At 41.6% G+C, this 72089-nt stretch overlaps 2 protein-coding genes across 3 annotated transcripts; one reads left to right on the top strand and one right to left on the bottom strand.

The window, feature by feature from the left end:
- Positions 1–32633: 32633 nt before the first annotated feature.
- On the bottom strand, positions 32634–41742 carry chtf8 (CTF8, chromosome transmission fidelity factor 8 homolog (S. cerevisiae)). 2 transcript variants are annotated; one of them, XM_034085228.2, is made up of 4 exons: positions 41670–41742; positions 41502–41547; positions 39761–39893; positions 32634–35385 (listed from the first exon to the last, which is right to left on the bottom strand). In XM_034085228.2, the coding sequence occupies exons 2-4, from the start codon at positions 41519–41521 to the stop codon at positions 35104–35106; spliced, it is 435 nt and encodes a 144-aa protein (XP_033941119.1). In that variant the 5' UTR covers positions 41522–41547; positions 41670–41742; the 3' UTR covers positions 32634–35103. The 2 variants fall into 2 exon arrangements, with proteins under 2 accessions (XP_033941119.1, XP_033941120.1); XM_034085229.2 differs by having other exon boundaries at positions 32635–35385; positions 39770–39893; positions 41502–41720.
- Positions 41743–41773: 31 nt separating this feature from the next.
- On the top strand, positions 41774–71490 carry utp4 (UTP4 small subunit processome component). The gene is made up of 17 exons (XM_034085227.2): positions 41774–41862; positions 42035–42197; positions 42661–42849; positions 42969–43053; positions 44327–44416; positions 44504–44715; positions 44823–44994; positions 46889–46980; positions 47419–47515; positions 47630–47694; positions 55914–56030; positions 61250–61406; positions 66250–66356; positions 66445–66540; positions 67592–67777; positions 67924–68034; positions 71262–71490. Exons 2-17 carry the CDS (start codon positions 42039–42041, stop codon positions 71376–71378), a joined length of 2052 nt encoding a protein of 683 aa, XP_033941118.1. The 5' UTR covers positions 41774–41862; positions 42035–42038; the 3' UTR covers positions 71379–71490.
- Positions 71491–72089: the final 599 nt, after the last annotated feature.

Below are 72089 nucleotides of genomic sequence, written 5' to 3'. Positions count from 1 at the left end.
TGACATTACATCACCACCATTAAGCTAAAGGTGGCTAATGTTCGGCAGAATGGCGTTTAGTCGTCTCGTTAAGACACCTGTTAGCAACAGAACTTTCACCTGTGGGGTATTTGCGGACCTATTTTGTGTCATAGAACGACACATGAAAAACTCTTCAGCTAACGTTATACTCAGACCTTATTTCAGGCATCTAACCAAAAAACGTTGACTTCAATAGAACAGGATTTGGTTAAATGCCAACTTATTTCCGGGTTTTGGGACTCATTCCTGCTCATTCCTGCACCACTCTATAAGCAGCACCACTCTATAAGCAGCAGTGATGTCAATTTGTAGTTTATGCAAACTCAATGTTTCCTGCAAGTGATTTTCCCAGCAAAAGCCTTCCAGCAAATGCCTAGGATCAGAGCTGAAAATAACAGCAATGACCAAACCTCCCTCTATCCCAGGGGTCTGCAACCTTTTTGACCAAAAGAGCCATTTTGCTCGTTTTTCCCAAAAAATAATTTGTCTGGAGCCGCAAAACATATTTCATAGTTTTTTATTGTTATATCAGACAAAAACTACAGTTTTTTTGCATTTATTATGCTATATATTACATGATATAAAACTGTTAACCTCTAATAAGAAACAAAGAACTCTTATAAGGAGAATTAAAAATAATACACAGGCCTACTTTAAAATAAATTAAACACAGCACTTGGGGAGTTCTCTGCACATTTGAAGGGGAAAAAAATATTATTAAAATGGGCCCACTTTGAAATAAATAAAACATATAGCTGCACCCTAAAAAGAGTTAAAGGTAGGGTAGGTAAGAATGGAAAAACCAGCTCGAGTGCGCTAGAATTTGAAAATACACAACCGGAAAAAATATGCCTCTTCTTTCAGATTTCCTTACAGAGCCCCTCCTCCAACACACACGAACGCGCACATGACCAATGAGGGCACGAGATAAGTTTGTGCACAGATGGAAGGCTGACAGGCAGGTAGGCCATCCAGTTATTTTAGCCGGGCCGTCTCAGATGCTTTTTACAGCGCTACGGCTTCCACAGATTAATTTTTGTATGTATTTATTGTCAAAGCATTTAATATATTCATTGCTATCGGGACGTTAAGAGCATTCCATGGAATATAACAAAAAGTGTTTTCTGAAATAAATTACATACCCATTGAATTATGACTGAAGATCGTCAGCTGTCTTCCTCTCCCGTGTTGTTCCTCGATACGTAAAGGCTGCACCACCGTTGACAACTTCTCTCTACATATCAACCATACCGGTAAACCAGCATCGTTTGCTGTGAAAGCAGATAACTCTGTCCACACAGAATTAAATCCTGTGTTCCTCCGGTACTTTTCTTTGATTCATCCATAGCTCGCTCATCGAGCCGGGGGTCAGGTTATTCGCCTCCAAGAAAAGGACCGGAGCAGGATGTGACGCATATTTTAGTTGACCTAATTAAAACCGTTTTGTTTTTTATTTATGTGTCACAGTATCACCTCAAAATACAAGATACGAAACATTTTCAACCATGCAACAAAATATAAATAGTCCTACAAATACTTTCATTTTATTTCATTTTATTTCCTTCTTATTTTTGTCTAAACTCAAGGGAGCCAGAGCAGAGGGCTTAAAGGGCCGCATGCGGCCCGTGGGCCGCGGGTTGCCGACCCCTGCTCTATCCATTACATTACATGACATTGCATTTAGCTGACGCTTTTATCCAAAGCGACTTACAATAAGTGCGTTCGACCAAGAAGATACAAACTTGAAGAAAACAGAATCATAAAGTACATCAGGCTTCATAGAGCAAAAACATTTCAAGTGCTACTCAACTGGCTTTAGGTAAGCCAGTCCTTTATTAGTATATAAGTGCTTTGTTAATAGTTCTATCGCTCGAGGGGGGGTGGAAAGAGATGAGTTTTCAGTCTGCGCTGGAAGGTGTGTAAGCTTTCTGCTGTCCTGATGTCAATGGGGAGCTCATTCCACCATTTTGGAGCCAGGATAGCAAACCCACGTGTTTCTGCTGATGGGAACTTGGGTCCCCCTCGCAGTGCGGGTGCGGCTGATGCAGAGTGGAGTGCACGAATCCCATACACACTTCCTTTGGAACAGAAAGCTAGGAGGTCAGCACAGGGCTAAATAGCTCTTTGAGACAGTGCAATATGTGATTAGTACAACAGCTCTGTCATTAGTAAAGGAACCTGCTTGAGTCACTCTGCACAGCTCAGACACACTGTGTGAGTCAGAGGTCATGTCAGGCACAACTCTGAGGTCCTACAATCACAGGGATCAACTCCAGATTGTTTTCTTAAGGTTCCACCCATGTGTACTTACAGCTGATTCCAAAGGCTTTGACCACAGATAACAATAATTAATGTTTCATCCTACCGTTGACCACTGCTTTAAAATATAATACTCATCTCTTTAGGTTCCGTTTTAGGTCTTACTGTAGGGAATATCTTAACTCCTGAATAGTTGTAAAAATAATTATTGGTCAGTTTTCTGAAATCTTTATTTCTGGAAGCTGCAGTTTGCAATGCTGTTGAACTATAATGCATTATAGTGGCTGTGGTTAAGAGGGAAATAGGCGTCTACCAGGCAGAGGGTCAGTGGTTCGATCTATCCCCTGCAGTCAAAATGTGGAAGTGTCCTTGAGGAAGACACTCCATATTGCTATCATAGGCCCTTCTATACATTAAGATAGGGATAATGTGCAGCGAGGCAACAATGAAAAAGAACAACAACATGACGATCAGCATCCGAAATAAAAGCGTGGGAATCTTGCATCACCTTGTCAGTGTTCTTTTTTAATTAATGATCAGGTCGCTGCACATTATCCCACTTATTACATGGCTACTTAATAAATAAACCAACAATTGATGACAGTATTGACTTAAAATCAGATTGCTTCAGACTGCTTCTGCTAAGAAAAAAATAGTACGTTCCACAGCGTACAAACAGCTGGAACTGCTGCGACAGAAACGTATTTCAAAATGACGGCTGCACTGATCGAGGTTTTCTGTAACCGTCCAAGTCTGTTCAAATGTTCCTTTCTCTTTAAACACTGCAGAGCCCGTACTGTGTTTCTGTCAGTGTTTACTTCTTACCTCTTTTAAACCAGCACAGCCCACTTTGATTATAGTATTTTACTATATTTGAGTGTACTCGTACTCAATGTTCTCACATAATTAAATGTGTGTAAATATTGTCTTTAATTTGTATTTGTTACAATAGAAAAAAAATTAAATAGCCGTTTTAACAGTACTATTTGGCAACAGTACAGTACCTACTTGAAAATAAAACCGATTCTGATTCTTATCTGTCTTCTGCTGTTCCGATTATTATTCACTTTCTGTCTGCCTTCTTCTGTAATTTTTTCTGAATTTCAGCGTTTTTCTGTCTTTTAATCTCTTTCTGTTTTTCCTTCCTTGCTAGGTACAGTTTAGCCATCATTAATCCAACGTTTCTTGCTCTCCACAGATAGCGTTACATTTACTGGACTTTTTTCTGCGGATTGATAGGATTGTACATAGTCCCTTGATCTTCCTTAGAAACGGTATGTTCTCCTTAGCAGCAGTCTGTTAGGGAGAATGAACATATTCTGAAATGTCCAAATTGACCAATCAGAATCAAGTATTCAACTAAACCATGTAATAAATGACATGTAATGTAAGGTAATAGTATATGATGTTTCTAATATTCCCTGAACAATGTAAATAGGGCAGGTAAAATATTATAAACAAATCAATGACTGGATGTCAGAACTTTCTCCAATTAAACAAAGATAAAACTGAGGTAATGGTTTTTGGAGCCAAGGCAGAATGTTTAAAAGTGAGCACTGAGCTTCAGTCTGCAATGTTCAAACCAACAGATAAAGCCAGAAATCTAGGTGTAGTCATGGACTCTGACCTGAGTTTCAACAGTCACATTAAAACAGTTACTAAATCAGCCTACTATCACCTAAAGAACATATCTAGGATTAAAAGACTAATATCACAGCAGGATTTGGAAAAACTTGTCCATGCTTTTATCTTCAGTCGACTGGACTACTGCAATGGTGTCTTCACAGGTCTCACTAAAACATCTATTAGGAAGCTGCAGCTGATTCAGAACGCCGCTGCTCGAGTCCTCACTAACACTAAGAAAGTGGATCACATCACTCCTGTTCTGAAGTCTTTACACTGGCTTCCTGTGTGTCAAAGAATAGATTTCAAAATACTGCTGCTGGTTTATAAAGCACTGAATGGTTTAGGCCCAAAATACATTTCTGACCTCCTGCTAAATGATGAACCATCCCGATCTCTCAGGTCTTCAGGGACTGGCCAGCTTTCTGTCCCCAGAGACAGATCTCTCAGGTCTTCAGGGACTGGTCAGCTTTCTGTCCCCAGAGTCAGAACTAAACATGGAGAAGCAGCGTTCAGTTATTATGCTCCAGATATCTGAAACAAACTCCCAGAAACCTGCAGGTCCGCTGCAACTCTGACTACTTTTAAATCCAGGCTGAAGACTTTTCTCTTTGTCGCTGCTTTTAATTGAACTATTCATATCTTAGACTGCACTGTAACTTTTATCCATGTACTTTTTCTTGTAATGTTTATTTTATTAGCTTTTCTTTTTTAATGCTTAATGTCTTTCATTTTTTTGTAAAGCACTTTGAATTGCCTTGTGTTGAAAAGTGCTATATAAACAAACTTGCCTTGCTTTCTTATATAGACAACTGTGTAGATCTCAACGTGTAGCAGGATCCACGCGATCTGTGTGGACGTAGCTGCCAGCAACGGCTGCACAAAAGGGAAATTCTTTAAATAATTACCATGTATGGTGCAGGTTTAAAAATGATGGTTCCTTGTACCTACAGTACAACCCCACCATGCCCCCCATTTAAAGAACATGTTCCAGGCTCCAATACACTGTTTATCTGACGGGTCAAAGTCATTTACTCTCATAATAACTTTAATAGCACACACCAGCATGTGTGTGTGTGTGTGTGTGTGCATGTTTCTATGTTTCTATGTCCATGTTTGAGAGGTTGTGTGTGGTAATTGGCTGTTTGTCCAGTTCTTCGAGGAAGTCTACTCCACCAGAGGAAGTCATTAACTTCAAAGGATCATGTGTACATGTATATAAGTGTGTGTGTGTGTGTGTGTGTGTGTGTGTGTGTGTGTGTGTGTGTGTGTGTGTGTGTGTGTGTGTGTGTGTGTGTGTGTGTGTGTGTGTGTGTGTGTGTGTGTGTGTGTGTGTGTGTGTGTGTGTGTGTGTGTGTGTGTGTGTGTGTGTGTGTGTGTGTGTGTGTGTGTGTGTGTGTGTGTGGGACATAAGTCTACTGTCCAAAAGACTGAATGCACACTGGGTTAATCATGTCAGGTTGCTTTTTGGGCCTCAGAACTGCTTTACTGCCTGCCAACACATGTACATACACACATGCTTTACAATGTCACTCGCTGTGTGCTGATTACGTTTTATAAAAGTGAAGGAGCAAGGAGGCCAAGGAGAGTCTAGCAGAAGCCAATAAAGGATACAAAGAGTACACAGAGGTAAGATGAAGAGGACGGAGGAGTGGGGAGATGGAATGAAAAAGTGGAATAAGATAGGATGAAGAACAATTGTAAATGTATGAGGAAGAACAGGGCCATGGAGTGGTGCAGGAATGAGTCCTAAAACCCTGAAAAGCATTTAACCACTTCCGGTTTTGTTGTTTGAAGTCATCCTTTTTTTTAAAACATGTTTTTGGTTAGATGCCTGAAATGAGGTCTCTGGTTAACACAAACTGAAGAGATGTTGATGTTTTGTTCTAGGAAAATGAAATGTGTCTCTAAATACCAGAGGTGGCGGACTCGAGTCACATGACTTGACTCGAGTCTGACTCGAGTCACATGACTTGACTCGAGTCAGACTCGAGTTGCATATTTTTGGACTTGAGACTTGCTCGACTAACATTGATAAAAGACTTGACTTGACTTTGACTTGGTATTCATGACTTGAGACTTGACTTGACTTGAGAGAGATGACTCGAAAGGACTTTACTTTTTAAAATTAAATATTTGCATTTGTTTTTGTATTGTACGGAGCCCCGTGAAAGAAAAAAAAAGATACTGTATCTACAAAGTTACCGGAGCGCCAAGGAGGATGTGGAGCACACAGGAGACTATGGAATACCTTTTAAGCCAAAATTAAATAAATAAATACATAAATAATTAAATAAATACACCTATGAAATAAATTCTGAAATAAATAAATGAGGCAATAAATATGTATACATTTAAATACACATTTATTTATTTCAAGAGAATTTTATTTCATAATGACACATTTATTTATTTCAGGGGACTTGTATTTCATAATGACACATTTCCATTTCTTATATGCAAATGAACGGGGCATGGTTAGCTCACAGATCCAGAACAAAGCAATAGCACCACAACACTGACTCATGCGGCTTTCACACCAGCGCTTTTCCCATTCTAGCTCCGTGCTAGAGCTTTTCTGGTTCAGCTCGGGTTTCCCTTTTCTGCTCCCGCTTTGTTCACACCGCCCAGAGCTGCCGCTGCTGCATCATGACGTCACCGTTTACATAGCTGATTAGCTCCCCAACGGCGCTCACAACAACAACAACAACAACAACGGGGGACTGCGTCGGGTCGATGATCGTGTTGCTTTTAATCATACAAAGCCAGATTAAATTAAATAACGACTTCTCCAACCTTATGCTTGGTGCCGTGGTTCATTGTTTATTAATGTGTTTCTGCAGCATTTACCGACCGCTGCAGTGCTGGCTGCTCTTCCACGGAGTTTATTCTCCCGTTAGCTCCGGGTTAGCTCACACTGCAGCGGCCGCTCTAAAGTATTTACTGTCTGACTGTCACACAAGCAGCTGATGCATATCCCCAGTTCCCCTTAAGTGAATGTGTGTCCGTCTGAATTGACGCTGTTTGGCATCACAATGCTGTTATGAAAGTTTCTCTGGTATAAAATGGGTGATGTTAGCATAGCAACCAAAGCTAAACTGACTACTTGCTATTGCTATCCTATTGTGGCATACATCGTTTTCTACAGGCACATTTTACCGGCGTATTTTTCATTATGATTCTACTTATGATAGTCGGACATGAAAACCTGTGCAGCGCATGTATTGATTCCATCCGATAGCTGCTATAATACAAAAAAAAAGGTTAATTAATCGCGCACTCAAAAATAAATAGCTGCTGATTTGACCAAGCGAACGCGAGAGACGGCTGAGTTGACCGCAGTTATGCAACAGCAACCGAAGCTAAACTGACTATCTTGACTACTTGTTGCTATCCTATTGTGGCATAAGCCGTTTTCTACAGGCACATTTGACCTTTTCATTATGATTCTACTTGTGATAGTCGGACATGACAACCTGTGCAGCCCATGTATTGATTCCATCTGATTGCTAATACAAAACAAAACTTCTGCCTGCTCTCCACCATAATCAATAACAGCGAACGGATGGTCAAAGTAAGGTACAAATAAACAGAATCACACGAAGCCTGGTTATGGTATGTTAATTTTTGTGTGGTCTAGTCACTTTGCTCAGCGCTACTGCTTGTTACAACTTTCATTTTCCGTACTCGCCATAAACTGTTATTATGGCTCAGGTTAATCTAGCCCCCTTCCGACGTGAGCGTGGTTCTTGGTTCTTGCCGGGCAGCCAAGTGGGGTCAGCTAAGAACCGGTTTTCGGTGTTTAGAGCCTGCTCCGCTGCGGCTGAAACAGGAAGAACCAGAGCTAAATCAGGTTAGCCCGGAACTGGCTCTGGAACCGGTTTCGTGGAAAAGGGGCAGAACCAGAGAAGAACCAGTTAAGCACCAGAAAAGCACAAGAACGGTTCTTGAACCGGAACCGGTTTGGTTTATTGGCAGTTTGCAAACCACTTAAGAGTACTAGAGTGTGAAACAAGAGCTATTGAGTCAGTGTTGTGGTGCTGTTGCTTTGGTCTGCTTGGCCGATTATCGGGGCCGATATTCCGCATTTGACCGATTATCGGTATCGGCCTTTTTTTTTTATCAAATTGCCGATAAAACTTTGGCTCTGATGCGGCCGTTTCTCTGGCTGCAATCACCACTCTGTGTACACGAGCAATGTCCCGCCCACAGCGCTATCTGATAGGCCATTACTGAAGATTTTCCGGGCGGGAGCCAGCCAGAGAGGCGGGACCTGCTCAGATTACAGGCAGGTGCGAAAGAACGCAGACACAGACTGAAGCAAGCAGCAGCGCTGAGCGGCAGAGCCATACATGTGTTAAACCGAAGTTCAATAAACATCCCTATCCCCTATGCTGAAGTTGCAAAAACACCACGATCTTATGATCCAATTCTATCAGTTTCCCAGTTACACAGGGATGCGGGAAGTCAGTCAGAGTTGGGGGTGCGTGCAGCGTCTCGCAGCGGAGTAACTGTGGTGCGGAGGGGGGGGGGGGGGAGGGGCTGCGAGTGGAGCCTCGCAGTTTTTCAGGTTGATATGTGAAGCTCATTAGCTAGCCAACATGTATCTAGCAAATGTTTAGCAAAATATTAGAAGTGAGGCTACTAGACTAACGTTAGGTCTACTGTCATAGCCTCACTTTTAATAGTTTGCAAAACATTAGCTAGCACTAGTGTTTTGCAGTTGCTAGCAGTTTATTGGGATTGTATGCTAGATAGACAGATATAATAAATTAAGCATTATTGTTAGTTAAGCATGTCAGCCTGCAACCCCACTTCTTGTCTTTCACTAACTCATTGCAGATGACTGCACTAAAGAAAAGGGCACAGAGAGGAAACCAGATGTAAGATGTTTAAAAGTTAATTAAACATAATATATGCTTAAATGCATTTCAAAGAAGTTGTGTTGAGTTGTGTTGGAGTTTGTGTTATTCTACATTTTGACACCAAGATTTTCAGATTTTACTGCAAATGTATATCGGTTCCAAATATCGGTTATCGGTCTCCTTGATTACTAATAATCGGTATCGGTATCGGCCTTGAAAAAGCCATATCGGTCGATCCCTAATATATATATATATATATATATATATATATATACAGTTGCAAGAAAAAGTATGTGAACCCTTTGGATTCTCCACACATAGCCAGTGTGAGAAAAAGTTTTTAGAGAGTACTTGTCCATGGACAAGTGAGTTTGGCAATTTACTTGTCCGAATACATTTTTCACTTGTCCAGAATGGACAAAAATTGGGGCCACTGGAATCTTCTTCTTCGTCATCGTATTTTACATTTTCCCACGTTTTTTACGACACCGCTTACTTAAGTGAGCGGTAAGATTTGACTGCATCACACATAGGGTTGGGTATCGTTTGGATTTTAACGATTCCGGTTCTGCTTTTCGATTCCGGTTATTTTTGGTTCTCGATTCCGGTTCTTTGAGAGAGTAAATCAGTCCCATGACAAACTGGGAGAAAAATATATTTATGAAAACATTAAGTCAGCTCCAAGTATTCCTATTTACAAATCACTTCATACTGTTGAATTTCTTACGGTTATTGAATACAATTATATAAAAATAATCTTCATAAAGGAAATGGCGGTCAATATTAACAACATAGGAGTTAAAACGCTTAATAACCTTCATTATGTGTTAGAGAAAGAACATAAGAAAGTTTGACAAAGATGAGGCTGTTAAACGGGCAGCGGATCTGCTGTGTGTAGAAAGAGAGAGAGAGAGAGAGCCGCTGAGCTGCACCGTGCAGCTGATACGGAGCATAGAGAGAGCTACAGTCCGCGGGGCTCGGGGCTCGGCCTCGCCTCCTGTCCTCACAACTCTTATTAATCCCGGTACCGGACAATTGTTATTTGTTCCTACTCGGAACAGAGTTGTGCTTCCCAACCCTGCCACTGTGCTACACTTCCCACCCAGCTCCGCCCCGCCCCCGTCTAACTGTACAGAAAGCGGCGAGATGCATTTCCTTAGGAATCGACAAGCAGAACCGAAACTAACACTTCTAAACGAACAATGGCGGACACGTACAATTTGCGAATGAGTTCTGCCTTTTGTAAACTGAATGTATCAATAATTTGTCAATAAATCAGGCCGAAAAACGTCACTTGTCCGCCGGACAAGTCAATTGAAAGATCTACTTGTCCGATATTGTAAATAACACGTCCCGGACGGTGGGACGTGTACTTTTTCGCACACTGATAGCGTTGTGTGTTCCTTCCAAACAACTCAACTTTGGTTTCATCTGTCCACAGAACATGTTGCCAGTAGTGCTCTGGAACATCCAGGTGCTCTTTTGCAAACTTCAAACGTGCAGCAATGTTTTTTCTGGACAGCAGTGGCTTCCTCCGTGGTGTCCTCCCATGAACTCCATTCTTGTTCAGTGGTTTACGTATCGTAGATTCGTCAACAGAGATGTTAGCATGTGCCAGAGATGTCTTTAAGTCTCTAGCTGACACTCTAGGATTCTTCTTCACCTCATTGGAGCATTCTGCGCTGTGCTCTTGCAGTCATCTTTACAGGACGGCCACTCCTAGGGAGAGTAGCAACAGTGCTGACATTTCTCCATTTATAGACAATTTGTCTTACAGCCCCTACACACGGCGGCGTGCGTTGTCGCTTGGCGGTGGGCGTGTCTTGAGCTTGGGGAGTCAACGCGAGCAACACGACCAACAACCAATCACATGAATGTCCCGCCCCGGACATACAAAGCAAAGCATTCATGCTACATCCATGCTGGCTAAATATACTGTCTATGCTTGCTAGCTGTCCATTCAAACGAAGTACACTGGATATAAACTCCCCAAACAAGCGAAAACCTACCAGTTTCACCCACTGTCTCTGCCACCTCCCCCCATGCCTGGCTCCTCCGGTTTGTATCCCTGTATGTAAAGAGGGACTGGTCATAGAGGACCGGGTGATTCCCTACCACCACGATAATTTTCTCCTCCATTTTTTGACATATGGGAAATAACTGCGGTCTGGCTCTCCCAACATACACACGGTTTGATTGGCTAGTGCTTGTACTGTCAGATTTACATACGAGGGATTTGATTGGCTGATTGGCTAAACTTAACTCTGTCGAGGCGGCAAAAAGTAGAACATTGCTCTACTTTTGCAGCGAGCACCGCGAGAGAAGCTACGCTTTGCTCCCACAATGCAGTTCGGCGAATCGTGACGTCACCCCATTCAAAGTGAATGGGCAGAAGCGTTGAAGCGGCAACGCACACGCCGCCGTGTGTAGGCTCCGTTACGGCCCGTCCACACAGTGGTGTGCGTTGACGCTTGCCGGCGGGCGTGTCTGACACTCGACCAACAACCAATCACATGAATCTCCCGCCCCTGACACACAAGCAGCGGTTTGAATGGCTTCAACGCACGCCGCTGTGTGGACGGGCCGTTACCGTGGACTGATGAACATCAAGGCCTTCAGAGATACTTTTGGAACCCTTTCCAGCTTTATGCAAGTCAACAGTTCTTAATGGTAGGTCTTCTGAGAGCTCTTAGTGCGAGCCATGGTTCACATCTGGCAATGCTTCTTAAGAATAGCAAATTCAAAACTGGTGTGTATTTTTTATAGGGCAGGGCAGCTTTAACCAACACCTCCAATCTCGTCTCATTGATTGGACTCCAGGTTGGCTGACTCCGGTCAGTGTATGTTTTGGTCATTGGATTTTCTTTTCACAAATGGGTATTCAAAAACAAAAAACGACTGGATATTTGATTTTCGTTTTCAAATAGAAAAACCAAAATTGAAATACAAGGCGTTTTTCTTTATCATGGCCAAAAATGGATTTACTAAACTTAAAAAACGGGATGATTTTCATTTTCTACTTCTCAAAACAAAAAATAAAATCACTAGAAAACAGAAACAAAAAAAAACCCCGTTTTTTCATATTCTGCTACCGGAAGTTGTCTTTCAAAATAAGAGCGCAGATGAGGACGGTCAATCCGTGTATCTACGGTCCATTTGTTTTCACAACGAAAACAGCCAAGACACATATTGAGCCCAGAAAATGAATGTTATTGAGGGCTGTAAATATAATAAGCCTATGTCTAAAATGGACAACATTGTTAGGAGATTTAAACTATACAGCGATTCTGCACTGCGGTCAGCCGTCTCTCAAGTTTGTTATAATTTTTTCTGCCATTAGTTCTTCGTGAGATCGATCCTGTGGGACTCAGGCTAGTAGTGAAACTACTCCCACAAGTACTATGAAGTAGCCTAGTACTTACTGTGTACTTTTTGACTAATCCTCTGTCAATGTCCCCTCCTGAGAACAAGAATGCATGTTTCTCTGCTATTTTGAATCAACGTTAAAAAACCTTTCTTCATGAGACTGATATTGTTGGACTGAGTATTTTATTTAGGATATCAGCAATACTTCCAGTCAGTAGTCCGGCAGCAGCATTTTTACCCCTTGGAAAGTCTTGCTCGCTATTTAAATTGACTTTGATTGAAGTTAATAACAATATTGATATTCTATAGATATATAGCATATTTGATGCAGTCTTTCTGAACACTTTTAAAATAAAATACTGCAAATGAGGAATATTTGTAATGTTCTGCACAAATTTGAAAACACGTGGCAGCTTTATTAATACAGCAGTTGAAAAGATTTGTGGAAGGATACATTCTTCATGGGCTTCAATGGCTCTCTAGATAAAGGGCGTGGTTGCTTGTAGTATCCTCAGATAGGGGTTTGTTTAAATAACTAGTGACATTTTAATAAATATTGCAAAAAAGGGCTCCAAAAAAGGCATATATCCTTAGCCAGTGTGTATTTTTTCAAGCACCACAAGATTCATAGTTTATAAAGTACAATTATGGGCCATTGATTGTGTCATTTCTCCAAACACATACAGTAGAAATGCCTGTTTTGAAGCCTTAAAATGCTGCAGGAAAAGGACTTTACATTGGGTTATACTTAAAGACAAGGCTATTCAGTTAAGAGAAGAGAAAAAAGGAAAGAAAACTGTTATAATGGCTGATTTAACATTAATGACAGACATAATATGAGGTCCTTGGTACTCAGACTCTAGAGGGGTCATGTTGTGATCATGGGGCATCACCCTTACAGCATCAGGACAATATCATATGGAGTCAGACACTGGAAGTGTGCTGGAGGCGTTGACTGGGACTGATGGAAGGATGAGGCTGATGAGACTGAAGAATCTGCGAGGAACGAATTAGCGGCAGAGGAATAGTTATATATTAAAAGACAGCAGCATCATAAGAGGCCAACCAAAGTGACATAGTGTGTCAGTGTGCTGAAGGATAGTTGTGACCAGCTATCCAGGCCAGACTCTAAAGAAGTTCCAAGGTGTAAACATGCTGCTGCCGGAGTACTGACTGGAAGTATTGCTGATATCATGTCTGTCATCCTCTTAAAATACTCTGTCCAACAATATCAGTCTCAGGAAGAAATGTTTTGTAACGCTTATTAAAAGAAAAACATGCATTCTTGTTCTCAGGAGGGGACATTGACAGAAGATTACTGGAAAAGTACACAGTAAGAACTTCATAGTACTTGTGGGGGTAGTTTCAGTAGTACTGAGTCCAACAGGATCAATCTCACAAAGAATTAATGGCAATACAAATAATTCCCTCATCAAACTTAGCAGAAGTGGCTTGATTTTGTTCTCAGCAGGGGACTTTGACAGAGGATTTCTCAAAAAGTACACAGTAAAATTACTTAAATGTATTGTAAGTAGTAGCTAACTAATACAAAGTCAAACAGTATCAATTTCATTCAGTGTTATAGCAGAATGTTTAATACAGCGTATTTCTGATATTCATTAAAGATCACAAGGCATTCCATATGATGTGTGTTATTGAGTTGGGTCACACACAGTTAGAGAGACAATGGTCGTTCTGAATTATCAATAGATGTATTCATTTTTAAGTGAGCTGACACCGAGGTTAGAGGAAGTTCAGAGAAGGCCTCAGGTTATAAAAAACAGTTCACCTTTTTGTTTGTTAACTACTAAAGATGTCAACGATGACGTTTAAACATATACAAGTATAGCTTTCAGAGAGATAAACATGTGGCATTTGTGTGGTAGGCTGCATGATAAAATGTGTGTGCGTTAAACATGCTTAGGGAAAATGTGTGTGTGTTCATTACAGTAGCTATATATGCTGTATGATTGTTGCTACTGTGGGGGGCATTTCCGCGATTGGCTGCTGTGGTAGCAGGTGATGTACTTCCCATTATTGTTTGTTTGTTTGTTGCAACAACTAAATAATAATTACTGATCAGCTATGTCTGTGTTTGTGTTTTATTGATTCCTCTGTTTCATTCTTTCCTTTTGTGTTATGCTGGAACGCCACAACAAACTAATGGTAACACTGTCTTTTTATCATTCATCAAAGATAGCAGAAAAACATGCATTATGTAGGCTACTATATGGAGGGGACTCTGACAGAGGATTACTCACAAAGTACACAGTAAAAGTACTTCATTTCATTTCTGGTAGTGTAGCACCCATAAGGTTGAGGTTGTCTACCTGCACATGCATGTTTATACCACAAGGGGGCAGATCACCTGATGGTTCATCATTGTTTTATGCTGGAGATGAACAGAAGAAGTGTGTCTGTGTGTTGTGCTTTGAGATCGTTTGAGATGCTGACATCTTGCACATGTGCCTTGTGGAAGTTAATAAATGAACGTTTTCTACACCTATAATACCCTTGCGGTCTGAGTGGTGTAACAGTAGCAGTCAAATTAGTACCGAGTCCAACAGTGTCAGTTTTATTAAGAACTTGTGGACAAAAATATTTGTATCACTCATTGAATATAGCAGGGAAAAAAATGAAAAGCAGCTGATTTGAAAAAACAAACTCGAGAGACGGCTGAGGTGACCAGGGGCCTCATTTATAACGCCGTGCGTAGGATTCACGTGGGAAGGTTGCTTACGTAGTAGAAATCCAAAAAATAGGTACAGAAATGTTCCGACATTTTCCGACTCACCAAACATTGCGTACCGGCGAGGAAAGTGCGTACGGCACTTCCTACGCCGGTTTCCCTTTATAAATCACAACCGACTCGAAATGCGGTGCAGCTTTTGCGGGCTTCACGTAACGCCCATATTTGCCTATAAATAGTCAAAGAAACACCCATTCATTCATTCATTCTGACTGACTTTATGAAGAAGAGCAGGAAATGACGACAGAACAGCTAAAAAAGACATCTCACACCGTGTCAGATTTTAGTTCTTTTCGGGAGGTCGAGATAAATCATATTGTTTGGTGGATGCCGTTTGAACCAGAGTAGCAGCATGGAGGTCGGATCGTCACCAAAATAAATAAATAAGTGATCCGAAAAAGGTTAATGACAAAAAAAATACACATAGCCTTCCTCAGGCAGTGTGTTTGTAACGGGGACAGGAGACCCCCCTTGATAAGAAATGATCGGGGAATCCCTCCAGAGTGCCCCCCCCCCGCAGCAACTCTATATCCACCAGTTAAAGGAAATACAACTAATGTGTTGTGTTATATCAGCCGTACAATTGACCACATATGGTGTTCTTAGCTTCCATACAGATGTAGCGCTTCGTTTCAGACGCCTACCCGTGCGGGTCCGTGATCGGCACGGGGTGGGCCCCTGCTGAAAAGGAAAACCCCCCCGCAGGACTTGAAACGCCCCCTTGATAAATACATTTAATTATAATGAAACCAGCTGCAATGGATCATGGATCCACCAGGGGGAGCCGTGAAAAGCTGCCACACTGGAACTCATGTGAAATAAACAGCTGATCTACAGGTATCTGATATAGCGGATATTTGTTAAGATCCATATGTCACGGATAGGATCACATTCTGTGCTACATAAGAGACATGTAATCATTTACTAAACATCACCATGTTTTTATTTAACAAAATAATGTTTAATTCACGTTGGCGTAAGTACAAAACCATCGCTATGTTTTTAGATCAGGAAATGCATCCATGCAGGCTCAAACAATCTATTTTCAATCATCATCCTCACGATCATTTAATGTATCATATGTTCGCGAGTTTAAATGAATGCACTAAATTTAATCCACGTGAGTTTACAACAACAAAAATAATCGCTTTGTTTTTATATCACATCCGACCGGAGGAAAATGCAGCGGCTCTCACTACCGATCATCCTAATCCCACGGGCAAACAATAATATGTACAGTGTTAATAGTTTACTGTATTATTAGTGTCTAATATTACTGGGGATTTCAGAATGGTACTGGATTTTGATTTATTGTATCGGCTTCATATCGCAATATATTCCCGAAGTCTGAAATGCAAAAATGTCCCACATTAGGGCAATTCACCCTACATTTAATCATTCAAACAAAATCATATTTCGTTTCTTTTTAACGAAATAAATGTGGTTTAATCCACATACTTTACCGTGTTAATTGTTTACTGTAGTATTGTGCACATTACTTTTCGCTGCTTGTTGCACCTGGTTAGAAGCTAAACTGCATTTCGTTGTCTCAGTACCTGCAATATGTGCAATAACAATACAGTTGAATCTAATCTTGAGCAGGAACAAATGTATTTAGGCTACTTAGTACATATCTGACATAAACGATTAAAACACATTTGTGCATTCTTTAAACCGAGTCAAGCCGAGTCCGGAGGTGGCGGCACATTAAAGTGTGCACCTGATTGTTTAACTTGAAGGTGCCTGATGACATTTAATCATTCAAACAAAATCATATTTCGTTTATTTTTAACGAAATAAATGTGGTTTAATCCGCATAATTTAGGCCTACTGTGGTAATTGTTTACTGTAGTATTGTTTAACTTGAAGGTGCCTGATGCAGAGTCCTGCACGGGTCTGATTTCGAAGACCCGCTCCCGCCCCGCGACGTGCAAAAAGACCGACCGACCGACCGACCGACCGACCGACCGACCGACCGACCGACCGACCGACCGACCCCCCCCCCCCCGCGTTATGGTTATTTTGTGTTATTTTCTAAAGTGCCTGCCATTGCCTTTATTTGGAGATGCGCACAACGTATTTATTGCAATGCTGCCATTATTAAATACAGGCTACAGCTTGTATTAATAATAGCAGCATTGCAATACATATTATTATAGCAATTTATTTATTGCAATGCTGTTATTAATACAGGCTGTATTGCATTGCAATACATAAATTGTGCACGCATCGCGCATCGCTCATCTTCAAATGGATGCACTCAAAACGCATTGTTGAGGTTGAGCTGTGATAGACCAACGTCTTTTCGCAGAGCTTGCATTTAACTTCCTTTGGACTTGTAAGTTCGAAGTAGTTCCACGAGGAGGAACTATTTTTACCTGCCGCTTTGTTCATCTTCAGTCGCACGTGTGAGGGAGAGGGGGGGTGGGGGCGGGGGCGGTGTGTAGCGTGCTGCAGCAACAGTAAAACAAACTGGTGGTGTGACCAATGGCCATTTACAATTATTAATACTATTACTATTATTAGCATTAGTCTATATTTTGGTTGAAACTAAGCCAGAAAAAAAAAAAAACATAAATAATAATAAAAATATATATAAATAAAATCGATTTTTCAAAATAATATTCGATTATGGAGACTGTAACGAATAGCAATGGCATAGCAATGGCATCCCTACTAGCAATGTACCTTCAATCAGAGTACAACAATGACAAGACGCATGGATATGAGCTAAAAAAAAAAAAAAAAAACCTGAATATGTAATATGCACTAAGGCTAAGCATGTCTAACTATAAGCAGACAAAAGGTTGAACATGAGCACAGCAATCCATGATTTTACATTTTGCTTCATGGAACAATACAATAAATGTTGAATGAAATCAGGTGAGTGAGAACAGTGTCTGCCCTCTGCTCTGGATCTGTTTCATGCAGCTAGTTAGCTCAGACCTGATTATTAGCTGAATTATGGCTGAGAGCCCTGCATGGCACAATGGACTTACTGTTCACTTGGCTCTGGGAAAGCAACACAGAGCGCATGTATGTGGTATCACAGGAACATTCCCACAGTCAGCCTGAGACAGATTTTGTCACCTATTACAGCAACATTTGGAGTACAATATTGGGCATCACAGTAAAGGCAGAGAAATACAACACTATGCGCTGAATTTCAAAGCTATGCCAAGAATGCCAAGAATGCTGTCACAGTCACATGACTTCACCACCACTAAGCTAAAGGAGGCTAATGTTTGGCGTGGTAGCCTCATTTAGCCACTAAACATCCGCATCCGCTGTTTTTGTGACAATCAGAAGCTTCAGACATTCACCAGTAAGGTGTTTACTGACATCCATCTTCTCCCGCTTATCCGTGGTCGGGTCGCGGGGGTAGCAGTTCCAGCAGAGAGACCCAAACTTTCTTTTCCCTGGCGACATCAACCAGCTCTGACTGGGGGATCCCAAGGCGCTCTCAAGCTAGCGAAGAGATATAATCCCTCCACCTGGTCATAGGTCTACCCCTTGGTCTCTTCCCAGCTGGACGTGCCTGGAACACCTCCCTAGGGAGGCGCCCAGGTGGCATCCTAACTAGGTGCCCGAACCACCTCATCTGGCTCCTTTCGACGCGAAGGAGGAGCGGTTCAACTCTGAGTCCCTCCCGGATGACTAAACTTCTCACCTTATCCCTAAAGGAGACACCAGCCACCCTGCGGAGAAAACCCATCTCGGCCGCTTGTATCCGCGATCTCGTTCTTTCGGTCATGACCCATCCTTCATGACCATAGGTGAGGGTAGGAATGAAAATGGCCCGGAAGACAGAGAGCTTTGCCTTCTGGCTCAGCTCCCTTTTCGTCACAACGGTGCGGTAAAGCGACTGATGTACCGCTCCCGCTGCTCCGATTCTCCGGCCCATCTCACGCTCCATTGTTCCCTCACTCGAGAACAAGACCCCGAGATACTTGAACTCCTTCACTTGGGGTAAGGAGTCATTCCCTACTTGGAGTGGACAGTCCATCGGTTTCCTGCTGAGAACCATGGCCTCAGATTTGGAGGTGCTGATCCTCATCCCAGCCGCTTCACACTCAGTTGCGAACCGATCCAGTGAGTGCTGAAGGTCGCAGACCGATGAAGCCATCAGAACCACATCATCTGCAAAAAGCAGTGGCGCAATCCTTAGACTACCGAACTGCAGACCCCCTCCCCCACGACTACGCCTCGAAATCCGATCGATGTATATTACAAACAGGATTGGTGACAAAGCGCAGCCCTGGCGGAGGCCAACCTTCACCGGAAATGGGTCCGACTTACTGCCGAGGACCCGGACACAGCTCTCGCTTTGGGAGTACAGAGATTGGATGGCCCTGAGTAAGGCAAGGCAAGGCAAGGCAAGTTTATTTATAGAGCACTTTTCAACGCAAGGCAATTCAAAGTGCTTTACAAAAAAAAAAAAATGAAAGACATTAAGCATTAAAAAAGAAAAGCTAATCAAATAAACATTAAGGAAAAATACATGGATAAAAGTTACAATGCAGTCTAAAATATAAATAGTTCAATTAAACATTACAAGAAAAAGTACATGGATAAAAGTTACAGTACAGTTTAAGATATGAATAGTTCAATTAAAAGCAGCGACAAAAAGAAAAGTCTTCAGCCTGGATTTAAAAGTAGTAAGAGTTGCAGCGGACCTGCAGGTTTCTGGGAGTTTGTTCCAGATATTTGGAGCATAATAACTGAACGCTGCTTTACCATGTTTAGTTCTGACTCTGGGGACAGAAAGCTGACCAGTCCCTGAAGACCTGAGAGATCTGGATGGTTCATCATTTAGCAGGAGGTCAGTAATGTATTTTGGGCCTAAACCATTCAGTGCTTTATAAACCAGCAGCAATATTTTGAAATATATTCTTTGACACATAGGAAGCCAGTGTAAAGACTTCAGAACAGGAGTGATGTGATCCACTTTCTTAGTGTTAGTGAGGACTCGAGCAGCGGCGTTCTGAATCAGCTGCAGCTTTCTAATAGGTTTTTTAGTGAGACCTGTGAAGACACCATTGCAATAGTCGAGTCTACTGAAGATATTGATGACCTTACTGAACTGCTGTCTATAGTGTGTATTGACTTTGACCTTCTAGTCATTGTTGGTGATTTTAACATCCATGTTGACAACCCCCAGGACAGAGGGGCTAAAGAACTGTTTTGTGTTCTTGATAGCTATGGACTGACTCAGCATGTGACGGAGCCCACGCATTATTTTTCTTCCACACTTGCCCCTGCTAACACCTCAGTAAATGAGCTAGTAGATCATTTTAATTCAAAAATTTAAAATGTTATAGATGCCATTGCTCCAATTAAGGTAAAGGAAGTGACTGGAAAGAAAATATCTCCATGGAGAAAGGCCATGACCGTGAAAACAGAAAAAAGAGAATGTCAAAAAGCGGAACGCAGGTGGCGAAAAACAAATCTCCAGGTTCACTTTGAAATGTATAAAGAGAGACTTGGCCTTTATAATTTGGAATTAAAAAACGCACGACAATCATTCTTCTCTGACATCATTACCAAAAACAAAAACAACGCACGTGCCTTGTTTGCTACCGTCGACAGACTAACTAACCCTCCAGTGTCAGTAGCCTCTGAATTTCTATCCACCAGGGCGTGCAATGATTTTGCCTCCTTTTTCACTGACAAAATTCAGAAAATCAGACAAGCAGTCAGTGCCTCTGCATCAGGAACAGCAAATGTGTTGTCTCTGTGTCCACTTAACATCAATTCAGACATCATGACACAATTCCATCAGATTAATGATAAAAACCTAGAGGACATTATACAACTTCTGAAGTCCTCCTCCTGCTGCCTTGATATTATTCCAACAGGATTTTTCAAAGATGTTTTGCCTTGCATGGCCTCAGAACTACTTCATATAGTAAACAAATCTCTTCACTCAGGTATTTTTCCACAGGCCCTGAAAACTGCAGTCATTAAACCGCTCTTAAAAAAGAATAATCTAGATGCTTCAGTAATGAACAATTACAGGCCCATATCAAACCTGCCATTTCTAGGTAAAATCATTGAAAAAGTTGTTTTTCAACAGTTGAGTAATTTCTTGCATTTAAATAGTTGTTTCGATGTGTTCCAGTCAGGCTTTCGTCCAAACCACAGCACTGAGACTGCTCTTGTAAAGGTCTTTAACGACATCCACTTAAACACAGACAGTGGCAGAACTTCAGTGTTAGTATTATTAGATCTCAGTGCTGCGTTTGACACTGTTGACCACAGCATATTACTGGACCGACTGGAAAACTGGGTGGGACTTTCGGAAACAGTTCTAGATTGGTTTAAATCCTACTTAACGGACAGAAACAACTTTGTTTCTATAGGTAAATACACATCTGAGTTGACAAATATGACATGTGGGGTACCTCAAGGCTCCATCTTGGGGCCTCTTCTCTTTAACATCTACATGCTACCACTGGCTCAGATAATGAAGAACAACGAAATAAGTTACCATAGCTATGCTGATGACACACACATTTACGTAACAATTTCACCAGGAGACTATGCTCCAATTCAAACACTGAGTAAGTGCATTGAACAAATCAATGACTGGATGTGTCAGAACTTTCTCCAATTAAACAAAGATAAAACTGAGGTAATGGTTTTTGGAGCCAAGGCAGAACATTTAAAAGTTAGCGCTGAGCTTCAGTCTGCAATGTTCAAACCAACAGATAAAGCCAGAAATCTAGGTGTAGTCATGGACTCTGACCTGAGTTTCAACAGTCACATTAAAACAGTTACTAAATCAGCCTACTATCACCTAAAGAACATATCTAGGGTTAAAAGACTAATGTCACAGCAGGATTTGGAAAAACGTGTCCATGCTTTTATCTTCAGTCGACTGGACTACTGCAATGGTGTCTTCACAGGTTTCACTAAAAAATCTATTAGAAAGGTGCAGCTGATTCAGAACGCTGCTGCTCGAATCCTCACTAACACTAAGAAAGTGGATCACATCACTCCTGTTCTGAAGTCTTTACACTGGCTTCCTGTGTGTCAAATAATAGATTTCAAAATACTGCTGCTGGTTTATAAAGCACTGAATGGTTTAGGCCCAAAATAAATTTCTGACCTCCTGCTAAATTATGAACCATCCAGATCTCTCAGGTCTTCAGGGACTGGTCAGCTTTCTGTCCCCAGAGTCAGAACTAAACATGGAGAAGCAGCGTTCAGTTATTATGCTCCAAATATCTGGAACAAACTCCCAGAAACCTGCAGGTCCGCTGCAACTCTTACTACTTTTAAATCCAGGCTGAAGACTTTTCTTTTTGTCGCTGCTTTTAATTGAACTATTCATATCTTAGACTGCACTGTAACTTTTATCCATGTATTTTTCTTTTAATGTTTATTTTATTAGCTTTTTAAATGCCATTTTCTTAATGTCTTTCGTTTTTTGTAAAGCACTTTGAATTGCCTTGTGTTGAAAAGTGCTATATAAATAAACTTGCCTTGCCTTGCCTTGGTAAAATTTCACATTTGAAATAAATAAATACATTTAAGTTTTCCGCACTCTCGCGGGAATATCTCCGCAATGGAACGAGCTTAAGTTTCACTTTCTATTGCATGATAAAGCCCAGGGCAACACCTTCGTCACACATGTTGCCACTTGTTTGTACCATTTTCAGGCAATTTATAATCTGTTCTAGAAAAACGATGTGTTTTGGGATATTTGTGGAGTTAGGTGATCGGCGAGTGTTTTTTTATTGGTTAAGTGGTCCTTGGTATGAAAAAGTTTGAGAAACACTGCCTTAGAGTAAACTTTCCCGGGGAGGCTGAGTAGTGTGATGCCTCTGTAATTGGCACACACCCTCTGATCCCCCTTTTTGAAAAGTGGAACCACCACCCCGGTCTGCCACTCCTTCGGTACTGTTTCCGACTTCCACGCAACGTTGATGAGACGTGTCAACCATGACAGTCCCTCAACACCCAGAGCATTCAGCATTTCTGGGCGAATCTCATCCACCCCCGGGGATTTGCCACTGTGGAGTAGGGCTGCAACAAACGACTAATTTGATAATCGATTAATCTATCGATTAATGAAACGATTAATCGATTATTCGGATTGTTAAGGTTTTAACTGTACTACTACTTATATCGATACTGCTTATCGATCCGGTCCTTTTAACGATAGTATTAACGGTTCTTTTGACAAGAAATAAGGTAAACTAACTAAACAAATTGTGAACAAAACTAACATTGCTTTTTATTTTTAATTAAATGCATAATATTTCACATCAAAAGAAACAACAATGTTTTAACAAATCATATTAAATAATGTGATGACAGAACTGTAAACAGAATAGCTGAAACTTTAACAAAATAAATAACTCAGTTACCTCTAATCATTAACCTATGTTTTTATAACTGAGTTAACTCTGTGTGTTGCTGCTAGCATACATAACACCTGACGTGGAAAAGTTACTCGTGGACGGGGCTACAGAGCTGCTAGAAAGACAGTGGAACCCGGTGCATTTCTCCGCCTGGAACTGGAGCACTTTTGCTAAATGTTTAGACAAATGTTTAAACTGTTATTGCACTTTTGGTAACGAGCATTGTCCACATCGAGATGGCTAAAGTTTAACCACACCTCGGAGCGTGTTCTCTCCGCCATCTCCTCCGTGTGTGTGTGTTGCATGCATGTAGCACTAGCAGCTGCGTGTGTGTGTGTGTGTGTGTACACTGCCCCGCCCCCTCGCAAGCAGGCGGGGGAGAGATCTCTCGTCTGAATTGGGAAGATCGAAAATACATTATAGACGCATTTTGTAGTCATATTGCATATTAGAAACGGAGTTGGCGACACTAAGACTGCGATATAATGTTTATGTAGCAATAATACATATGACATATGTTTTAAATGTCTCCTGTACCGATAAAAAAGAGCGATAACGTTGGAGTTTAACGGGGTGTAGAACACATGTGATGACGTCACCAACGAATCGACGACTAAATTAGTTGCCAACTAATTTGGTAATCGATTTTAATCGATTAAGTCGATTAGTTGTTGCACCCCTACTGTGTTTACTGACATACTTCATTTTAAAAAATATAACATGAAAAACTCTTAAAATTGTGTTAACTGCAGACCTTATTTCAGGCATTTAACCAAATACACGCTCAAGAAACCATTGACTTCAAGACAAGGTAACCGGAAGTGCTAAAATGCTAACTTATTCCTGCACCACTTTATTACCACAAATCACTTTGGGCTATTGCATCTTGTAACGGCAATTCATCACAAACTCTTGAAATCAATTAAACAACTTTTTGTTTACATTTCAGTGTGCGAAAAAGTACACGTCCCACCGTCCGGGACGTGTTATTTACAATATCGGACAAGTAGATCTTTCAATTGACTTGTCCGGTGGACAAGTGACGTTTTTCGCTTCGATTTATTGACACATTATTGATACATTGAGTTTACAAAAGGCAGAACTCATTCGCAAATTGTCCGTGTCCGCCATTGTTCGTTTGGAAATGTTAGTTTCGGTTCTGCTTGTCGATTCCTAAGGAAATGCATGTCGCCGCTTTCTGTACAGTTAGACGGGAGCAAGGCGGGAAGTGTAGCACAGTGGCCGGGTTGGGAAGCAAAACTCGGTTCAGAGTAGGAACGAATAACAATTGTCCGGTCCTGGGATTAATAAGAGTTGTGAGGACAGGAGGCGAGGCCGAGCCCCGCGGACTGCAGCTCTCTCTATGCTCCGTATCAGCTGATCGCTGCACGGTGCAGCTCAACAGTGTAAAACAAGCAGCAAGAGCAAAGCATAAAGTGGGAATCAAATAATTAAAATTAAAAACATGGGGAATAAAACATAGAGAAATAGTGCAATGTCAATCACAGAGAATAGTGCAGTATAATAGTGTAAAATCAGTCAAATACTTTGCTAAAGAGATAGGTTTTAAGCTGCCTTTTAAAAATGCCTAATGTATTGGCTTCCGTAATATTGTTGGGTAACGTGTTCCACAGTTTTGGGGCGTAGTTTACAAAGGCTGCATCACCGATCTTCTTAGGACTCTTTCTGGTGACCTCTAATAGACCTGCATCTGATGATCGCAGTGTTCTGGCAGGTGTGTGGTTCATTAGAGCAGTGGTTCCCAAACGGTGTGCCGCGGCACACTGGTGTGCCGTGAGGCAAATCCGGGTGTGCCGTGGGATTTTGTGACAACCATACATTATTATTGCAATATACAACTACACAAAAATAATTATTTTTTAATTTACTATATCAGTACTTTGTAGGTTTATATGTACGTAATCTGCGCGACTTGCGCGTCCACATCTCCACGTGCAGTGCTGCATAAACATGGCTGAGTCAGCGATAACTCTCGAGGGGTCATCCGAAGAATAGACAGGAATGTGACGGTGAGGTGCAAACTGTGTCCATGCCAGAAGCTGTTATCCACTGCTGTAAACACCACGTCAAACCTCAACAAGCACCTGCAAAGAACACATGTGGAACACAGGTGGAGCTACCGCACACGCTATTTGTTGTTTGTTTATATCACAGTCTGTTCTTCTTCTCTGTCTTCCGGTTGTTGCCTGTTTTGAATGATGCATACACACTACCGCCGCCTGCTGGTAAGGAGAGTTATTGCCACTCACGCATGCGCAGTTCGTACGTGCTCGGCTGAAGTCTTTGCGGTGTCTGGTTCCAGTGCAACACATGGCCAACACGCAGGAGAACACGCTGACGCAACAGCGTGAGCAGAGATAGACTGCGCAAAATATACAGATAGCAGGAGACAGAGAACAGCCATGGTCAGATAGCAGGAGACAGAGAACAGCCATGGTCAGATAGGAAAAAATTCAGGATCTGGATCAGTCTTATGCGATAATGGAAACTGAACTAAAGAGAACATTTGAAACTTTAGCAGTCTGCGTGATCTGCCTGCAGGGAGGGGCGGGCCGGCCCTGCGAGTAAAGTAACGAGTAAAGTAACGAGTTACTTTATGTAGAGAGTAACGAAGTAGTGTAATATATTACTTTTTTTTTTAAAGTAATATGTAATATATTACTTTTTTTTAGTAACGACCCCATATCTGCTGAAATGTTACATTTATAATTTGTATTTCAGGACCATGGACAATGCAGCTTCCTTGCATTGACAGTTCTCTGTGCTGAATTTCCTTTGTCTCATTTTTAATGTTGTGACCTGTCTGGTTTAAATGAGTGTGTTGCTGCTTTGATGAAGCCTAATTTGATAACGTTTCAAATTAATTTCTGAAATATTTCGTTAATAAATATTTCATGAGTAATATAGTTGTCTTTCTCACATTTTATTTGGCATTAGTAAATAATTATGCACATTTACAGATATTTTACATGATATTAGTGATAACACGTGTTATAAGGGCTATTTTGCACAATAGGTGTGCCTTGACATTTTTACTTTTCCTTTGGTGTGCCTTGGGCACAAAAAGTTTGGGAACCACTGCATTAGAGAGTCAGCCATGTAGCTGGGTCCTTGTCCATTCAGAGCTTTGTATATGAGGAGAAGCACCTTAAAATCAATTCTAAAAGTTACAGGAAGCCAGTGTAGAGTAGCTAAGACAGGACTAACGTGTTCCCTCCTTTTGGTATTAGTCAGTAGTCTAGCTGCAGAGTTTTGAATGAGCTGGAGTCTTTGTACATTCTCAAACTGCACCACTTAGAACTAACTAAACAATGCAGAGATTATTTTTATATAATTGTTTTCAATAACCGTAAGAAATGCAACAGTATGAAGTGATTTGTAAATAGGAATACAGATTTGACTTAATGTTTTCATAAATATATTTTTCTCCCAGTTTGTCATGGGACTTATTTTTACCCTCTCAAAGAACCGGAATCGAAAAGCAGAACCGGAATCGTTAAAATCCAAACGATACCCAACCCTATGTGTGATGCAGTAAAATCTCACCGCTCACTTACGTTAGCGGTGTTGTAAAAACCGTGGGAAAGTGTAAAATACGATGACGAAGAAGAAGATTCCAGTGGCCCCAATTTTTGTCCATTCTGGACAAGTGAAAAATGTATTCGGACAAGTAAATTGCCAAACTCAATTGTCCATGGACAAGTACTCTCTAAAAACTTGTTCTCACTTGAAAAGGAAATAAGCGGCATCATCAAGTTAAACAGGCCACCAGTGACTGTAGTTGTGACTTAATGAGTCTGTGAATTTACTGAATTGAAACTGCACATAGAACACCCCAAAGGCAACTCTAAAGTGTAAGAAATGTAACAAATAGCCCTAACTAGTCCTGCCAGGTCAGACTTCAGGTTTCATTCTTTACAGTAGCCTCAAGGATGGACAAATACTTGAAATACTGTTGATCATTTGATGTAAATGTTTTGAGGTTCAATAAATTCTTGTTTATTGTCAGAAATGAATGTTGACTTGTGTCTTATTACTTGCTTTAGACTAAATTAACTTGAGGATGAAGGACATACGTGTTTTGAGTCGGCCTTAACAATAGTACAAGTTTGCTTCAGACAGTAACATATTGGTAAGAAGACAGACCACTTGTTTAGACGGAAAAAATCAATTAATTTTCATATTGATTACAATGATAGATGTTTGGTTTGTTGCTGCTACTAAGGCTGCGGCCACACGAGGACGAAAACGGCTAAACGCATAGGATTAACGCAAAAAAGCTTCCGTCCACACGCAATAGTTATCCGGATAGTGTCTGTCCACACGAGACCGCTCCGTTTAGCTCCAACCGCTGGAGAAGCTGCAGTACATATGCAGGAGCCTGTACGTGGCGCTGTAACTTCCTCCACAAAAGCAGCGAAGAAGCATGGTTGTCATGGCCCTTCTGTTTATTCTCCGCGGTGGGGGCCGAGGGAACCGGGCAGAGTTTTTCGCCAGTCAGCGTGTATTAAAGTTTAAATCTTCCGGACAAAATTATAAAAGTGCCGGTCAAAGGTCTTCTTTGTTATTTATTGAGCTTTAAAACAAATGAATAACGACTCTATATAATATAATAATAAAATACACGGAGCCTCTCTTTTTCTTCCCTCTCTTCGGACAGCGTCAGTGTCTGTCTCATGCAGCAGCTGATCCAGTAATGAGTGACCCGGCCGACAGTAAAAATAAACATATTTATAACTAGTTTAGGTAGTTTGAGTGGTAATTAAAATAGCTAAGGGTGATGATCTGACTTGAAGTGTGTGTTTTGCTGCAGCGGGAGGAGCTGCAGGTGAGCAGAGCTGCGTGTCTCCGTCCTGTCAGATTAGACTTCACTCGCGTTTAGGTCCATATCGAGAGAAAGATAAATAATCTGAATTCAGGGTGCAGTTTACTTTGACGCGGGGGTGAGCAGCAGAGGTGGGGAGAGGCGGGGCTATTGCCTCATCATTATCAGAAAATGATCGTATAGGGCGTACACACGGAGCCGTTGGACCCCCCAGAGCGTTGTGTATGCCGATCTATCCACCTTGGGACCCGTTATCGTTTCCTCAGTCGTTTAGTGCCGTATTCGGTCGTCCTCGTGTGGCCGAACGGTCTATACTGTATGACACTAAACAGTAACGCAAACGACCGTTTTCGTCCTCATGTGGCCGCAGCCTAAGAATATGAAATTCAATGCAAGTCTTTTGTGAGTGAAGAAGAAGCCTTGGACTTATCCTTTTTTTTAAAGTTGTAAAAGCAATCTAACATTGGGATTTATTAAAAAAAATGTATAATCAATATAAACTATAATAATAAATGTTAAAAACTAAAAATGACATAATTCACAAACAAACACACACAATGTAAAGCTTTACCCACTTTCCAGTTTAGAGCAAGCACTCTCTCATAAACAAAAAGGCACAAACACACCATTTCATGGACAGCTCTACACTGTGGCTACAGCTCTCACGTGGTGCAGAATGAAGAGATTTGTGAACGGGGTTTGGCACGGTTCTGCCTCCATACAAGCACAGCAGAGCCCGGGACGGACTGCAGCGGCACAAACACTGAAGATGTCCCGGGCTAACGTAAGAGCTAAGCCCCCCAACCAGGAATAGGAGGTAAACTCCGACTGACACAGAGCAGATACACATTGTGGCGTAATAGCTAGTTATGTATGAGTACGTAAACATTTAAATCAAGGTAACTTACATGTTTACTGCGGTGTTCTGGCTCTTCTCCTCACACACAAATCGTTCTTCAACTGGAGAAGAAGAAGAGCTGCTGAGTGTTATTCCGAGCACAGCCTCTCTCTCAGTCCATCATATTAACAGCGTCCTGTCAGGTAAAAACATCCACTATCTCCGCTCAGTGAGCAGCTTTCTTCCATGCAGCCAGTAGTGCAGCGTTCACTTAATCAGCATCAAGCTCTCAGCAAGTAATGTCAACACTTCCGGTCGACACTTTCAAAATAAAATATCGCTTGGTCGACTACCCACTATACATCCGGTCATCACCAACTGCTCACATGGAGTTCACTGTAGGCTAGGTGATTTAATTGATTGATATTTTTGATAAAGTGACTGATTTTCAATTTGTTGAGAACATTTATTTATAAATCACATTTCGTTTTAAAATGTGGAACGAATAAATACATTCTGATTCTTAAAGATGTTGCCCATCCTGCATTTTGACCTGAGCTTGAGGCTCGGTTTTACAATCTTTCAAAATCTAGTTTAAAGGGGACCTATCATGCAAAATGCACCTTTGTACGTCTTTTATACATGAATATGTGTCCCCGGTGTGTCAGGGAACTCACCTAGTGTCAGAAAACACAACTCTCTCTATTCCTCCATAACCAACATCTCTAAAAGCGGGGCTTTAACGGATCTGATACAGACTGATCCAGATTTGAAAATAGTGTGACGTCAGTGACGAGGAGCTACGCCTATATGGCCAACTCTCCACCAATCAGGGGAATGAGAGATTGCCGTGGCATGGTAACAGCATGGTAACATGACGCTGGTAACTCGGCCCCGCTCGGCCCCCTCCTTTGCAGGGGGGCGTGGTCAGCTGCAGCGCATGCAAAGACAGGTTGGAGGAGAGTAAAATAGAGCAAAATGAGGCATGGCTAAAATGCATGATCTGTTTGGTATTTTGAAAAAGAAAATGTATACCTTATAGGTGTGGCCCTACAATATATTATTCAAATACAGCATGATAGGTCTCCTTTAAACGACTTCATAATGTCATACGTATTTGATTAAAGCTTTAAGAGCTGCATGTTTAGAAATATATTTTTTGTTTTTAATATAAGTGTGTATATAGATAAATGTAAAAGCCTAAAGAATGTTAAAATATAATAAATGTGCATTGTCATCAACTAAAAATAAATAATCTGCCTGGCTAACTTTTGATAAAATGACCAAAAATCATGCATGTGCTGATCAGAAACATTACAATAATTTTAACCCAATTTAGTTTTTTTCCGAATCTTCGTAATAATCTTCTACTCTGACCTCTAACTGACCCCCCATTATATTCCCTAACAGTGTTTATGTTAGAAAATATACAAAATATTCTGACCCCTTATGTCTCACCACTTTCCACAACAAAGTGATGTCCTTGCATGCCATCACATAGCATGGATGTTAAAAAAAGACTTATGTCGCCATCTGCTGGATATTTAAGATTAGCAAGTATATAGCAAGTCAATAGGGACCTGGCAGATAGATCCAACAGACACATAAAACAATCTGTTAACTTTAAACTAAACATTTCATATCAAATTGTATAAGTACAATCAATTGAGAACTCCATGAGCAAACTCACAGTGGTTCCTTTGTTCTGCCTGCAGTCTCTGTAGGGAAAGAAGTTGAGTCACAGGCCTGAAGGGCAGAGTTTTATACGTTTGGGGAGTCATCTTCACTTGATTGACATTCTATTGATAGGTAGAGAGGAGATCTACACCTATTTTCACCACCTGATGTATAATACTTTGCAAACATACCAACTTCTATTCAGGGTTCATTTCAGTCACTTTGCATCTGTTTCAAAAGTCCAGTTAAGATAAGATAAGATGGACCTTTATTAATCCCCGTGGGGAAATTCAGTGGTTTAAACGGTACAGGGTAAGAATGAAAAACAGGACAGCACAGATTCACACAGATTAATACAATTAAAGGTAAAATCAAAGATAACAATAAAAATGATTAAAAAAACTATGAAATAAGAGATGAACTAAAAATGAACATATACATGTTGGGTCATATATATCCATATCCAGGATCCATGTCTTACATGATATTGTACTCCCCATCCAACCAGAAAGGTGCCAAATGTCAACAATCAATCAACAATGCTATTCTGACTCTTATCCCTATGGCAGTGGTTCCCAAACGGTGTGCCGTGAGGCAAGTCCGGGTGTGCCGTGGGATTTTGTGACAACCATACATTATTATTGCAATATACAACTACACACAAATAATTATTTTTTTATTTACTATATCAGTACTTTGTAGGTTTATATGTACGTAATCTGCGCGACTTGTGCGTCCACATCTCCACGTGCAGTGCTGCATAAACATGGCTGAGTCAGAGATAACTTTCGAGGGGTGGAGGTATGTCTATTATTTTGAGTTTGTCCGAAGAATAGACAGGAATGTGACGGTGAGGTGCAAACTGTGTCCAGGCCAGAAGCTGTTATCCACTGCTGGAAACACCACGTCAAACCTCAACACACACCTGCAAAGAACACATGCTAAGGTGAAGCTAACGCACACGCTATTTGTTGTTTGTTTATATCACGTAGTCTGTTCTTCTTCTCTGTCTTCCGGTTGTTGCCTGTTTTGAATGACAAATACACACTACCGCCGCCTGCTGATAAGCTGGCTTTGTTCTTGACACAATCTCTATTTTATCCATGGTTGTGTCAGTTACAGAATTTAAATGATGAGTACAAAAATAACGTATACAAAAATAAAAACAAAACGTTGGACTCTTTTTCAGGTGTGAAACAAAAAATTGGTTTTCACTTTAGTGTGCAATCTAAAGACAATTCGTCTTTTGAGCTGTTTCTATCTTAATCTTATTTATATTTATCGTTTTGTTCCAGCTCTGCCAAATCAGTCCTAACTTCCAATAATTTTCTGGAAGTTGCCAGTGAAGGGTGACAATGTGTGAGGTGGTGTCAATTTGCTCCTTTTTCTTTACCTTTAAACCGGAGCGCGTGTGAAGTTTGTTACAACTTCTGTTGGAGATGCGAGTGGTCTGAATCCCACCTCGGCTCCGCGTGTCCTTTTGATGAGTTAGTTTTAAATCATAAAAGGAAGGAATTTAAAAGCACCAGGATACAATTTTCAACAATAATCTGTTTTAATGGTAGAAAATAACAATACACCATACAGAGCACTCTGCAACAGTACTCCGGGCTCAATTCCTCAAAAACCGGCACTTTTCAGGCTCCAGCTCCGAGCCGGAGCTGAAAACGCGTTGGTGTGAAAGGGGCATCAGTGCTGCAGTTGGTTACCATGGTGTTGCTGGGCAGATTGGGGCCACACACCTGAGTGACATCATCTAATCAGAGCAGACGCACCCACAGACAGACTGGTACACGCACACACAAACACTGGATGTTTATACTACATATGTTCACACACACACAGTCAGACATTTTACCGAAAGCAGCTACCGTTTTTAAACTATAGTTAGAAATGTAAGAGGTTTATTTCTCATTCAGATCAATGGAAAGGCTCTCCTTTCACAGCACATCTCCATGGAAACCTTTGATCTCTGGGCTCACGTACACAGGTCAATCAATCAATCAATCAATCAATCAATGTTTATTTATATAGCCCAATATCACAAATGTTACATTTGTCTCAGTGGTCTTCGCAGTGTGTACAGAATATCAGTATGACAATACGACACCCTCTGTCCTTAGACCCTCACATCGTACAAGGAAAAACGTCCGAAGAAAACCCAGTTTAAAGGGAAAAATGGGAGAAACCTCAGGGAGAGCAACAGAGGAGGGATCCCTCTCCCAGGACGGCCAGACGTGCAATAGATGCCGTGTGTAAATTGAAAAGATAATACATTTGCAACATAGGTAGTCCAAATGTTTGGAAATGCATGTGTGTATAATAGGAGGATGAACAGAAGCCGACAGAAGAGCAATGGACTACTGTAACACATGTACTGAGATATTTGAAAGGTACAATCGACAGGGAACTGTGTTACCGGAAATGTAAGAGTGAAAAACTGGGCTTACAAGCATACAGCGATATGTCAGGTTATTGTGTTAGCCTTAATGAGAGCGGGCCAACTGTCGCTTTATCAACTTGTGAAGCTGAGTATATGGCTTTAGCAGCTACTGTGCAGGAGTGTATGTACTTAATACAACTACTAGAGGGCATTGACAAATGTGAATATACACTACCTACGATTTACGAAGACAACCAGGGCACAATAGTGTTGGCAAAGAATCCTGTTAACGGACAGATGCAAGCATATTGACATTAAGTATCATTTTCCGAGGTCAACTGTGGAAGGGGAACAAACAAATCTCATGTATTGTCCAACAGACCAGATGGTGGCAGATGTTATGGCAAAACCTGCACCAAAGTTTAAGTTGATTAAGTTTGCAAAGTTTATGTTTAGAGAGTAATAATGCCTGTAAGCTAGAGTTTCAATTTCTGTAAGGTAGAGAACCTTGTGTTTTTATTTGCTAAAAGACCACAATGTGATATCAAGTGGGGGTGTTAACATTCAGGTACATTTGTTGTGCATGACTGGTAGCCAATAGTGAACCAGGTTAAAGTTCAATGATGGGTATAAATAAAGCCACGCCTCCAATGGGAGGGCCCGTTGAATGAAATGCCACAGTCCCTGATGCTTCGTTATTCCTCCGCTTATTTGGATGCTAAACAGAAATGAAGTTATGCTTACTCTGCTAACAATTAAAGTGTTCTCAAAGCTGGTAAAGGTGCAGCTAGTTCACTCCAGGTGGAACTAACGTCTGATTTAACACTTGATTAGATTTCACATCATTCATCCACATCTGTAAAGTAACTAAAGGGATTAGATACATGTAGTGGAGTAAAAGTACACCATTTACCTCTGAATCGTGGTTGAGTAGAATTACAAAGTATTAAAAAATGGAAATACTCAAGTAAAGTACAAGAATCCCAAATTATTATTATTATTATTATTATTATCTTATTATTCTTAATGTCATTAACTATGATTTTTATCATAGCATCATATCAGAGTGTGACTATATGGCCAGCTCTGTGTCTGGCTGTCTTGGACTTAATCTGAAGGTGCAAATATGTCTTTTAACATTTTCAAGGTCAGCACTGAGATTATCATCGGATCCCATATATAGTCAGTAGGCGCATTCACACCGCAGTACTTTTCCCACAAAGGTTCATGAGAACTCTTGTCGCGTTCACACCAAAAAGAGCCGGTACTAAAATTAGTTCATGAGAACCTTTTTACCCCCACGAAAGTCCGTGCTAGAGAGCAGGGACTTTCGTGCGGCTCTCTTGTGAGAAAAGAGCTATATTTCTGATTGGCTGGGCGGATTGCAAACCACGCCCCGTAAAACTCCCAAAAAGTTTTGTCAAGCCGCCATTTTATTATCTTCGCATTAGCATTATTAGCATTAGCCCAGCGCAGAAACGCAGAGAGACTAACTCATGGCAACACAAAATAAAACATGTGAGCGGTGGAGATGAGGAGGTGTCGGCGTTCTGGCGATTTACTCGGAAGGCTTCAGTAGAAGCTGCTGGGGGTCCCAGCAGCTTCTACTGAAGCCTTCCCCAACTCCGGGGACTTTGGGCGGCAGTATACGCCGTGAAGTGGTTTGCGGCCTGCCAGTAAACCCAAAGAAGAAGAAGTGACGTCAGCGGCTCATTAGCCTAATCCTCCCCCAGGGACTTTATTCCGGTGTGAACGCGATCTGTACTTAGTTCATGAGAACTAAAGAGTTCGCATGAACTAAGTTCTGATGAACCTTTGTGGGAAAAGTACTGCGGTGTGAATGCGCCTATTGAGTCAGTATTGGTCTAATACTCAGTTTTATACAAATGTAAGGAATATAATACAACATATATAATACAATATTTATTCATACTGGAAAGAGGCGTCATTAAAGTCTCTCGTTGGAACCCGTTCTGGTTTAAAGGTTTACAGGATGGATCAGATGTACACATATGTAATCACACTGCATGATATCAGAGGGCAATGACCTCTGACGATCAGATGGATCAGGTGACCTCTGACCCTGTGAGGAGGCGCTGCAGTCCCACTAGAGCTTCTTGGGGACGTTGGTGATGATGGGTTTGGGCCGCGTCTTGAAGATCAGCTTCCGTTTGATGAGCGCGGTCACGCAGTAGGAGGTGGAGGGGGCTCCTGGCTGCTTGGTTTCCATGGGTAACTGTGGGACATCATTGTTTTCATTGTCACTGTCACGGCAACCCTGGCTGTCCTGCAAATGGCTGGAATGCTTGGTGAGTACAGCAAAGGGTTTTTCCAGTTTCACCTGCTTCCCATAAAGAATATGGTGCCCTACAATGAGCACTGGCACCCCCTGGTGGAGGGAGGAAGAAAGACAGCAGCATTAAGAGCCAGGACTAGTTTCAACTTTTAGTGATAATAATACATTCAGTTGAACATCACAGAAGAAACACAAATGCATCAAAACTTCACAATGGATAAGCTGAGATAAGTGTTTGCAATATATGCTTGAAAAAAGACAAGCACTACAATCTCCTTGTATATTTCGAGGTTGGGCCTAAGAGAATTAAATACAAAATGATTATAAATAAAAAAAGAGAAACTAGTTTGTTGTTTTATTTACTGTAAATTATTAACGCATGTGGTTATTTATTAGAGTAAAGCTTACAACTTAGATCTTTAAACCGGGTTCTCACACATTTGTAATCATCAAATTCAAAAAACGTTCCTTGCAGTAAAGTCTATTTTTGCTCAGGAACGTATCTAAAGCAGGGAAATTACCAGGGAACTGGCGACTACGGAGCCCTGGAGGGTTCATTGAGAGAAAAATAAATAAAACGTGGCCACGTTTTACTTTCTCGTGCGCACGAGTTAATAAAGCGTGGGCACGAGTTAATAAAGCATGGCCTCGTTTTATTTAAATTGAGGGATTCCTGTCCGTGACTCACAGAATCTGCTGCTGCCCACAGCTGTTTTATAGAAGGAAAACCATCCTTCACTATGAAATCTCTGTGGCACCAGTGGCCTGTACTACGAAGCAGGATTTTCTATTTACACTATTCTTTCATGAAGTATGACGCTGCGCTGTCAGCACGCGTCTCCATGTTTGTGATTGGTCAAATGTTGGTAACCCCGTCCCTTTCACGTGAACGCACTCTCAACCGGACAGAGAAACCCTGGTTGATTTGCTGAGTTGATAATCAGCTTCGTAGGACCGCTTAGCGACATCGCGTTTGTTAGGGTTAGTTAAGCCGGGTAAATCAAACACATCCAGGGTCTGTTGAACTGGCTTCATCGTACAGGGCACTGGAGGCAGTAACGTGTCATTCAGCAGAATCTGAGAAGAGCAGCACCAGCTGCAAAGAGCGGTGCCTTTTACGGTTTACTTCACTGCGTTGCCCTTCATTAGAACCGCTGGATAGAGATCGAGGCTGCTACGTTCAACCACACACACCTCTACACACATCGAACTACCAGAGTATTCCCCTCGTTTTATGAAGGAGATGTCCTGTCACCGGGGCGCATGCTGTGTGTGTGTGTGTGGTGTGTGTTTGTGCTCAGCTCCGCTCTGTGTGTGCGTGTTCGGTGTGTTTGTGTGTGTGTCCGACACCACCGGCATTTGTTTTCAAATTACCACGAACAGTAATTTACACAAATCTGGTTCTCCATAGTTATATGCGAACGAGAAGGTATCTCGTGCGAACGAGAAAGTAAAATGTGGCCACGTTTTATTTATTTTTCTCTCCATGAACTCTCCAGGGCTCCGTAGGCGACCATGACAAGAGATGTTCAAATTCTCTAGATGATGGAAAGGAGCTTCAACGCTTCCTTTAGTTGGGAAAACACTGGACTTTCCTTTACAGAAGGAAAGGAGAAAATGTTGTCCAAGAATACATTGTGCCCACATATTAAATTAATGAATTGAATTAGATAACATTTGGCTGTTAATGGAAACAACCGATCGTGACTGAGAAAGTGGATAATGTAAGTTATGCTTATTAAACATTTAACAACTTATGCCGTAAACTACCAAAGTGCTTCTATGTTTTAAGGTTCCAACACTATTAAACCAAAAGGTGAACAATGACCATTACGCTACACTCTAAAAATTACCAAATGGATTCATTTCAATATTTCCAGTGTTCACCGAGTTAAGGGGTGGTCCTTAAGCTTTATGTTTTTTTTTAATTCCACATGTGTCCACCTTGAGTGATAATATGCACAGTAGTAGATATTCTTTATTTAGATGATTTATTGAAATCGTTTTTAACAATCCTATTTAATGGAATTCATATCATTTAATACGAGTGGGCAGCAGTGTGAGCAAACATTTAGTTTCTCTTTCCCATTTTTTGTTTTAGTTCAAATGTTGTGAAGTAATGTACTTTTCACTGTTGCACACGTTTATAAAAGGCCAGCATGAAACAACGTAACACATAGTGATTAGGACGCACAGGAGAAAGTCTGGATACGTTTTACCCTAAAAGTGTAGTTTTCCCACAGCTGCTGACGCATCGTAATAACGTTGAGTGTCTCTCTTCACAAGTCCTGGGCTGCGTCTCAGGTCGACTATTTTCATTTCCTCGCTCCTCGGTCTCACCAGAAGTTGATTTGTTTGCGCCATCTTGAGTAGCGTCCCATGGCGCTTATTTCTGCCGGAGGAACGAGGAGCGATAATGGAGGAGCGATAATGGAGGAACCACCAGACCATCCTTCGATGAAATCCTCATACTCGCTCCGCCCCCTTACTGTGTATCGCTCACTGATTGACGCTCCGGAGGAAAGGACGTCCCATTGCTCTTAAAACTCATTTCCCTGCTTCTCGTGGTTTCCTTGCGTCCCTCCATGCTTCCCTGGTGGGAGGGACGCAGGGAAACGACGCAAGGATTTCATTTAACCGACCTGAGACGGGGCCCTGATGAATTCTCCTTCACATCTTTCCTTAACAACATGGCTGCGTTTCACTTCGGTTAAATGGAATCCTTGCGTCCCTCACTTGCGTTGTTTCCCTGTGACTAGTCCCTCCTTCCAGGGAAGCATGGAGAGACGTAAGGAAACCACGAGAAGCAGGGAAATGAGTTTTAAGAGCAATGGGACGTCCTTTCCTCCGGAACGTCACGTGAAGCAACGTCCGTTTGTGATGACGCTGCACAGCTGATCGTCTGACAGCAGCCAGCTCTGTCCCTGTTGTATTCACACACCCCCCCGCCTCTGTTAGTACACATTTACTGACACAAACATTTGTATCATCTGTTGTAGACCCCAATAAATAAAATAAGAACTAATTCTCAAAAAAGATAAACGCCATTCTTAAAATGTATAAACGAACAATAGTTGGATTAATATTGATTAGAGTGCACAATAGAAATAAAATAATTGAGAGAAGAAAAAGAGATATGTTATCTATCAAAACCCAGTTAGATTAACATTCATTGGATTGCACACTTTGTGTGTTTGGATATGTAGCACATTAACATTTTAATAGCACTTAATGACTGAATGGAAATGACAATAAATGAAAATGTAAAACGAAAAAAGCGATCATGAAAATGTTTCCAAAAAATGAATAAAATGATTTTTGACCACTTTGTTGTTCAGATATATCACATGTTTGTAACTAAATGATAATGAATTGAAACAAAACACGGTATAAACTGAGGAGTGACTCCCGTGAGGTTCATGTGTTTTCTTCACTCCGCTGGGAAATGGCTCTCATGTCAAGAAGCATCAGATCAGTGCATGGACTGCATCGTCCAATCAGTGAGCGATACACAGTAAGGGGGCGTGGCGAGTGTCTGAGGATTTCATCGAAGGATGGTCTGGTGGTTCCTCGATTATAGCTCCTCCATTATCGCTCCTCGCTCCTCCGGCAGAAATAAGGCCATTGGGACGCTACTCAAGATGGCGCAGACAAATCAACTTCTGGTGAGACCGAGGCCGTTTCTCAATCGCGAGTACGCTTGCTTGGTAACACATGTCTTCCGAGTCACTTGCTTCAGAAGCGAGACAAGAATCCTTCCTGGCATTCGGAAAACGAAGAGTGGAACAGGCTAGCAAGTGCGCAGGTGTGCGTCATATGAGAGGCCCCGCCTTACGTTTTCCGCCACAGACTTGGGGAAATTGGTCCGTGCGCAAAGCATTGTGGGGATTTGAAGGACGCGAAGTCTACCCATGTGCAGCCTCGAAATTTCCCCCAAACCAAGGACGCGGCCACGGTGGAATTCCAAGTATGCTGGACATTGGAACGGTCCTGCTGCGCGATTTGATGACGTAGCATCCTTGAAATATTGGCTTGGAAGCAAATATCCTCGCGATTGAGAAACGGCCTGAGGAGCGAGGAAATGAAAAATAAGAGAAGTGAAACGCAGCCCATGACTGTTTTCACAGGGGTTGAGGAGAAGTCGCTAGCAAAAGACGTAGCTGGAGACACGGGACGGGAGTGAAAACAATGTCGCAACTGAGAGAAGACATGTAGAAGGCACAACCGAACGTACCTATTTACTTAGGGGGAAAAAAGATTATAAAATAGTTGGCAATTAATTTAACAAGAGAATTGTATAATCTTTGCAGATAGCGCATTATGTATGTCTTTCTTTATGAACTTTTTAGGTGTCTCTGAGCACTGGAGAAAGAGTTATGAATATACATGATACAAATATGTTGAATGAGCCTGATTTGTTTGTAACTCTAAAACTAAGTTTGCCTTTGATAGCAGCAGTGTGCGGTACCGTGTTCACCTCCATGGTGTAGAGCAGGTCTCCCATCACGTTCCCTGCCAGAGCAGAGTTGTGTCTGGAGAACATCTCTCCCTGCAGCTCCACCAGCAGCCACTCCGCAGGACTGCTGCCATCCACACTTGATCTACGGGAGCACCAACACAGCCTCACATCAAGGACTTCGTTATACACATGAGATATCCTCCACCACATGTCAGAGTCCTGCATTATCAACCCTACATAAGTAAAAGTATGTAAGTATTATCATCCAAATTCACTTAAAGTATGAATAGTAAAAGTAGTGATTGCCCAGTAAAACTTTCTCTGTGATTTACTTTGTGATTAATATTTCTGCAGCATTCATGTGTATGTTGAGTTTTCCTGCTGTAGGAGTTTTTAAGGTTCAGTTCAACACATTTATATACTGGTAAATCTACAGCAATGCATGACATTAATATGTATGTAGCTCTGTTGCTGTCCTGTGAGAAGCACTACCTAAAGTCAACTTGTGAAGATGCATTTTCCACCGGACCCAAGAGGATTCTAAATGTTTTTCAGCGAGAAAGAAGAATTGTGTCAATACAAACGACCAACACCTTCACCTATCGGGGTTAAACACAGGTACACAGTTTTCACTGGACAAGAAGCTTTTACAAAACTTTAACCTCTTTTTCAGGTTTCAGGCTCGAAAATGCTATGCCCAAAACAAATGACTATAACTTAACTTCTAAAAGGGTTATATGAATAAATTCTTTTATCAAAGCTAGGTTACATCTGTCAGTTGGATGTAGAAGTGTCAGAATCAATATAGATGTTTCTGTGTCAGAGTAAATTCAGATGGAACATAGTAAAAAAAAGGTAAATTCTTACCTCCGCCTAAAAAAAAACCATTACTTCTAGTGAAAACCACCCTTGAATGATGGTATGGTAGACTAAAAGCTTTAGGAATCCAAAGTATAACATATAATAAGTACCCTGTATCAAGATTGATGCAAAACAAGTGACATTTGACCTTTTTAGAGAGGTTTAGCAAAAAGTAGTCCAACGCTTCCCTCTGAGATGTAGTGAAATAGAAGTATAAATGTGCTAAAGCAAAGTAACTAAGTACTTAGTAAATATACTTACATCACTCTGGTTTACTCCCTACATTCTCCCTACACGTGTTCCCTAAGAAGTGTTTTGTCCCTGTGCTACATCTCATTCACAGTACTGTTACTCTTCTATTACAAATGATCAGTGGTGTAAAGTAACTAAGTACATTTACTATTGTACTTATACTTTTGAGAGACGTGTACTTGAACTGAGTATGTCAATGTGTTGCTACTGTTTACTTCTACTCCACTACAAATCAGAGGTTAGTAGTGTACTTTTATTTAATACCTTTAGTTACTTTACAGATGTGGATGAATGATGTGAAATATAATCAAGTGTTGAATCAGACTTTAGTTCCACCTGGAGTAAATCCACCAGCTACCCTGCAGTCTACAAAGTACTTCAGACTAGCTGCACCTTTACCAGCTTTGAGAACACTTTCATGATCCAACATTATAAAACATATATATATTATTCTGAAATCTGCACAAGGACTACTTTTACTTTAAGTCAATTTTGATGATAACACGTTTGTACTTTTACTTGAGTAACAGTGCAGGACTTTTACCGGTACTACACTATCTGAGTACTTCCTCCACCCAGGGACTGCTCCAGGCGGTATACACAAACTTTTAGGCTGAACACATGCGGTGTATCTTACCTTATGACTATTTGAACCATCGTGCTGTTAGAGAGCGGACACCGTGCTGCAACACGAACAGGATGAAACAGACCGACACGTTACCGAGGCATTACAAGTGCCCAACACAGCAGTAACTATACGAGAACAATAGCATTCAGAACGCTGTGTTTATACAGAAATGTTTACAGTATTTGAGTCATAGTCTGCTAGTATTTCCCGCCACTGGTTTCCTGCTGTCAGTGTGATGACGTTGTTCCGGTTTGTGCAGTGTGTTTGTCAAATTCATTTCCGGTTCATAGGTTCACAACGTGGCTGCGGATGTTTTCCAGCGTGGGGTTCACAGCTCAGAAAGTGTAGACACTGTCAGGATAAACAGCAGGTAATTGTTATATTATTATGATGTTATTATGAGTTATGACTGTTAAACTGAGCTTTATTTATATATACTGACAGTGTGGCTCCCTGGGAGGTGTGTGTGTGTGGTAACGGACAGCTCTACGGTTCTGTTTTGCCTAGCTGTAACAGTCTTCCTCTTGCGTTTTTCCTCAAAGTAAAATGGCTGAGTTCAAGGTGCACCGTGTTCGCTTCTTCGACTACATGCCCACTGCTATCCGAGCCATGGCGTTTAACCACCGCACGGAGCGGCTGGCTGTGGCCCGGGCTGATGGAGCTCTGGAGATCTTCAACTTCGCGGACAACTACTTCCAAGAGAAGGTAACCTGCACTAAAATACAGCTTTCCCTCCAGCCCCAAGTTTTGTCCAGAGAAATAAATAAAATACAAAAAAACACAACTCTGCTCACACACCATAAAGATAGAGATAGGTACTTTATTTGATCCCAAATTGGGAAATTATTTAGTGACAGTAGCAGGAGTGTGTTCAGGTATTACAATCTTCAAATAAAATAAGTAAAACACAAATAAAAGGTAAAAATACACAAGACTAAAACAATAACAGCCATATAGTAAAAACAATAGACAATTTAAAAGGACTTTCCTACAGGACCCACTCTGCCTGGAAACAACAACTGAACAGCACTAACATTCAAACTGTCTTGAATGAATGAAATGAGGCAGCCGGTGGTGTTTTAAAGAAAGCTCTGAACCCTTAGGGCTTCATCTTCAGTTCCACTTTTCTTTCCATGCACTTTCAACATGTTTTGATGTTGATCCACAGGTCATCCCAGGGCAGGACGGCCGGGCTGCGGAGGCTCTGTGTTGGCTGGGCCAGCGCCTGTTCAGTGCCGGGCTGAATGGAGAGATCACAGAGTATGACCTGGAGAACCTGAGACCCAGGTACACAGTGGAGGCCTATGGAGGACCAATCTGGAGCATCAGCAGCAACAGCCAGGGAACCCTGCTCGCGGTCAGTCAGCACCTTGTGGATATTTCATCTACTCTACTCCTGATGCTAATGTTCTTCCGCCCAGCGTGGTGACCTTGCTCGAAGTCGATAATAAATTGACTGAATGTTTTCTAATCCAGGTTGGTTGTGAAGACGGGACAGTGAAAATATTTGAAATACTGGAAGAGAGGATTCAGTTTCAAAGAAACCTCGACAGGCAAAAGGGTAAGATTCAAATTGACCTGCTCTTCAACTGGCAGTTGTATAAATATTAGGGCTGTCAGTCGATTCAAATATGTAATCGCGATTAATCGCATGATTGTCCATAGTTAATCGCGATTAATTGCAAATTAATCGCACATTGTGTGTGTGTGTGTGTGTGTGTGTGTGTGTGTGTGTGTGTGTGTGTGTGTGTGTGTGTGTGTGTGTGTGTGTGTGTGTGTGTGTGTGTGTGTGTGTGTGTGTGTGTGTGTGTGTGTGTGTGTGTGTGTGTGTGTGTGTGTGTGTGTGTGTGTGTGTGTGTGTGTGTGTGTGTGTGTGTGTGTGTGTGTGTGTGCGTGCGCGCAACTCAAGGCATATGCTCGAACGGGAGCTGCCTGGACGCTGCAATCATGAGTGTGCTGACTTTTCGTACAATGTCCCACTGTCTGGCTTCCTGCATAAAGTCAAGTGCTCGGCGCAGTTGTGGCGAAATGTCGCTCCTCTGTTTTCATTTAAACAGCTCCTTATATCCGTTAGCGCAGCTAGCTAGCACCAGATGCTAACAACAACAATGCACGTAAGGTCTCTCTCTCGCTCGCTCACGCCACACATACACACACCCTCCCGGTCCTCCCGATGGCCAGTCGGTGCCTGCCGGTGAGCGTGGAAGTGTGGTCTGCCACAAGCGGGCGGCAGGAGCGGGGCTGTCAGCAGCATCAGCATCAGCTTGTAGATGGTATTTTAAACTCGATGCGCTCTGAAGCTACGGGGCCGCCGAGGAAAAAAAATACACATGCGTTAATCGCGTTAAAATAATTAGTGGCGTTAATTTTTTCCCCCGTTATTAACGCGTTAACTTGACAGCCCTAATAAATATATAGATACGCATACATTGGACAGTATCCAGCAATGTTATCACACATTTACCCTGTATCATAGATAACCTAATAACAAGAGGCCTGTGATTACATTTGCATTTTTTGAAATAAGTGTTAGTTATATTGCAGTTTTATTTAAATGTAATGTGCAATATTGAACTATTTCTCAATCCAGGTGTTTTACTCAAACACCATTAGTGAAATTATTAATGAAATCCATGCAAAAAATGTAGCTTACAGTTGACATGTATTGGGACATCCCTAGCTTGAATAATAACACAATGATTGAGCTGCTTGATTTGACAAGTTATGATCAAATGAAACATTCATTTTAAGAACATTTTTTAACTTAAAACCATTGTTTTTATTTGTAACCCTTTCTTTGACTTGGTGACATTTTGTTTCCTGTGATCTTCCAGGTCGTATTATCTCTCTCTGCTGGCATCCCTCTGGTACATTGATAGCTGCTGGCATGATGGACATGATAAAAATCTTTGATGCTGAGTCAGGTCAGTAGATACATTCCATCCGGGAGTTATTAGCATCATATAAGATTCATGTTTGTTAACTGTTTTTGTTTTCTACTGCCACGTCAGGCCGTGCCACACACAGACTGCTGGTGGAGAGAGGAGTCGGAGCATCAAAGAGTAGAGAGGTGGTGGTTTGGAGCATCGCCTTCCTGTCAGATCACACTATCATCAGCGGTGACTCGGCAGGAAAGGTCCAGGTCTGGGATGGACTCACAGGGACTCTGGTCAGAACCCACCTAGTCACCAAGTGGGACGTTCTGGCCCTGTCTTCTTCCCGGGTAAGTGTGCAACCAATAATTAGAACATTCATAAACTCCTGATCTGAGCTAGTGTTATTGCACAGCCCATAGATCCAGTAACGTACAACTGTCTACATAATTCACAGGACGAGAGCAGCGTGGTAGCCGGGACGTCAGAGGGCACGGTGGTCCAGTTTCAGTTCCTCTCCTCTAATGTTGGCCCGCAGGATAAGGAATGGGTCCGAACAAGGACCTTTAAAAACCACTCCCATGATGTGAGGGGGCTCGCTCACACCGACACAGCTGTGGTTTCTGGAGGTCAGTGCTTTTTTGTTTTGTTTACGTTAATCAACTTGGCTGTGTTATCCAAGGCAAAGTGTATGATATTAAAAGTTATGTCCAATATTATTTTAATGCAAACGCATCATCACATCCTTTCAATTATTTCAGTTTAACCTAGTGTTAATTTCGTTGACTAAAACTATGACGAAATATGTTCGTCAACGACCTTTTTTTCCATGACGAAAACGAGACGATGACGAGACGGCACCGACGGCAGTAAACAATAACTGTAACGAAATCATCATGCAATATCGTTGACGAAAAGTGACGAGGCGAAAATGTAGTTTACTAAATAAAAACTATGCCAAAATCTCTCTTTACTTTCGTTGACGAAAAATGAGGAGACGAAATATTATCAAAGATAACGTTACATCTCTGATAGTCAGTTTTTCTCCCAGCAGTTCCATTTCCGGTGCTGCGGCTGGGCAGCAGCTGTGTGTGTCTGTGGGGCGCGCGGCGGTACATTTGAATTACACCGGGCAGCGGCACATTGTTAACGTGAAAGACTCGGGTCTAACTCATGGTCTAACTAACCTTATTCAACAGAAAATGAAATGGCAACAACAGGGCTTGGGAGCAGTGGTCGCACTCGCGTTAACCGAATACCCCCTGTCAGGGACCAAGCAGTAAGACAACATGACACAGGAGTGGTTTAAATAAACGAGGGTTTTTATTTACCCAAAAATCCACAAAACACCATATAATAACAAGGCCTATAAAAGAGGTCAACAGAAAATACCTCAAAGAAACATAACAGACCTGCTACAATGAAAAACCAAGGAACCTATATAGTGGCTTGGCCAAACCAAGTTGAACCCAAGGGATAAGTAATAGTCACATTATACACAGGACACTGACAAAACCCAAATCCCCCCTTTGACATGGAAGCAGGTGGTCCTCAGTCCTCAGCGCTCGGCCACGCCCTTCGCTGAACCAGGAAGTAACCTCCCCCAATGGACATGGTAACATTTAGAGCAAATGTGTGGTGTTAATTGGCATGTTTTATTGTAGCTGCACTGGAGCAAAACTACTGAAGATGAGGATGCAGTGTAGTTGGTTTACCCTGTGTGGCTGTGGCCATCACACACTCCCCCCCGTCAGCGCGAGTGAGTGATACATTGTGCACTCGACGGGTAATAATGGATTATGACGGAAGTGTTACGATCCTGTCCGTCAAAATGACTGACAACGAAAAAGTCTAAAGCCATCACCGCTTGGGAGAAAGAAACTATGTGATATTTGGGCCCATTTTCGCTACAATGAGGCAGAGACAAAAAGCGAATGCATTGTTTCATCAGAAGGGAAGCAATGTGGCCAAAACACAGCTGGTAAAAACACCACAAACCTGACCAGATACTCTCTGCAAAGCTGCATTCTTAATCATTCAACCTGTGTTTTTCATCAAATAAGGACAAGATATAAACTTATTGTTTAATAAGTTTGACTAAAATGACAAATTATTGGTTTTGGCTAGACTAGTTTGACTGAAATGTTCTATATAATCTGATGACTAAAAAAGACTCAACAGTTTTCATTGACAAAAAGTAGACTAAAATAATTAGTTTTCTTTGACTAAAATAAGACTAAAACTTGACTAAATAAAAACAGGATGAAGGTGACTAAATATGACAAACTAAAAAGGAAATTTAATACAGGACTAAGACTAAAACTAAATTAAAAAAATAGCTGATGAAATTAACACTGTTTAACCCCATGAGTGCTTCATCCAGAGGAGTTGAACCTCTGCATAATGCCATCAAATCATGAACAAACCAACACAGAGACTTATCATGTTGGTGCCAGTTCAGATTTTTCAGTATTACTTTATTGTGATCCGCTGATATGAAAGAATATGGTAATGTTTTGTCAGGTATGGACACCCAACTGGTAGTGCGCCCCCTTTTGGACAAGGTGGAGAAGAACACCCAGGAGTCAGCAATGCGCAAAATTGCTTTCCCACATGTAAGCACGGTTCATCACCATGTTATGTTGCAGCTATATGCTTTAACTGTTGCTAATTGATTATACATTCAATACATGGTAATTACAAGGTTACAAATTAAAACACTTTTTTTTGCAAATTGATTTAATATAAACTGAAGTATCACAGTGGCATTATTATTCAGACTGTTCTCTCTGACATTTGGAATGTAGCACAGGTGCCTCCCATCATAATATTTCTGATGTTTCTACCCTTTCATTCGGAAAGGCTTTCACCAGGACTCAGAGCTGATATAGCTACATTTGAAAACATTTAGCTATATCAGCTGATGAGGGAAAAATGAATGAAACAGATTTAAGCATAAATCTGCAATTTATTTTTGGAATGCACTGTATAGGGGGCATCTTAAAGGCCAATGTTTCCATGACGACCTGCTAACCTCTGTGTGTTCCCTGTAGAGAAACCTGGTTTGTTGTGCAAAGAAAGCAGGACTGCTGCTCTTCCAGTTCCCCGATCATTTGGAGCTGTGGAGACTAGGGGAGAGTAATGGACATGGTGAAGGCAACACACACTCGCACACAACCAGTTACACATTATAATGTAAGCAGTAAAAGTAGTTGGGGACTGACTGCACAGCTGCAATACTGTAATGATTTTTTATGTTAACAGGAAGTCCTGGTGACAGTCTGCCTGTGAAGAGGAAACCAGAGAAGCTGATCCAGCTGAAGAGGAAGGTGTGTACTAACGTTGTGTATCTAAACCGAACAGCCATAACATTATGACCACTGACAAGTGAAGGGAAGAACATTGATTATCTCGTTACAATGGCAACTGCTTTTTTTTGCGTTTCCACTAGGGGTAGTTCCGGCTAATGGGTACTGTTTCACAGTTTTTCTGGCCCTCCAAAATCCAGGTTCTTTCCGGGCCAACAACTGGGCTGAGTATGCTAAACTAGAGAGAGAATCGCTGGCAAGGGGGCTGTTATGTGCCATCATGACACGCATGGTGTTCTTTTTTTATATATTATAATGAAGCGCGAGCTGTGTGCTCGAGTCTTCCTGCCTGTCGGCTCTGCTCATCTGGGTATAATAAGGCTCTGCCTCTCCGGTATGAGGGTCTAGCTTCAGCAGCTACATTACCTACGGGTTCGTTCGTTAATATTAACTTTGCGGTCCGGAGTCACTGTGGCAAAGACTGGACCGCTGGTGAACAGCTGTTAGAGCGGGCCGTTCAGGTGTTCAGAGCTCCCTGTCGGAGCGGCAGAGCGTGTTGTGCACTGAAAAGTTTTTCTGTCGCAATATTATCGTTGAGCTAGCTAGCAAACACTGTCACTATCTGCTAACGTTAGCTTTAGCCTTCGTTTTCTAATAGTTTTTTTCATAGGCTATAAACAGAGGTGGTATAGATCTTGTACTTGAGTAAAAGTAGAAGTACCAGATAGGGCTGCACGATTAATCGAAAAAAGATCGTGATCTCGATTCAGACACCTATGCGATCTCATTTCTAAATTACGGCGATCCTATGACGTCAAGCTGGTTTTTTTGGGGGGATTTTTTTACATTTTTTAATTATTTTGCTTCTGAATAATACCAACTTGCAATGTCAATCGTACTTAAACGATGTAAAGCAAATATACTCTATACATTTAACATTAAAGTACCATGATCGCATCCAAATGGTAGTGTTCTGTCTGTCTCTCCTCCTCTCATGCAGTGTTAACGCTGCAGCCACTGGGGTTGCCAGTTTTTGCGGAAGGAATAAGCAACCAGGTCTATGGAAACAAGCGCAAAAGAACATGAGCACTTTAAACCTATATATGTCGGGTCTACAAGCTCACAACCGCAACAACCATTATTACTTACCACCAAGCAACTTTACAGAAAGATAAGCCCAATGTGGCTTATAATAAGTATACCTGGCAACACTCACTGACTGCAGCACGTGAGGGCAGGAGCCGGCAGTATGTTTACAGAAGCGTTAGCATTAGCACTGATTAGCAAAGAGTGACGAGAGCGACTAGTAGTACAGGAAAAACAGAAATGAGTGACACAGAAATGAGTGACGAGGAGGTCGAGGACAATGACAACAACACCGATGAAAATCCCGGTGACGACTCTGGCGAGAGTGAGAGGGAAGTTGCCGAAAAAAGTAGATGGACTGTGCTAGTAGCTAGGCAGCTAGGCTTTATTTACATTTATTCTGAAGCTGTAACTTTATGTTCTGTTCCGTTTTTATATTCAGTACTGACTGCAGTATTTAAGTTAATCCTTTTGATTCAGTGACATTACTACTCAGTGGAGTCTAGCACTTTGTTTAAGTTTATGTTTTTTTCAGTACAAGAACCTTTAAGTGCAGTAGTTGAACTGGGTGCTAGCCGGCTAGGCTTTTTTTATATTATTATTCTAAAGCTGTGAATGTTTTGTTTTTATATTCAGCACTGTGGTGAGGTATTTTGAGTAACTGAAGTGCATTCCTCCCTGTAACAAACAGGTTGGTGTTGTTGTACAGTAGTTGGGTGTCCTGTCACTGTGGACAGGTGCTACTGCAAAGTTTACATTTTGTTATTATAAAGCTGCCAAAATTCAATTTGTTATGTTCAGCACTCAGGCAGCAGCAATATCTTTATTTTAGTTACTGTATGTTTTGTTACCAGAGAGACTTGAGTTTAAGTCAAGCACTTTGTTTAAAGCCACAGTAGTTGGCTGTCAAATTCATTTTAGTTACTCTATGTTTTTGCTACAAGAAACTGAGACTTGGATTTAAGTCCAGCACTTTGATGTTGATGGTGTCTGTTAAAGCCACAACAGTTGGCTCCAGGTTCCACATTTTGAATGTAGTAATGTTTGTTCAGTATTCAGCAACTACAGACTAAAGACAAAGTTATGTTTTCGTTACAAGAGAGACAAATGTTGTCTGTTTAAATTCATTGTACTCACGTGACGTCTAAGAGTAAGAGTGCAATAAATATTTTCATTGAAACGATGAGAATCGTGATCTCAATTCTTATGGAGGAAAATCGTGATTCACATTTGAGCAAGAATCGTGCAGCCCTAGTAGCAGAGTGAAGGAATACTCTGTTACAGTAAAAGTCCTGCATTCAAAATGCCTCAAGTAAAAGTAGAAAAGTATTATCATCAAAATATAGTTAAAGTAGCGACAGTAAAAGTAGTCATTGTGTAGATTGGTCCATTTCAGAATAATATATATATATTTTTTATTAAAGTGTTCTCAAAGCTGGTAAAGGTGCAGCTAGTTTGAATGACTTTGTATTAGGGATGTAACGATATATCGTCACTGACAAAATCTACCGCGATTTTTCAAATTTGTTTTAAATAATTTTTTAATTAAAAAAAATATATTTTTTTTTAAACCTTAATTCAACCAGATGGTCCCATGAGAGGTCGCGTTAACCGAATATTTTCCGTCTATGACGGATTTTTTTTTAAACAATGACGGACAAATCTGAAAGCAGTCCGTCATTTTGACAGATTAGAACAAACTCGGAACAGCGCCAAAGTTTCCCCGCAGCGAGGCTCCGGTGTTATGCCGTGTTATGCATGCCCTCCAAAAAGGAAATTATACCGTTTCCAAACCTAACTGTGCCGCACAAATCATTGAAATGTCAGTTTTACGCTGTGCACGCTCCCGCGAGGTGCAGCAGCCATGCATAACACGGCGCATGTGAACTGTCCCCCCCCCCCCCCCCGTTGACAGTTCACGAGCATGCTTGGGGTATTGGGTAATTCTGGATTTTGACGGAAGTTTTACGATCCTGTCCGTCGGGCAGCGAAAAAGTCTAGCGCAACCTCTGGGTCCCATTGAGATCACGATCTCTTTTTCAAGGGAAACCTGTCCAACATGGCAGCAAGTAGGTTACAACATGAACATAAAACAACAGATAACACAAAAGGACATGGTATTTACAGGGCTACATGTACATACCTAGAGACATTGACAAGTACCAACAGTATACAGTTGCAAGAAAAAGTATGTGAACCCTTTGGAATGACCTGGATTTCTGCATAAGTTGGTCATAAAATGTGTTCTGATCTTCATCTAAGTCACAACAACAGACACACACAGTCTGCTCAAACTAATACCACACAAACAATGATATGTTTTCATGTTTTTATTGAACACACCATGTAAACATTCACAGTGCAGGGTGGAACAAGTATGTGAACCCCGAGGCTAAAGACTTCTTCAAGAGCTAATTGGAGTCAGGAGTCAGCCGACCTGGAGTCCCATCAAGGAGACGAGATTGGAGGTGTTGGTTAACCCTCTGGAGTCTAAGGGTATTTTCTCGATTTTTAGATGTTTTCTTAAATCACCTTTTTAAATGTATTTCTTCTAACATGGCACCCCATGTGTTAAATATCAAAATGTTCAGGACAATCTCTGGTCTTGCTATATATGCATATTGCTCCCCTTAGAGCACTGTGTGATGAGATAAGTAGCTCAAAAGCTTAACATTTGACTTCCGATTTTCGGAAAATCGTCAAAACTCTTGTGAAAACACATATGTACTCATGTGATCGAATTGTTTTGGTGTTTTAGATTTGGTTACCAAAGTCTTAGGATCACAAAAGCAGTGAAATATTTGAATTACACTGTATATAAATGTGTTATTCATGTCTAAAATGAAAATTAATTAATTCGAATTTTGAGTAAAACAGGTGTTTATCACTCTACTTTCACCACAGCAGGGACTGAGATACATCAGGACTGAATAATGACTTCATATTACATACCAAGGTTCATGTGATGTGTACAATACAAATTGAGCATTCAAACTTTTTATTCAACCAACTATTTATTATAAATATAAGAAACTGGAAAATCTAACTATTTACAATATTGAACATCAGAACTTTCAACCAACTCTTCATTATAAATGTCAAGACAGTGTCAAGGTCTTTGTCCATCTTCCAAGACAGTGGGTCTGGCTGCTGTGTAGGTGGGGGTGATGGTGCATGGGCTGCTGTGTAGGTGGGGTGTACAAGTGCTATACGAGACCTCCTTGCTGGCTGGGTTGAAGGTGATGGCTGTGGTGGAGCCTTTGTGCTGAGGTGTATCTTGACCTGGTGGCAGATGGAGGTGGAGGCTGCTGTAGTGATGCTGGTCCTCTGGTCCTTGGTGGTGATGGCTCTAGTGAAGGCCCTTGAGCCACGGTAGATCTTGACCTGGGTGCCGGCACAGATGGATGTTCTGGCTGCTGGATAAACACCGCCTGTGGGCCACTAGGCCCAGGCAGCTGTGAAACTAATTAAAATGTAGGACAATAATTACAACTAATTTCATTGAAATAATAAGTAAAATGTTGCTGAAGCACAAATAACAATGCACACATAAAAAGAAAGTTTGGGAGGTTGGACAGGAGTCTCTCTCGATCTCTCTCTCTCACACACACACACACACACAGACACACACCCAGGTATTTTCAGTTACTTTACATTCAGTATAAAATCACAGACACACATATACATAGGCTACATCTGATTACAAAGTCTCATCTGTACAGAACAGTATGATAAAATAATCAATGGCAAAAACACGTCTATAGCCACTGTAAATGTCTCCGTTGTGGGACAAATAAATGATTAATTTAATCATCTACACATGTAATCTCACTTTTACACACCAAAATAACGTTAACACAGAGTAAACGTTTGCTAATGGAGTCTATTTTGTCCCAAGAAAAAGTTCCTGACTCGATAAAAAATATACCAATAAACCTATTGTTACTTTTCGCGGTATTCCCCACACATTGCCAGTACACTATTACTGTAATATTTACACTTACCCATGTCCAAATAGATACTTGTTGTTGTCTTTGAGTTCTTCTTCTTCAGAAGAGTCGAAGACTTCAGGTTCTGAGGCTCTATCTTCACTGCTGCTAGCGAAAAAAATCTCTAGCGAAGTCGGTGACTGTAACGTTTTTTTTAGCCATTTTCTCTGTCTCTCTCTCTCGTGGAGACACGTGGTTTATGTTTTTTTTACTTGGTGGGTAGGTCCTTAGTGATTTCTCGATGTCCATTGGTCATTTCAGACCATGATGGCTGCCGGCCGAGATTTCCTTGACGGACACACCAATCCACCAATCCCACACAGTGTAAAGTCAAGCTGCTTTGAGCGGCCATATTGGCTGCTGTGCCCTGGTTACAGTCTCACAGGAGATACCGCTGGAAAGCTACACTTTCAGCGATTCCGCGGATATCTGAATCATGTTTCTACTCCTTATAATCGAAAATATATGATTAATTTACGTAAATTATGCGCACTTGGACGCGCCGGCGCGTCCACCGACTCCAGAGGGTTAAAGCGGCCCTGCCCTATAAAAAATACACACCAGTTTTGAATTTGCTATTCTTAAGAAGCATTGCCAGATGTGAGCCATGCCTCGCTCAGAAGAGCTCTCAGAAGACCTACGATTAAGAGTTGTTGACTTGCATAAAGCTGGAAAGGGTTCCAGAAGTATCTCTAAAGCCTTGATGGTCATCAGTCCACGGTAAGACACATTGTCTATAAATGGAGAAAGGTCAGCACTGTTGCTGCTCTCCCTAGGAGTGGCCGTCCTGTAAAGATGACTGCAAGAGCACAGCGCAGAATGCTCAATGAGGTGAAGAAGAGTCCTAGAGTGTCAGCTAGAGACTTAAAGAAATCTCTGGCACATGCTAACATCTCTGTTGACGAATCTACGATACGTACAACACTGAACAAGAATGGAGTTCATGGGAGGACACCACGGAGGAAGCCACTGCTGTCCAGAAAAAACATTGCTGCACGTTTGAAGTTTGCAAAAGAGCACCTGGATGTTCCACAGCACTACTGGCAACATGTTCTGTGGACAGATGAAACCAAAGTTGAGTTGTTTGGAAGGAACACACAACGCTATGTGTGGAGAATCCAAAGGGTTCACATACTTTTTCTTGCAACTGTATCTATATCTCGCCCGGTCAATAAGCCTCACCTTCTTGGCAAAAACTGTATTGTTTTTGAAGTGGTGGAGAGACAATGCACAGTTTTACCCACTGCTGTTACCCATGGCCAAAGCATATCTCTCTGTCCCAGCAACATCAGTACCACCAAGCAAGAGAGTTGTTTCCACAGCAGGGCATTTTGTAAACGCCCAAACATCCCAGCTTCTACCTGGAAATGTGGACATGCTCATATTCCTAAAAGATAACCTTGATGATGCTGAGTGAGTGAGTTAGAGTTGAGTTACTTAAAAAACTAAAGTGAAACTTGATTTATTCTTTGCAGGGTCTGATTATTATATTGTTGACACTTTAAAATACTACTATCCTACTAAAATGCTGTACAAATCAGATGTATTATTTAACAAAGCAAAATAAATAAAAAAATCACATTTATTTTTCAATATCGCGATAATATCGAACCGTGATATACTTTGTAGACTGCAGAGTAGCTTGTGGATTTACTCCAGGTGGAACTAAAGTCTGATTTAACACTTGATTATATTTCACATCATTCATCCACATCTGTGAAATAACTAAAGGTATTAAATACATGTAGTGGAGTAAAAGTACACCATTTACCTCTGAACTCTAGTGGAGAAGAAGAACAAAGTAGCAAAACATTTAAATACTTAAATAAAGTATAATAAAGTATCTCAAAATTGTACCCAAGTATACTACTTGAGTTTATGAACTTAGTTACTTTACACCAGTGGCTATAAAGATAGAAAGACTAAGCCTTGAACAGAGGCATGAAAATACATTTTCAAAATGCTCAACAGTGCTGCCAACATTATAAACTGACTGCTACACAATTAAAATAAATGCTTTTATATATTTCTATTAGATGTGACTCTTTGGCGTTTCTTTTATTATTAACACTGCTGCTTTAGTTGCTCTGACTGCTAAAATCCTCTGTTATTCTTAATTTTAAAGCTGATATTCCGTGGGATCGGGGGGCTCGGATCCTTGTCACCTTTTTCATACCTGATGAGTTTGCATCCCTGATACTGATACCGGTTAGTAAAAACCATGAATTAATTAAAGACAGACGGCAGGCGAAAAACCTTTTTTAAATGCGTGTTTTCTAAATGGAGATCGCCTAAGCTAACGCAGTATATACTCCGACCGTCCACACTCACAACAACGGCCTATACAGACATAAATAAACCAGCGACTGTATTCGCCATGACACAGGCAGTCTGTGGTTTGTACTTGTTTAACTTTAGTCTAGTTTCTGAACAGATATGAGGAGCTGTGAGCTCTGAGGTCTAACAGCTAACGGCTGGTGTTGGTTTTCTGTGGTTCGCATTGAAGATGACTTCACGGCTCCGCCTACACTGCGTGTGAGCCTGGCCTACCTCGGCCCAACTATACCGTACTAAACCGTGCGAGGCCCTGCAGTGGAAATGCGCCATTACAGGACTTAAAGGACCTGCGACCAGATACCACAGCACACCTTCAGAGGGTTAGTGGAGGCCATGCCTCGACGGATCAGGGCTGTTTTGGGACCTACACAATATTAGGCAGGTGGTCATAATGTTATGGCTGATTGATGTATGTGTGTGTTTTTAAATGTACAGCTGAAATCTGGTGGAAGCCTGCTGCCTTACTTACCCATCTGTAAGACAGGTCCAACAGTAATTTCAGTTATTCACTTCAGTTCTCTTTGTTGACTCTTGTTTGTCCGTCATCGTCAGTCAGTACACCTGGAGGGATTTTCATAGATGTGTAAAAGCTAACTGACCTCACAAAAAAGTTCTAATAGGATAACATAATAAACTGATGACATTTGGAGAGATATGGATGTTAACTGAACATGACCAGTTTCATGGCATATAACCTTGATGTGGTCATTTTAATTTAACTAAGCGTTTCTTAGTTGGCCAAGTTTGTGTTAACATACAAGGAATGTGACTTATTCATACATATATGATTTTTGAGATGACAGGACATTGACCGTGCTGTCTCCGCAGGGCGAGGATCATATCAGCTGCAGCGCTGTGTCTCCATGTGGAGGTTGGCTGGCGTACTCCACTGTCTCCAGCTTCCGTCTCTACAGATTACAGAACAACACCATCAATGTCACCAAGGTGAGCTCATCCACTTTTTCCATATGCTACTCTCCGACTTATTGCTCACACATTAACATAGTAGATATACCATCACCCTGAACAAGAGAAACTGTTGGGGCCTTGAGCTACATGTAAAGCTCAGTTAAATATTGGTTATGAGTTTAAGAACATGAGGCGTGTTCACACCGCAGTACTTTTCCCACTTTAGTTCATCAGAACTCTTTAGTTCTCATTGTGAGGGAAATATTTTGTTTAAGTGTTTGTACCAACGAGCATTTTGTGTTTCACATAGGTCTGCCATAACTTAGAGCAGGGGGTTATAGGTTAAAGGGTTAAAGGTTCCGCTTTCCTGTTGGGGGACTGTGACTAACTGCCAGAGGACTTTAACAGACTGTCTTTGTCTCTGAATCCATGTTCTTGTGATTATCGATCAGAAGACGCGCGAAATAGAGGCTCCTCCTTGATTATCTGTGTAGATTTGCGCTGTGTTTCTGTGTAATCTTCAGTGTTGGCTGGGGAATCACATGATGAAGTCGTGTGAGAACCCTGCCAATGCTCCCGGCCGTGGCTCTCAATAAACTCAGGTGTTTGATATAAAGCGGACTCCAGCTTCCAGTTCTTCCATCAACATTGCTGAGCAGAAGTTTCTCTCACACTCATGAACTAAGTACGGATCGCGTTCACACCGGAATAAGTCCCTGGGGGAAGATTAGGCAAATGAAGCCGCTGACGTCACTTCGTCTTCTTCTGCTTTGGGTTTCCTGGCAGGCCGCAAAAATTTCACGGCGTATACTGCCGCCCGAAGTCCCCGGAGTTGGGGACTGGCTTAAGAGTAAATCGCCAGAACGCCGACACCTCCTCATCTCCACGTTTTCTTTTGTGTTGCCATAAGTAGGGATGCTCCGATCGCCAATTTCGGGGCCGATCACCGGAATCAGTATCGGCCGATCCGATCGAGTGGGCGGGGCCCAAATGGAAGATTTAAACATCACTTTAAATCTTCCATTTCAAGTGATGTTTAAAACTCAGTTAATGGGGCTCATTCACTGGAGCTTCCACAAACAACAATGAACTTAATTATTACATTCAAATTATGAACATTATTCAAGTTTACATTCACTTTGGAGAATAACACGGGAGAAATTAGCGGAAGCACTCTCTTTTCCTCTCTCCCTCTCTCCCTCTCTCTCTCCCCCTCTCTCCCTCTCCTGACAGCCTGTCACAGGGTTCGTACGGGTGCTTGAAATCCTTGAAAATGCTTGAAATTTGACGTGGTGTTTTCAAGGTTGGGAAAGTGCTTGAATTTTGGCAATGGTGCTTGAAATTGAGATAAAGTGCTTGAAAATGTAAATGCTTTACTTTTACAATAAATTGCTGTCTTACTGAATTGTTCGCTTTTTAGATTAAAAGAAAATAATTGCTTCGCTTCTACATAAAACATCTCCGCTGCGGCCTTCCCGCGCGACCTGCAAGTGTTTGTGTTACTGTGACCTGGGCATTCTGATGGGAGTGATAGATGACTGTGTGCCAGGAGGTTGCAGTTTCAACGAGCGTTGGCTAGCAGAAGACAAATGCAAGCCATGGCTAAGACGAGGATCAAGCCCACGAGTAGCCTCCTGCAAAGTTTGCAACAAATAACGATGCGAGAGTCTGCGCTGACGAGCAACATGAAAGGTACGCCGTAGTAGAGCATTTTAGATTCGGCTAACGTTGCATGTTACGTTTGTTTAAGCTAACGTTAGCGAGCTGAATAGCAAACTCCATGAGGGATAATAATAATTGCAGGGGACAATCATTTCAGAGGAGCATACCTATGTTATGTGCGTTACAGTCGCCATCGTGTGGTGTTCAGAGGACGAAGCTCTCACGGCATTTCATGTTATAGTCACGAAATATAATCTATTGATTCGACACAGAGCAATTTTGAAAGCAATGTATTTCTACTGGTAGTATGTTTCGTGCCTAAACCAAATGTGACTTGCTCTATCGAAGTCAGTCACATTGACCCGAAGACACATTTTCGTTTGTATTACTGGTCTGGGGGAAGCTCGCGAGTGTGTGTGTGTATTCGTTTGTGTACCGGGGAAACACTCACAAGAAACACCGGCGGCTGTTATGCTTGCTGTGATGTTAAGTTACTCCGTTCTCTGCTTGTAATCATGCCGAAGCTTCAAAGTTGTATTTATCATCTGAATTTGCCGAAACAAGTTTAATATTCTGAAAGCCAAGACTTTGTTTATTTGAAATCGGATGAAAACAAACTGTCTTTTAGATTAAAATGTAAGTATTATACAAGTAAAACTACATTTTGCTTTAATCCCATGTAATTGTAGAATGAACACAGTCTTCCTTTGAAGATGTATAAGTCAGGTGTCTTGAGTAGTCAACATTACCTAAAATCATTGTACACATTTGTAAATATTATTTTCCACTTGTTACCATTGTGAGTCTATTTTTATGCAGCTCTGTGATTTTTGTGGCTACAACTCAGACTAATACACGACCAGAGGTGGAAAAGTACTCAGATATTGTACTTGAGTAAAAGTAGAAGTACTCAGGTCTTGCACTAGAGTAAAAGTAGAAGTACCAGAGTGTAGGAATACTCTGTCACAGTAAAAGTCCTGCATTCAAAATGTTCCTCAAGTGAAAGAAGAAAGTATTCTCATCAAAATATAGTGAAAGTAGCGACAGTGAAAGTAGTCGTTGTGCAGATTGGTCCATTTCAGAATAATATATCTGATATGTTTTATAATGATTGATCATGAAAGTGTTCTCAGAGCTGGTGAAGGTGCAGCTAGTCTGAATGACTTTGTAGACTGCAGGGTAGCTGGTGGATTTACTCCAGGTGGAACTACAGTCTGATTCAACACTTGATTATATTCACATCATTCATCCACATCTGTAAAGTAACTAAAGGGATTAAATAGTAGTGTAGTGGAGTCAAAGTACACCATTTACCTCTGACTTATGTTTACTGCCAATCTAAAAGTACCTCAATAATGTATTAAAAAGGCTGATTGTTTTATATTGGCTCAGCCAGGTTATATGGGAGGCCTAGTCTACGTACAGATCACTAATTTTGAAATATTAAACTTAGTTTTCTTTTCTTTAATTTTTCATCCTCACGTAGAATGCTATCACGAAACACACATTTGGTTGTTTATAGCATAAAGAACATCTGATTTAATGTGAGGTAGGGAAATAATCATTTGAGTATGTGTATATAAATATTAGGGCCGGGACTTTAACGCGTTAATTAAGATTAATTAATTACACAAAAATTAACGCGTTAAAAAAATTAATGCAATTTAATCGCACTTATTTTTGCACAGCGGAACGTTTCTCACTGGATGAGTTTCAGGCGTACCGATTATACTGGAGCACCAACTAACGTTCATGACTTCAGCATGGGACTTCAAACAACAACAAACCACGGTGAACAATAGTCAAACATGAACGAACAAGCTGATGAGACCGCTTTGGTCGGCCCCGTGGATGGGACATTTTGTTTTAAAAAAACGGACGGGTGGAAGCGTCGATAAGAGCACGGTTGTGTGCAAATTATGCAAACAAGAATTTGCATATCACCTTGAAAATGCTTGAAAAGTGCTTGAATTTGACTTTGGAAAAGGTGTAAGAACCCTGCTGTCAGTATCTCATGCAGCTCACTGATCCAGTAATGAGTGACCCGACAATGAAGAATACATATATTTATAATAACTAGTTTAGCTGGTTCCAGAGGTAGATAAAATAGCTAGGTGTGTTAGGTCTAACTCTTACGGTACGTCCACACAGCAGCTTTTCAAAAATCTTGAAAATCTTGGAGCTGGGCGTGTCTGAAAGCTTGGGGATTTTTTGCGAGCAACGCGACCAACAACCAATCACATGAATCTCCCGCCCCCGACATACAAAGCAAAAAAAACCTGGGATTTTATGCGAGCAATATATATATATATATATATATATATATATATATATATATATATTGCTCCCCAAACAGGCGAAAACCTACCAGTAACGGCCCCTACACACGGCGGCGTGCGTTAGCGGTGGGCGTGTCTTGAGCTTGGGGAGTCAACGCGAGCAACACAACCAACAACCAATCACATGAATGTCCTGCCCCGGACATACAAAGCAAAGCATTCATGCTACATCCATGCTGGCTAAATATACTGTCTATGTTCAAGCGAAAACCTCCCAGTTTCACCCACTGTCTCTGTCACCTCCCCCCATGCCTGGCTCCTCCGGTTTGTATCCCTGTATGTAAAGAGGGACTGGTCATATAGTACCGGGTGATTCCCTACCACCACGATAATTTTCTCCTCCATTTGTTGACATATGGGAAATAACTGCGGTCTGGCTCTCCCAACATACACCCGGTTTGATTGGCTCGTGCTTGTACTGTCAGATTTTCATACGAGGGATTTGATTGGCTGACGCCTCCGTCGAGGCGGCAAAAGTAGAACATTGCTCTACTTTTGCAGCGAGCACCGTGAGAGAAGCTACGCTTTGCTCCCACAATGCAGTTCGGCGAATCGTGACGTCACCCCATTCAAAGTGAATGGGCAGAAGCGTTGAAGCGGCAACGCACGCCACCGTGTGTAGGGGCCGTAACACCCACTGTCTCTGCCACCTCCCTCCATGCCTGGTTCCTCCGGTTTGTATCCCGTTAATAGTTCTGGTCGTAAAGAATCGGGTGATTTGCTACCGTAATTTCTCGTTTGGAATATGAGGAAATGAACTGCGGTCTGGTTCTCCCTGTGTGTGTGTTTCGCTGCGCTTACCGGTCCGGCGGGCTGAGCTGCAGGATTTCTGCTTCACACACACGTTGCATACCACTATTTTACTGTCTTTTTCGGACACCTTAAAATAATGCCAGACCGGTGAAGCCATTTTGGCGAGCTTGTTTTGCCACACACAGAGAAAAGTGTCATTTATTTTACGTCATGCGATCGGCTCTCGCGATCGGCATGTTTAGAGAGCACCGATCGATCGGTAGAGACTGAGTATCGGCCGATCTCGATCGGTGACCGATCGATCGGAGCATCCCTAGCCATAAGTTAGTCTCTCTGCGTTTCTGCGCTGGGCTAATGCTAATAATGCTAATGCGTACTAATGCTAAAGTACTGCGGTGTGAACGCGCATATGGCCTCTACATATAACAGTAGAGACTGTCCATATACTGTAGGTAAATAAGAACCATGATGAAGCTCGCTCCCTCCCTCTTCTCCCTCTAGGTGTCTAGACTCCCTAAGGACCTTCGCTCGGCGCAGCAGCTCTGCTTCTCCTCTGACTCCACCAAACTCTTTGCTTCCTCCTGCCGTTCTTCAGTCCTAGTCGTTGACCTTAACCAGTCAGATTGCAAATACCTCCACACCCTCAGACCCAAATCAGGTGAGTCTCTGTCCTGCTGTTATGTTATAGCATTGTTAGCAACACATGGCGTGATGATGTTTGTGAAAATGTAAACATTGTGAATCACTAGTCGACAAATTAAGTCTTAACCTCTTAAGCCCCACGGTTCCGGTGCCAAAATCGCGTCATTTGCAGGAAACAACGTCTAAGGAACCTCAATATTTAATAAACTATGAATATTTTATATCCATATAACGGGAAAAAACTCATTTAACTGATCTTTTTCATTTTTCATTTAAAAAAAACAAAACACACAATGCTAACACTGACCCTCTGAATTAGCCCGAGCGAAAAATGCTAACCTATTACTGCACCGAAAATCACTCCTACCTCCCTTATTACTTATTCTAGCTGCACATCCAACATCGTTTATGATCGTTTATGATCGTAAAGACACAGAACCTAACGGTGCCCACCTCAACACTGAAAGATACAAACTTGCGACGTTATCAACAAAAACGTACATCAAAACATGTGGCGCTAGGTAGCCTACAACGCTAACATGGCTTACCTTAATAATAATAATACATTTTATTTCTATAGCGCTTTTCTTGAACCAAAAGACGCTTTACATTTGGGAGGGAGGGTAGACAAACAAACCAAAAACAAAGCCACAAAGAAACAAAACAAAACAGAAAAGCAGTCAGGAGGAACTTGGTTGAGAGGGGGGGTGCTTATGGATACAGAGTTGAAGAGGTGGGTTTTGAGGCGGGACTGGAACAGGGTGAGGGACTCAGACTCACGGGGGTATTGGGGGAGGGAGTTCCAGAGCTTCGGGGCTGCCACAGGTTTTGTCTGGTCAAAACTGGTCTTCAATGGCATTAAAACGATAACAACGATGCTGTAGTTAATCCATAGGTTAATATCCAATGTGGCTGTGTCCCCTTTGAAATGTTCTGATAATCTATAAGCAATAAAACTGCAATTCCGTTTTAAAATATCAGAGCAGGCCATTCCTACTGTAGCAAGATTGAATGCGCAAAGACGCAACTTTTTTTTTTTAACATGAGTGTGTGTGCGGGACGATTTCCCTTCGATTCTATTGGCTCTAACGGTCAGAAAGACCCATGTCAAAATCTAACAAGGGGGGCCAGAGATAAGGAACATCCACCCAAATGGCCCCAGAAGAGGTTTTTTTTGCTAAATCTGTCTAAAAAGGTCAAATATCACTTGTTTTGCATCAATCTTGATACAGGGTACTTATTACATGTTGTACTTTGGATTCCTAAAGCTTTTAGTCTACTAACCCATCATTCAAGGTTAGTTTTCACTATAAGTACAAAATATCTTTTGGACGGACACTATAATTTACAGTTTTTTACCATGTTCAATCTGAATTTTCTTTAAAATAAAAACATCTATATTGAATCTGACTTTTCTACATCCAACTTACAGGTTTATCATTACTTTGAGAACAAAGATTATTAATTTAACCCTTTTAGAAGGGAAGATATGGTTCTGGGAATGTCATTTTCGAAACCTGAAAAACAGGCTTGGGGCTTTCGAGCAATTTTTTATTTGTCGAAAAAAATGTATTCTATACAGGGCTCGACAGTAACGGTTGCAAGGTTGCCATTCATTATCTCATTAAATATGCACATATTTTAACACATTTCAGGAATCGAAATCTGAACTTTGGATAAAGCCAGGTTCAAAATTCTTGTTTCATTTTGTAGTCATATTAGTATCTAAGGCTTTTACAGAAGGGATATTGGATATCTCTTTGTATCACTCCATAAATCAGAAAATACTGTCAACAGCTCTAAAATATCAATTTTTGCCATGTTTTTAGGTATACAATGTTGTATAATTCAAGCTATGAATGATATATGAACAAACCCTTCTGTAAAAGCCTTCATAATATTGATAGGAATATAACTGGAAGGTTTGGTGTCTCTACGTGCTACTGAAGTGGACATTTCGGACTCAGAGTAGGAGAAAAAACTCATTTTGAGAAAACGACCTTTAAAGATTGCAGTGAGGCGCTAGCTAAACCCTCCTGTTCTTTGGATGATAGCTTGCACATCGACGCACTCCGTGAAGGTATTTCATGTTCGGGGTCATTTGTTTTTTGTATAACCTTACTTCGTGCAAGTGATAATTGTTGTTGCCTTCTCTGTTAACGTTTTTTTCGCCGTTCTTTTGGGCATTTTGAGATTTCAATTTCTAGCGGAAAGCTAACCAGGAAGTGTTTTAGCACACCATGTGACGCATCTGAACGAATCACGTTGTCAGAAATTGACACCAGCCAATGAGATTTTGTTTCTTGGTTTAAGACCCCTTTGTGCTTTCACGATTGGTTGCTGATACAAAGGAAATGACCATATTTGGATCCGATGAGATTGTGCAGGAGAGACGGAGCTTTCCAACGATATCTCTGTTGACATGGTGCACACAGCGGTCGCGGTACTTTATGTTACGTTAGAATGCTAATTTTTGGTGAATTTAGGAGAAATCTACAGACGCAAATAGACAAACTATAGTAAAACAAACACTTAAATGTGCATTTTGTACGTTTTCCTTCCAAAAGCCTGAAAGAAAACATGTTATAGAAGCAAAATAGCACAAAATCTCAAAATTGACCAGTACTTGAAAAACGATGTTTTTGCCTGCCGTGTCTCGTCTTAAGAGTGATATTTAATTATTGCTGTGACCAGTCGGAACCTGATACTTAAGTTGCACGTGCATTGGTGTGATTACGGAGCCAGAAAGCGATGCACGTTTACTCGCGTGCGCCGTGTTTGTTTTACAAAAAATGGCGAAGCAAATGAAGTTGTTTGACTGTGGGGTAAAAAGTTCGGCCAACACCTCAACATCTCAAACAAATGTTCAAAGTGATTCAACTGATAAAGCGCAAAGTGAATCCGAACGAAAAGCAAAGAGCAAATGTGTAAAGTCTTGGGAGGCGAAATATATATGTTCATTCTGCTCCGTTGTGCATTCGCTTCCGGTAAAAGTTCCTTCAAAATAAGAGTCCCGATCTTATTACTAGCAAAATAAAAGTGCAAAACGAAACTTTACCATAGGAAAATATTGGCATACAAATATAATCACTTCTATAAAAAGGTAACACATTTTAAATATAGTTAAAACATATTAAAGGTAATTTACAGCATTAATAATTCATATCTAATTCTTAACTATGAATGGTTTTCATTTATTTAACATTAGAAATGTATTAGTCTGGCCAATCCAAGACTTCAATGCTGAAGGGCCAATGGATCTATGGTGGGGGTCCGCACAAAGGTCAAGGAAACCCACATTTGAAAGGGAGAAAACGGATGACTAGAAGAAACTAGTGACTTGCTCAATTCATTTGTGAGGGATCTGTGAAGAACATGACAACAGCTGCACTACTGGTATTTAGTATACCAGCAATTGAGGGTGGACAAGTTTCCTACCACTTAAGTTTCAAACAAATGTGCTAATTACTTATTGTAAAGCATTTGAACATTCTTTTGTCACATTTTCATTATGTATAACTGTATAGTATCTTAATTATTTAAAATATAAGGTGACTAAAAATGGCAACCATATTTTCAGTTTTGGCAACCAAAAGCTGATGCCTGGTTGCCATCCTGGCAAAAAAAGCTCCATCCTTGCGCTGCATGTGCTATGATGCGTCAGCCGGAAACCCCCTCAGACTTCATTCAGAGCGGGGCCTGGTCATTAAGTTAATGTGGTCGGGCAGGAAATCCAAAGTGTGGATCTTTCTGAGCGAGTAAAGGACATACAAACTACGACGGCAAAGCATCTCCTCCATATCCACACCATCAGAGCGCAGCTTCCTGAATGCCGGCTTCATAACAAAACACGGAGCTTAATTATCCCCACAACGTGTGTTACTTTCTCAGACTCAGAGGAAAACAGCAGCTGTGTGAGTAGTAGCCTATCTTTGTATCAACATATATAGATCTATAATATATAATCATTCTGACCTGAGAAAACGATAACACTTTAATTTCATGATGAGGGCGTAATGCAGAGGGGTTTTAACCGATGCTCATATTTTCAGTGTTTCCGTTTCCTCTGTAGTATTTATTGGGTTGTTATATTCCAATATGAATAACAGAAACTATATAACTAAATGTTCCTTGTGTGTCCTCGCTGCTTGTTCGCACACACAATAAGAATGCTTCTTTGATTGCAAACTGTCGGGAAGGTGGGGGCTCTCCACCTCCAGCTGCTGTGTTTGCTCCCAGCTGGGAAACGGAATGCGGTGGTTGTGTTTCAGGTGCAGTTTAAGGTTGGTCGTATTGCTTCTGTTGCTACCTTTTTAAAACAAATGCGACACACCGGCTCATTCAAGTCCGTAGGTTCGCCTCGTTGATTTGGCTTAAATCCAAAATATTCCCACACCGGAGATGGAGTTAGGTTTTGCAACCAATTCCATCCAACTTCAAATTCCCCTCGAGTAAGTCACACGTTGTCTCTATATTATTCATTTGGCTGCTGGACGCGGAGTGTCCTGACCTGGCTGTGTGTGAGCCCCGCCCCTCACAGCGCGCCGGGCCAGCAGCCACAGCACGTCGGGCTAAAATGCTGATCACTTCCTTATGTAAACAAACACGCATGTAAACGGCAATTTATCGAGGTCAGAAAAGTTATCGAGTTCATTTGTATTTATTGTGCGATAAGTCAATTAACTGCTTATCTTGACCGGCCTAGTCCTTGCTGCAGGAGATACTCACTCTTCACCAACGTCAGTGGTCATGGCCCAGTTGGGGAATACATTTTCTTTTTTTGAAGCACGTCAAAGCTAAATGGCTGTTACGATGCTCTCTAGATAAGTGTGTGTGTGTGTGTGTGTGTGTGTCGTCAGGCTCCTCTCAGCCTGTCCACCTGCTGTGTGTCAGTGAGGATGGCAAATGGCTGGCTACTGCAAACACAGACTGTCTGATCCATGTGTTCAACCTGGACAAGCTCAAGGTGAGTTTGAACTCCATCATGCTGTTAACAAATTTGAATTGTAGCCAAAGCAACAATAGTAACCCCTCCCCCCTCTTTGTGTTTGCAGCTTCATTGTACAGTTCCGGTGTACAGCTCATGCCCCACTGCCATAGCCATCCACCCAACAAACAGCAACCTCGTGGTGGTGCATGCAGACCAGCAGGTAACGTGTGATTCTGTCATCGGCTGATCTGCTCTGCTAAGTATAACACAGAGATGTACGTGCTACAGCCCAGGGGTAGACATTAAGGGTAACATTTTATTATCACTGGCCCTACCATTGTAGCCTCTGGCCCGGAGCATTCGTCCAAAGAAAATCGACCAATAATGAAGAAAATTAACACATTAGTTGCAATAGTAATTTATGCACAAACTACATTACTACTTGTACTACAACATTTAAATCATCAGTTCTTCCTCATTTTCCTCAATTGTTCATATTTGGTTTATTAAAATAATGATATTGTGGTCATTGTTAAAAAATGTCTGCTATTATTTTGAGTATTATTATTTGTATAATGCGCTTTTTGCCTTCCTGTCATTAGGAGTTAGACATGTAATGGCTATGTAATAAACTAGATTAGAACCTTCATTATCCTAAACTGCTGGGACATTTCCCTCTAGCCAATACCTTTATATTGTCTACTCTTCTCTTACTCAGCATAGGTCGGCATTGATGTACAGAGCCGACAGAAGACCTTGTTTATATTGGCATCATATCGAAGCCAACTCCATCGATCAAGCTGGCTGAAACTTTATCTCCCTCTTCTTCTCATGCTCCCTGTCATTCCTTTAACTCCTCCGGTGACATTCTTTTATTTGAAGATTGTTTTTTGCCCGGCGCTTGGCCGGCTACCGCTGGTATTAAAAACATCTTGGCGAATGGTTATGTGGTGAGAAAGTCTGTAGTGAACGAGCCTGCTCGCGCTGCGCTCTACTCCGCAGCAAACAGCTGTTTGCTTTTCACCCAACAACGACAACCGCCTCACGAAACGCTATGTTGTAGCGTTAATAAACGAAACAATTCAACACAATTGCTTGTCAAAATACCAATACCACAGGACAATCTTTTTAAGCAATATTGTTAGTGGCCCGAGCGGGAAAGTACGTTATGCTGGCCCGGGGTGTCTGAACAGTGCTTCCGGGCCAGCAGGCCATTTATAATGTCGAGCCCTGCAGCCCCTGTAATGCTTTGTGTTTTGTGTATGATACAGATCTTTGAGTACTCACTGGTACAGAAGGAGTACACAGAATGGAGTCGGAAGCTGCAGAAACAGGGACTGCACCCCCTGTGGATGGAGAGAGACACCCCCATCACACACATCGCCTTCAATCCTAAAAATCCAGCTCACATCATCCTGCACGACACGTTCATGTTCTGCATCATTGACCAGAATCTGGTATGTGGGCGCTCAGTGAAAGGCTGTCATGTTGATGTTGCTTTATCTATGCCCGGAGTGTTTCAGTTTTCCTCCTAAGGCAAGGAAGAGGGGGGGGGGTTTGAATGGTTGTCATGCTCTATTTCTTTCTTTGTTTCTTTGTGCAGCCCCTCCCTGAAGCGAAGACTCCGCTCTACAATCAGATGACACTGAGGAGTCTGCCTGAGTCAGAGAGGATCATGCACAGCCACGCCTTTAAGATATGCAAGAGCTTCCAGGTACGAATGCACTGAGCCCAGGAGCGCTACGTTAACTGTTTGAATTGAACTAGGGTTTCCCATGAGGTCATAAAAAAAACACGAATGGTTTTACGTAATTTCCTGTTGAAAATCCAGTCTTTTTTGATTAACAGATCCAAAGACTTCATTGTCCTATGCTCAATAGCTACAGCACAGTTTTGCCAATGACAATCTGAACGATAGTACCAGGCTGATGCAACACTGAAATGTAAACATAAAACAATAAAAAAGGTGCAAGAGGAAACAAAAGAAGAAATTAAATCCTCTCGTGAAAAAAAGCTAGTCTGAACTAGGGATCGACCGATATGGCTTTTTCAAGGCCAATACCGATAGTGGATCGCCGGAGCTGTACTAGCTTAACATTAACATGCTTATTGTAGTTGTTAGTGCACTGTCTTGCGGCCTGTATCAGGGAAAGGAGTGAGCAGAGGGTAGAGTTGTCGATTCTTGTTCAGTTTACTGTGACTCTCTTCCTCAGACTGTCAGTTGCGCGCGCTACTAAAGAGACGCGCTACCATGGAAACCAAACAATGGTGTAGCTGTATAAAGTCAGAGTGGAAACAGTCCTGAGTAAATCTGATTTTGTCAGAAATGCGGGAGAAATATGACCCCGGGAGGAAACCGGGAAAGGGCTATGACATCGGGAGTCTCCTGTGAAAATCGGGAGGGTTGGCAAGTATGGTCGGGGGTCTCAATAGCGCCATAGAGTCCCCTATCGGTTGGGGGCGGGGCCCTTGCGGGAACTGTAGGACCACCGCCAAATCCATCCTCTCCTCCTGGCTCCTGGCTGGAGAAGAAGGTCGCACAGCCACGGATACAGCTTCACTTGTGGAGCTAGATGATGGTGAGGCAGGTGAGCTATCGTTAGGCTCCGGCTGCCGCTGCACGTCAACATTACCAACGTTAGCGTTCGATTTCGAGGACGATGTATAACAAAAAAAACTGTCTAAATTTGTCTGTTTAGCCTTTACATCTCCTTGTTCTCTCTTGTCCTTTCTCTTTTGAGCGCCGCTCTTGTGTTTTGGTTTGCTGTACATTATAAATGCAAGCTATTCAATTTGTTATAATTCTGTCGATCTTGCTGCTGCTATAGTGTAGTACATATAACTTTTGATGTTGATTTAAACGGTTCGCTCGTCACGCAAGGTATCACATGACATGAAAGGCAGCAAGGTCATTGGACAGACAAATAAAAAATGTATTTAGGTTGCTAAGTTACTTTGAAGACTGCGTGAACCAGTCAATGCCATTGGGGCCCCAAAATAAAATATATATTAAAAAAATGAAGAAGAAAAAAATTATATAATTTTTATTTATTTTTTGCATGGGCCCCTGGACGGCTGTGGGCCCCGGTGCAATGCACCGGCTGCACCGGCGATAGTTACGCCACTGGTATGTGGGCAGGCCACATCATGTAGACAGCCAGTCACCCTGTGTGAGGCAGACCCAGATTTGCGTAGCGTTGCGTTCACAATACATAACAAATAAAAATAAATCCTCAGGCCAGCAGGCCACTTAACAGTCCAGGCAATCAGGAAGCCTCCCGGTCCTCCCGATGGCCAGTCCAGGCCTGGCAGGCACTGAGGTTTCAGTTTGCACAGTAAGGCTCATTCTAAACAGTGATGGGCTCCATGCCCCGACTAAAAGTCGTACAACACTCCTGACCCAAGAGGGTGGCTCCAATATGATCAAAACCATATAAATATGCCAGAGGAGTTTTGGCCTATGAATCAGGGGTATGTCTGCAGGAAGAAGAATGAAGCACATGCTGAAAAGAACACCCTGCCTCCAGTGAAGCATTGCGGTGGCTCAGTGATGTTCTGGGACTGCTTTGCTGCCTCTGGCACTGGAAACCTGCAGCGTGTGGAGGGCAAGATTCAGTCAAGTATCAGGACATTTTAAGAAAAATCGCCATGCCGTCTATGAGGATGCTGAAGCGTGGGCGTCATTGGACATTCCAACAGGATACAAGCATACCTCAAAGTCCTGACTTGAACTCCTTAGAAAATCTCTGTTGGGATTTAAAGGGGACCTATCATGCAAAATGCAGTTTTGTATGTCTTTTATACTTAAATATGTGTCCCCGTGTGTCAGGGAACTCACAAAGTGTCCGAAAATATAACCCTCTCTCTTTTCCTCTGTGCTCAAATCTCTAAAAACGGGGGTACAACGGAGCTGATCTGATATGACTTAATTTACGTCATATCGGATGGTGGACCAACGGCCCTATCAGAAACGTCGCTATCAGAATCAATGCCCGACATGTTTTGGAAGTAATATGGTCTGTGTTTACATTAGCAAGCATCGCTAACACTCAGAGCTAACCTGTACTGGAGAGAGTGAAGGCATCTCAATTTTCTAATTTCCCCTCCTCGACTCCTATCCTCGTGTCTTAGTCCCGCCCACAGGAGATCGAGCGGAGGACTGAGGAGGGGAGCCGAGGAGAGAGGAGGGGAAGCAGCAGTTAGAGAAATGAGAACTCCTCTCCTCTGAGAGGTCATTTTAAAGAGACGTCCATTAATGATGACAGGAGGCACAGCAGCCTCTGTCTGATGGACAGATGTGTTCATGACCACTTATTTAACTTTTAATTCATTCACAGTGCGGTATAATGAGACAATAACTGGCTACAGATGCGGACACACACACATACATATATTTATATAAATATATGCAATTTCAGAATCAAACCAGTATGAGAGCACTTTCATAATAACGTAACACAATATTAGTGAACTGGAGGCCACTGCCCATGATTCCTCAGGAGCGTGCTCAGAAGCTGGGGTCTGGCATCACGTTTGCAGCAGGTCAGAACAGATAAGCTCTACTAAGACTGAAGATGCTTGTCATGAAGGGGTTGAATAATATTGAGACTGCAGTACTCATTAAAAGTAGTATTATCTGTTGAATTAGGATAAAAACCCTTGTAATAGTAGTCTCATTAAAATACTAAAACAGTTCTTGTGTAATTGTTTTATTGCAAACAGCTGAGAAATTGTATATTGTGCCAATAAGCTTAATGTGCAATAGGGGTTGAATAACTTTAATTGCAACTGTTCAATCGGATCAGAGCCGAAGGTTCTCTGTGTATGATGCCCTTTAATAATCTAGTAGAGACCCTGTTAGCCACACAGATACACATTTAAGCATTATAGTTCATTTTGCCATCAATCGCACTGATTTATTTCCCCCTAATATTCCCACAGCACCTGCTGTGTGTGCGTTTGCTGGAGGACCACTCTCTGGTGGTGGTGGAGCGCCCCCTGCTGGACATCCAGTCGCAGCTGCCTGCACCTGTCCGCCAGAAGAAGTTTGCTACATAAAAGTGGCAGTGTCTTTCCAGATGTTGATCTGAAATCATTTTCATCAAGTGTTTGTGTTCCCACTTTGTATAAAATGCTTTGATAAAGTAATAAATGGAACAATTTGCTGTTATTTGACTGAGAAGTCAATTCATTTGTTATTAGATTACCATTTTAAAGCACAGTTATCTCCTTTTGACATCCTCAAAGTGTTTCTACAACCACAGTAGTGTTTTCAAATACTCCAAATGTCTGATGTTCACACAGCATAGAGCAGTGTAGAGCCGCTGCCCATTGTACTGCCCCGAGGTTGCTGCTGGAGCTTATACAGTTAGCAGGTGGCGGTGTTAGCCGTACAGCAGCTTTCTGAAGCTGGACTCCCCCGATCATCTGATCTGAGCCCCATTATATAGACTTTAAAGGTCACCTATTGTGCAAAATTAAGTTTTTGATGTCTTTTATACATAAATATGTATGCAAATAAAACCCTCTCTCTTTTCCTCCTTACCCACATCTCTAAAAACGTGGGAACAACGGAGCTGATCCAGATGTGCTGAGAACTTCACTTCATTACTAAAATGTGGGCTGGCTTTACGTTACATTCCTGTCACCGTCCCCCCATGTCCCAACCTATCGTCCCCATATACACTCGCTAGCTGAATCCCCTCCCCCAGCTGAGTGTGTGTATTCAGCAGGATGTCTACGAGAGGGACTTAGAGTAAAGTGGTTATA

Source organism: Pseudochaenichthys georgianus, chromosome 6, assembly GCF_902827115.2.
Source record: "Pseudochaenichthys georgianus chromosome 6, fPseGeo1.2, whole genome shotgun sequence".
NCBI classification, from domain to species: domain Eukaryota; kingdom Metazoa; phylum Chordata; class Actinopteri; order Perciformes; family Channichthyidae; genus Pseudochaenichthys; species Pseudochaenichthys georgianus.
Note: the sequence above shows the minus strand (reverse complement) of the source record. Positions and strands in the feature narration are given on the sequence as shown.

What these genes read in the sequence shown, in the direction of transcription:
- utp4 (XM_034085227.2), top strand. Translation starts at nt 42,039, where the DNA reads ATGGCTGAGTTCAAGGTGCACCGTGTTCGCTTCTTCGACTACATGCCC. An exon ending in GCCAGGGAACCCTGCTCGCG is followed by an intron (nt 42,850 to 42,968) that starts GTCAGTCAGCAC and finishes TTTCTAATCCAG; the next exon opens with GTTGGTTGTGAAGACGGGAC. An exon ending in AATCTTTGATGCTGAGTCAG is followed by an intron (nt 44,417 to 44,503) that starts GTCAGTAGATAC and finishes CTGCCACGTCAG; the next exon opens with GCCGTGCCACACACAGACTG.
- chtf8 (XM_034085228.2), bottom strand. Translation starts at nt 41,521, where the DNA reads ATGGTTCAAATAGTCATAAG. An exon ending in ATGGTTCAAATAGTCATAAG is followed by an intron (nt 39,894 to 41,501) that starts GTAAGATACACC and finishes GTGCTCCCGTAG; the next exon opens with ATCAAGTGTGGATGGCAGCA. An exon ending in ACACCATGGAGGTGAACACG is followed by an intron (nt 35,386 to 39,760) that starts GTACCGCACACT and finishes TCCCTCCACCAG; the next exon opens with GGGGTGCCAGTGCTCATTGT.